The 69,683-nt window shown below is 42.2% G+C and overlaps 14 protein-coding genes across 14 annotated transcripts in view; 10 read left to right on the forward strand and 4 right to left on the reverse strand.

Moving 5' to 3' along the window:
* Positions 1–3,255: 3,255 nt before the first annotated feature.
* MELLADRAFT_123775 (uncharacterized protein) lies at positions 3,256–4,064 on the reverse strand (the record flags this gene model as incomplete). The annotated part of the gene is made up of 5 exons (XM_007408738.1): positions 3,256–3,281; positions 3,362–3,427; positions 3,548–3,658; positions 3,753–3,815; positions 3,923–4,064. The coding sequence occupies 5 exons, from the start codon at positions 4,062–4,064 to the stop codon at positions 3,256–3,258; spliced, it is 408 nt and encodes a 135-aa protein (XP_007408800.1).
* Positions 4,065–12,708: 8,644 nt separating this feature from the next.
* MELLADRAFT_85235 (uncharacterized protein) lies at positions 12,709–15,051 on the forward strand (the record flags this gene model as incomplete). Its single annotated transcript, XM_007408618.1, has 4 exons — positions 12,709–13,078; positions 13,147–14,202; positions 14,252–14,516; positions 14,613–15,051. The coding sequence occupies 4 exons, from the start codon at positions 12,709–12,711 to the stop codon at positions 15,049–15,051; spliced, it is 2,130 nt and encodes a 709-aa protein (XP_007408680.1).
* Positions 15,052–23,424: 8,373 nt separating this feature from the next.
* Positions 23,425–24,035, forward strand: MELLADRAFT_62214 (uncharacterized protein; the record flags this gene model as incomplete). Its single annotated transcript, XM_007408619.1, has 4 exons — positions 23,425–23,457; positions 23,499–23,707; positions 23,757–23,796; positions 23,817–24,035. The coding sequence occupies 4 exons, from the start codon at positions 23,425–23,427 to the stop codon at positions 24,033–24,035; spliced, it is 501 nt and encodes a 166-aa protein (XP_007408681.1).
* Positions 24,036–25,061: 1,026 nt separating this feature from the next.
* Positions 25,062–27,399, forward strand: MELLADRAFT_85237 (uncharacterized protein; the record flags this gene model as incomplete). Its single annotated transcript, XM_007408620.1, has 7 exons — positions 25,062–25,217; positions 25,274–25,278; positions 25,330–25,750; positions 25,830–26,183; positions 26,235–26,402; positions 26,466–26,945; positions 27,016–27,399. The coding sequence occupies 7 exons, from the start codon at positions 25,062–25,064 to the stop codon at positions 27,397–27,399; spliced, it is 1,968 nt and encodes a 655-aa protein (XP_007408682.1).
* A 457-nt stretch (positions 27,400–27,856) lies between these two features.
* On the forward strand, positions 27,857–28,602 carry MELLADRAFT_105405 (uncharacterized protein; the record flags this gene model as incomplete). Its single annotated transcript, XM_007408621.1, has 2 exons — positions 27,857–27,955; positions 28,009–28,602. The coding sequence occupies 2 exons, from the start codon at positions 27,857–27,859 to the stop codon at positions 28,600–28,602; spliced, it is 693 nt and encodes a 230-aa protein (XP_007408683.1).
* Positions 28,603–30,672: 2,070 nt separating this feature from the next.
* MELLADRAFT_85239 (uncharacterized protein) lies at positions 30,673–31,631 on the reverse strand (the record flags this gene model as incomplete). The annotated part of the gene is made up of 3 exons (XM_007408737.1): positions 30,673–30,880; positions 30,958–31,120; positions 31,184–31,631. 3 exons carry the CDS (start codon positions 31,629–31,631, stop codon positions 30,673–30,675), a joined length of 819 nt encoding a protein of 272 aa, XP_007408799.1.
* Positions 31,632–33,764: 2,133 nt separating this feature from the next.
* On the forward strand, positions 33,765–34,538 carry MELLADRAFT_123584 (uncharacterized protein; the record flags this gene model as incomplete). The annotated part of the gene is made up of 5 exons (XM_007408622.1): positions 33,765–33,903; positions 34,010–34,066; positions 34,166–34,270; positions 34,367–34,432; positions 34,513–34,538. 5 exons carry the CDS (start codon positions 33,765–33,767, stop codon positions 34,536–34,538), a joined length of 393 nt encoding a protein of 130 aa, XP_007408684.1.
* A 2,114-nt stretch (positions 34,539–36,652) lies between these two features.
* On the forward strand, positions 36,653–39,121 carry MELLADRAFT_43021 (uncharacterized protein; the record flags this gene model as incomplete). The annotated part of the gene is made up of 14 exons (XM_007408623.1): positions 36,653–36,885; positions 36,966–36,993; positions 37,058–37,131; positions 37,206–37,309; positions 37,386–37,435; positions 37,500–37,567; positions 37,638–37,781; positions 37,844–37,869; positions 37,943–38,095; positions 38,164–38,197; positions 38,282–38,330; positions 38,400–38,621; positions 38,695–38,824; positions 38,903–39,121. The coding sequence occupies 14 exons, from the start codon at positions 36,729–36,731 to the stop codon at positions 38,933–38,935; spliced, it is 1,272 nt and encodes a 423-aa protein (XP_007408685.1).
* Positions 39,122–39,409: 288 nt separating this feature from the next.
* Positions 39,410–41,645, reverse strand: MELLADRAFT_47936 (uncharacterized protein; the record flags this gene model as incomplete). The annotated part of the gene is made up of 6 exons (XM_007408736.1): positions 39,410–40,340; positions 40,410–40,524; positions 40,657–40,753; positions 40,826–41,271; positions 41,372–41,440; positions 41,498–41,645. The coding sequence occupies 6 exons, from the start codon at positions 41,643–41,645 to the stop codon at positions 39,809–39,811; spliced, it is 1,407 nt and encodes a 468-aa protein (XP_007408798.1).
* Positions 41,646–42,112: 467 nt separating this feature from the next.
* Positions 42,113–42,879, forward strand: MELLADRAFT_35136 (uncharacterized protein; the record flags this gene model as incomplete). Its single annotated transcript, XM_007408624.1, has 4 exons — positions 42,113–42,256; positions 42,389–42,567; positions 42,639–42,729; positions 42,805–42,879. The coding sequence occupies 4 exons, from the start codon at positions 42,113–42,115 to the stop codon at positions 42,877–42,879; spliced, it is 489 nt and encodes a 162-aa protein (XP_007408686.1).
* A 3,828-nt stretch (positions 42,880–46,707) lies between these two features.
* Positions 46,708–47,490, forward strand: MELLADRAFT_35214 (uncharacterized protein; the record flags this gene model as incomplete). Its single annotated transcript, XM_007408625.1, has 1 exon — positions 46,708–47,490. The coding sequence occupies one exon, from the start codon at positions 46,708–46,710 to the stop codon at positions 47,488–47,490; it is 783 nt and encodes a 260-aa protein (XP_007408687.1).
* Positions 47,491–49,670: 2,180 nt separating this feature from the next.
* Positions 49,671–50,867, reverse strand: MELLADRAFT_43024 (uncharacterized protein; the record flags this gene model as incomplete). Its single annotated transcript, XM_007408735.1, has 6 exons — positions 49,671–49,949; positions 50,031–50,090; positions 50,160–50,232; positions 50,318–50,405; positions 50,519–50,659; positions 50,789–50,867. 6 exons carry the CDS (start codon positions 50,808–50,810, stop codon positions 49,860–49,862), a joined length of 474 nt encoding a protein of 157 aa, XP_007408797.1.
* A 2,397-nt stretch (positions 50,868–53,264) lies between these two features.
* Positions 53,265–55,717, forward strand: MELLADRAFT_47943 (uncharacterized protein; the record flags this gene model as incomplete). The annotated part of the gene is made up of 10 exons (XM_007408626.1): positions 53,265–53,311; positions 53,397–53,454; positions 53,538–53,645; positions 53,738–54,031; positions 54,157–54,407; positions 54,523–54,664; positions 54,775–54,972; positions 55,052–55,211; positions 55,307–55,417; positions 55,492–55,717. The coding sequence occupies 9 exons, from the start codon at positions 53,442–53,444 to the stop codon at positions 55,715–55,717; spliced, it is 1,503 nt and encodes a 500-aa protein (XP_007408688.1).
* Positions 55,718–68,989: 13,272 nt separating this feature from the next.
* Positions 68,990–69,683, forward strand: part of MELLADRAFT_116140 (uncharacterized protein) — a gene marked incomplete at both ends in the record, with an annotated part of 839 nt that continues 145 nt past the window's right edge. The window contains 3 exons of the mRNA XM_007408627.1: positions 68,990–69,096; positions 69,171–69,222; positions 69,412–69,683. The exon at positions 69,412–69,683 is cut by the window's right edge and continues 1 nt beyond it. Of these exons, the coding sequence (XP_007408689.1) occupies positions 69,094–69,096; positions 69,171–69,222; positions 69,412–69,683 (327 nt within the window). The remainder of the gene's footprint in view (positions 69,097–69,170; positions 69,223–69,411) is intronic.

The raw sequence follows: 69,683 nt of genomic DNA on the forward strand, positions 1-69,683 counted from the left end.
GCCATCTTTGACTCCTTTCAGGAGGCTTCTCAGAAGCGCAAAACTGGTTGGTCAAAATTTTGCTCAACCCGTAATGGGGTTTCAAGTTTGATTTTTTTTGCATATCTTTTCAAAAATTTGGGCAAGTTTTTTGTAAAAAAATCTTTGTAAAACTGATGTCTTTTTAATTCGGGACACCTAAAAAGGTATCCTGGTAAAAAACTGACACATATTTTGCAACAATGGGCAAGCTGTTGTAGCATAAAAATGCATAAAAACCTTTAACTTGAAACCCCCTAACATTTCATGGTATGACTATAATGTGCTACCTACCAAAAGGTGGTTCCTTGTGACTGTCAAACTTTCATATATGTAAGGTGCAAAACCACACAGAGATTTTATGTCAATGGGTATGTTAGGTAAGGCAAGGTCACAAGGCGGCTGGCCACCCAGGGTCTAGTCACGCCTGATAAGTCTTGATTGCTCCAAAAGAGCCAATCAATCCACCAGTTGATTAATGAAAGCTGGTCCAACAACTGAGATGTCCCATGTTGACCTTTGTAGACCCGTGTTTAGGTGGCACTGAACACAGGTGATCAATGCAAGAAGTCGCATCCCTTAAGGTTACAAGCAGTGGTCATCATTTGAGGAGCTTGTCACACTTAACAATAAATACGACCCTAACAAACATATACTTATAACATTTCAGCTTTGGAAAAGTAGCACCGTAGGCAGTGATAATGTTTGGTCCATCAATCAACCAATCTTTGCTCATTTGCAACTTCAAGTCCCTTCATTCTACTCCATTCATGCTTTCCAAAACCATTTCAAAAACTCTCCAGAATATAACTGGAATCTGAAGGTATTGAACCAGATAATAAAGGGGTTGGATTTGGATGTCTTGAAAAACTTAGAGCAGCAGAAGTTTAAAAAATTAATAAAGTCTGACTGTGCCTTGTATTTTTTTGACAACTACTTGTTGCCAGAGCACAAGGGACTTGGGTGGTAAGATGGATTTTTGGTGTGGTGGGTTTTCAAATTTAGTACAGTAAAATTCCACTGTGCAACTCACCAAAAAGTTGATTATGGCCCAACATCAAAAGCAGAGGTCTTAACCTCCTTCTTCTCTTGAAGAGATTGCTTTCTTCAGATTTCCTGGAGAAAAATCAAGACAAAAGTTTTCCTTGAGAGGAAAACATTGTCTTAAAAAATTGAACTGCTGTGCAAATGTTACAGTCATTGATGTATGTAGCTCAAGTCTCGAGCTACAGCCAATGAGAATTTATGGAAAATTGAGTTCTCAGTGGGAAGTTTGATAGGCATGAAGATGTCAGGTGAAGTGGGTAATTAGATTGAGGCAGAATGCATCTCCCCTTTTGCATATCCACTCTGTTTGCTTTCTTTGGAAATGGACACTGAGAAAACACATGAAAGAAAGAAAATTGTTCAAACTGATCTTATCCTCTCCAGTGCACATTTTTTGTTTGTTCAAAGGAGGTTATGAGTTTTTCAAGTCTTATATTTTTTGCTCAATCACCAAGCTTACCTCAAAGTGGGATGAGAATAGATATCAAGGGGATTCCTTGTTATCCTTGATGTTCAATTGCCTGGTTTGAACTTTGGATTACATACACTCATCACTGTAAACTGCAGTCAATTTTCGAAAATCTTGAAGGCATTGTTTCCCTCTCAAGGAAAACTTTTGTCTTACTTAGAGCAGGTCAAGACCTCTGCTTTTGGTATTGGGGCATAATTGACTTTCTGGTGAGTGGCATGGTGGAATCCTCCTCTAGAAAATTAGAAGCCCCACCACACCAAAAATCCATTGTATTTCCCAAGTCCCTTGTGCCTTGGCAACAACTAGTTGTCAAAAAAATCTATGAGGGACAATTGGACTTTGTTAAGTTTGAGAAGCTTGCTGACCAATAAGAGGTAGATGCCAGGTTGCTTCTTTTTTTATCCTGAGATTAGCAGCTGAGCTCAAAGTTGATTGATGGTATGGAAAGGAGGTTGCGAGAAGCAGATTAATGAAGTTCATCTTGAAGTTGCTCTGAGTCTGATCCAATAAAACATGAAATTGACAAAAAAACTCAAGCTTCAATTCTTCTTTTCTATCATTCATCTCTTTCTCACTAAAGCAAAGAAATTTCACCCTTGTGATTGAAGTATTTCTCATCAAGCTGACATTGATCATTTGGCTGAGTAAAGATTGAAACAATTAACATTTTCAAATTTGATCATGGTCAGATTCTTGTCAGATGAAGGATTTGCAATGTCTTTAGGATGAAATTAATTGCATCTCAATTCAGATTGTAAATAGTGACCATGTAAGAAGTTCAATGATATATTTATCCATCAGAGTTGAGAAATGGTAGACGCAATTGATATCTTTGGTATGACATTGTTACACTTTACAAATGAACTATGGAGTGACTATGGAGTGCTACCAGTCTCCACCACACTGTGCAGAAAGCCACTATTTTCTGTAGCTTTTTGGTGTTCTCAGAGCATGTCTCAGAGCACGTGATTCTCAGGACAAGTTCGATACTGTCACGCTGCCGCTCTGTTGGGCCTTTCAAAGAACCTCCATGTCAAACTGCAATTTTGAATCCACTGCTTGCTCATCAAGGAAGCTCGATTATTTCTTGAACCTTGTTCAATGTGGAAGTACTTCTCTATCCATGTGTTTTTGGTGGCACTTCTTGATTTTTTGATCCTCAAGGTCAAAAGCATTATGCAAAGATCAGAGCTGGGTGAAATCAAAGAATTTGCTGTCCAAAAAGCCCGCACGCAGATCTGAGCTATGTGATGCCCTGGCCCCTTGGAGGCGATTTATCAATGCAATTAACAAACCATTGAAAGTTGGAAAAGTGAACGATTTGTGGTATTTGAACTATAAGTGCATGGTCGGTCATTCTAATTTCTGACTGTCTACAGAGGATTTTGTGGTCAAGAGAACTCAATTGGCAAGACTCAGAGTCAAGATAAGTATGATGCTGACGATAATAATGGATCAAAGGAAACCGAGATAAAGAAAACTCGTGTATCTATTGTTTGGGATGGGGTTTCTTGATTAAACAATCCTCTCTGTTTCATCAAGTTGATCTGATATAGCGTTTATTTAATGTTCAACAATTTCTCTAGTTTCACAAGCTTCAGGATACCAGCGTTTGAAAACCCTACAGATCCAATTACTCTTCGTAAGTTAAGAGATTCTTTTCGATACTTTAACATGCTAGATATTCGAGGAGTCAGATTCTCTTGTTCTTTGATGATCTAGCCTGATGCGCAAGCGGAGCAGTCTGAAATGCAATGAGATTCGTTCTTTAGTCAAGTTTTCTTTGAATACATGCATAGTAGGTAAAAAACAATCTTTACTAACCTATGAGATTAACAACATTCTCATCATAAGGACATGTATAATGAGCGTTTCCAAGATTAGTACAACCTGGTGAACATTTCAGATTTGTAAAAGAAAAAATGAAGAAGATGTTCAATGACGAGGAAAGATTTTTTAGTTTTTGACCAAGTATGGGATCATACAACACAAGATTCAGAAAATACTAACTGAAAGTTTTAGCTTGCATGTTATATGTATATTGACCACATTTTTGTTTAGTTCGAGTTTTATCAGTTACTCCGTTATGAACACAACCAGTCATTTGAGCATATGCAAAACCTAAAGATGTGATAGATTTGAGTGAATCAGTTGTACTGTGGAAATTTGAGCATTAAAAAGTTGATCATGATTGAATGTTGTGAAACACGCTTACCGGTATTGCCCTCGCACGTTCCTGGATCACAATCATAAGGTCTTTTATCAAGACCTGTGCAGGCTTTGGTAATATGAGAGATTCCAGTGGTTTGCGAGTAAGCCAATGTAGATCCAGATCATGTTGAAGTCATAAAGTCAATGAAAAACCCTAAGAATTATTATACTTACCTATATCCTTCTTACGTGAGGTTAATTGGTACTGTAAGCAGGTAGGAGTGTAAACGTTGGTATCTTGTGCGGCCAACACTCTGGAATCATGCATCCATAAAGATAGTAATAAAAATGAGATCTTAAGGAGCATTTTGATCATTTTCGAAGAATTCTAATGTGTAATCTGATGAATGATCAGAGAATAAAGAGATGTCAAAAGGATTGAAAACAAGGGGAATCGAAGAGGAGGGTAACCGATAAGATCTCAGTTCTTATAGAAATGTTTTCTTTGAATAAAACCAGCAGGGACTCAACAGATCCACATTTTGAGCGTTGGCATTGGTGCCAGTGGCAGTACACCGTGTCGCAACTTGGAAGGCCTGTGCAAGTGCAAGAAGAACAATTGAAATACAGTTGTCTCTCGGAACAAAGTCGCCCGAAAAAAATCAAAATCCTACTGAATCATGTGCAACGGTTCTACAAGTGTTTGTGGAAGGGGGCGAACACGCGAGGGGCTTTGTATGATTGTGTAGTTCAACTTGTTCCTTCTTGATCAAACTGGAAGGATATGTTTTGGCGAACAGAAGACTTGTTTAGTTTTCAAAATTCTCCAAAGAATTGGAGCCTGCGCGAAGCGCGGGAAAATCCGCGCAGATGTGGAAAGTGCGGAATTCGTACAGAGCTATACTTTTTTTTTTTTTTTTTTTTTTTAAGTGCATAGGGCTGTATTGCATAAACACTATCTAAACAAGTTACAATATGTGGAGACTTATACCTTGGAGAGACGGCTTACAGTCAAAGCAGGAATTTAGATGTCTTTGAGTCATTGGGAGAATCTTTTTTTTTTTTGGGGGGTTTTTTTTTTTTTTTGAAACACCTTTATGTAAGCAAGTCCCTACTGGGTTCTCGGTGGATTTGGATTTCACACCTCTATGCAGACACGTCCCAATTTGGGTTCTCGGTGGGTTGTGTAAGTGAACTAATTATGTGATTGGAGAGTGTGGGTTATTATCCTCTTTACTCTGTAATTATTATTATTCTTTTTTTTTTTTTTACACCTTTATGTGAGCACGTCCCTATCGGGTTCTTGGTGGAAAAGGGAATTTTCACACCTATATGCAAACACGTCCCTACTGGGTTCTCGGTGAAGAACAGATCCTTTAATTTGGTCCCTTATCTCTAAGACATCCTCATTCCGCCTTGTCGCCGTTCTCCTTGGTTTTGCTCCTGTAAGAAAGAATGAACATGAACAAATCTTTTAGTATCTAGGATATAATTTGCTAAAAAAGGGAAAGCTGATGGTGTATCAAGTAATTTTTTAGAATTGTTCCAGTCGACTTTAACCTTCTCCTTCCTAAGTTTGGTCCTGAGAACTTTTCGAGCTTTTGAGTATCTGCTGCAAAATAATAGGTAATGTTGGGTGTTCTCTATCTTCCCACATTTAGAGCACAGGGGGGAAGGGGTTAGTTTTCTTTCAAACAAGTGATCATTCAGCGGGCTGAAACCTGCTCTTAATTGAAATATTGCTGCCGTTGAACCCTTTTCCAGTTCTTCTAAGCCTTTCGTTACCTGTTTTGAGTTTGTTTGTAGTTTTTTGTTGCCTGGTTTGAAAGGAAACAATTTAACATTAGTGATTTCTTTGGTCCGTCTACGTAAGCTGCCTAGACTGGTTTTTAAAATCATTGTTTCAGCTTGACTTTCGGCTGTGTCACCCGCTAGTTGATCCGCTAATTCGTTAAGCTCAACCCCCTCGTGACCTGGTGTCCAGTAGAAGTGGATGTTGGTGTTTTCGGGGAGGCGTTTAAGTTGGATGCGTATTTGGATCAGTAGGTGTTGACCTGACGTAGTCGTAGGGATGCCATGAGCGAGGTGTAAGGCCCCTTGGTTATCACTGAAAAAGGCTACGTTTTTTGGTTGGGGTCTTTGCCGTCGAAAGATCTCGTTTGCCAGTTCGGCACCTAGTAGTAGGCCTAGCAGCTCCATCTCGTGGTTGGAGAAATTTTCTTCGTGGGTTACTGCCTGTGCTCTGCTGAAAGTTTTTGAAACTGCCGCTGCACCACCTCCCTCGCTCCTGACTGAGCCGTCCGTGAAGATAACCAGGGCTTCGTTTTCCGTTTCTTCAGTCCTGATCTGGTCTGGAATTCGCTTTGTAGCTTCTTCTTTCGACAATCCAAAATTGAGCAATTCCCCTAAGTCGTTGGACCAAGGAGCTATCGGGTGGGGGTATATGACTTCGATGTCTTCTCTTATTAATGTGTCCAAGTCCTCCTTCCTTACTACGCCTTGTAACGGGCCTTTGTTCGTTTTTGGGACTGACTGTCGTTCGTGCTCTATGAAAAATGTGGTGGGGTGGGTTTCTGGTGCCAAGCATCTCTTTAGTAGGAAGTTGTGGTGGCGTCGTGTTGCAATCCAGGTAAAGGGGGCCATGTACATGTCGTGCATCATCAGTTCGTTGGAAGATCCTTTGAAAGCTCCAAGTGCGATTCTGTTTGCTGCGTTTTGGATCGTAGTGAAGAGTTTTGAGACTTTCTTTGCTGTTTTTTGTGAGCCTACTAGCGTCTGTTAGGCTAGTAGAGTCAATAAAAAGGTTGTAGAAAGTCGTGTAGATCAAGATCTACAAGTGTGAACGGGTATAGACGTGGGCGTAAGAGCTTTACTTGCAATAAACAAGTAAAGACTGCAGTTAGTTGACCTTTAAACAAAGGCTTTAGCCCAGGGATTTTGGGTTAATTATTGTCTTTACAATAATTAAAAAGAAGAGCAACTGACGCGCAGTTCTCAATCCTAATTTGATCCTCTTCTATTCTAAGAAAGGTCAAAGAAGGTGGTGTTAAGGTCTATTATAACACCGGGAACTTTACACTCTGACTGATAGAGATTTCCCCGTAGATTTAGAGTTTCTTATATCAGATGAATCCCAAATCTGATATGAGCAATACTCAAGGACTACTTCCTTACAAGTAATTCCACCAAATGGATATTACCAGAAATACTGATTATGGAGTCTAATCAGAAACAAAGTTGAATGAGCACTCAGAATAAGCAACAAGACACAAGGTTTGAGTTTCAAGGTTCGTAGAATCAGGCCTTTAAAGTTTGGTTATTGAAACGCAAAGTTTAAAGGTTCTAGGAAGATGAATAAAAGCAAAGTTGTGTAGTTGTTGAATAATAATGTGATGATTTTCTCTTCTCAATTTGGTTGGATTTCCAGGGTTTATATAGTCTGAACCTTGGAAATCTTTGGACTACAAGTGCGCACAAATTGTGGTTCTATGGTTAGGTTAATTACAGTAAGACAGTTACTATTGTATTATAAGTATATTTCGCTTGTTACATATGTGTTACAGCTGTGAAATATATGTAGCTTTGGTTTGCATCAAAGTTATGTATGTTCACACCCTTTGATTTGAGTTCTGCACATGTTACATATGCTAAATCATATGTAACTTGACTCTTGAAACTGAGCCTTGAGTTGTAATTGTTATTTTTAAGGTTTTTATTATAATATGTCGCCCATTGGTACTCTGGTTTAGTACTCAGGGCTGACATTTTTTGTGTGAACCACGCTATGCTCCCATATAAAATTCTAGGGATCAAGGTGGCTGAGATGAGCCTCTTAATTTCTTTCATAGCGAGTCCAGAATAGCACTTGTTCAGTCTTCTGAACTGTTGAAGTGTGAATTCCGCCGCTTTTCTGCTATGTTGAATATGGCTGTTAAATAGAAGTTTTGTGTCGAGCCATAGACCAAGCCATTTAACTTCTTGTTTTGGATGCAAGATAATGTCGCCAAAGAGAAAAGGGGGAAATGTCAGGTTGTGTTTGGTTGTAAGATGCAACAATTGAGCTTTCTTTTTATCGAAGATAGCCCCGTGTCGTTTGGCCCATACAAGTGAGCGATCTGCATGTAGTTTGAGGTTATTTAAGTTTTCCGTGAACGTATCCGACGCTACTACATGGACAATATCGTCTATGAAACCTAATGACAGCATTTTGTTGTGAGGGTTAGGAGGTTCTTTACCTAAGATGCCTGAGTTGTAAATGATATAAAGAACAACCGATAGGGGGGAGCCTTGGGGGAGGCCGTTTTCAATCTTGAAGTCTTCTGATATGAAGTCTTGTAGTCTAAGATTCGTAGACCTTTTGGTGAGAAAGCCTTGAATCAGGTGAGAAAGGTAGGAGGGGCAGTGGTGTTGGCGGAGGATGTGCAATAGTCTTTCACGGTGAACTGATGGATATGCGGATTTAACATCGAGGAATAGAGCTGTGACTACTCGGTTTTTGCGCCATTGTTCTTTTATCCACGACGTCAGGATAAATAAGGCATCCTCTGTACTATGTTGGCGTCTACCACCCATGTGACACGGTGAGATAACTTGGAAGTTTTCAGCCCAATAGGTAACTCTGCTGGTAATGATTTTCTCCAGTATTTTACCTAAGCAGCTAAGGAGTGCTATTGGCCGGTAAGAGTTCGGTTCCGAGTAACTGTCCTTCCCTGCCTTTCGGATGATAATTGTTATTGCTGATTGCCACGAATTTGGGAAGTATCCATGTTTGAAGCAGGCGTTAAACAGGTTACAGAGTTCGTCTTCTATTGCTGGGAGGGCTAATCTGATCAATTCATTAGATAATTCATCGCCTCCCTTGGCTTTCTTGCTGGGCGTTTTGGCTACGATTCGTCTCAGTTTGTCTATTTCTAGTGGAGGGTAAGGGTGTAGAGGAGTATTGGTGCTGTCGACGTTATGTTGGGTTTGAGGAATATCCGAAAGATCCGCCTCGATGTGGGCCACCGAGGTGCCGTAGAATAGGAGTTCTGCCTGAGTGTTTTTATCGGTAGTGACCGATCCGTCCGTTTGAAGGAGTGGCGCTACTTCGCCTGATAACGCAGTTTTGGTGTAACGATAGGCTTTGAAAGTCGTGTTGCCCGAGCATGAAGCTAAGAACTTCTTCCAATGCGTTGCTTTTGATATCCGTACTTGGTCTTTGAAGAAGTTTTGCCAGTCTTGGTAACATTGATATGCTTCGGGGAGGTTGGAACGGATCATCCAGCGTCTGGCACGGTTGCGGTTCTTCACAATCGGATCAAGTCGTTCCTTATCCCACCAGGCTTTGTACTTTCTCAGGTTGGTCTTGACTTTTTTCCCCTGTTCATTGGCCGCTTCAAGAACGATTTTGGAAAGGGTTGTTGTGCCTGAGTCTATGTCCTCTACCGTCGAGTACACTGGTGGGAGTAAGGGGATTTTTTGTTGGATACTATTATGGAGCAAATTTGTGTCTATGTCAGTTAGCTTCAAAGAGATATGTTCTGATGGCGGGGGAGTAAGGAGAAGGTTAAGGAAAATAGCTACGGGTAAGTGATCCGATGCTAATCCATCTTTTCACCGTGAGGTTCCAGCTGATCCAGATTTGGTCGATGGCTGTGGGTGAGGTGCCTGCTGAGAATCTGGTGGGTGTACCTCTGGGGGATGCGAGTTTCAAGCCTATGGATCCACAAAGTTGAAGGAATTTCTTAGCTTGCGTGTCAGTTCTCTTGTATTCCGGGGGGTTCCAGTAGGTATGATGTAGGTTGGAGTCCGTTGTGATGATGGATGCGTGGTTGCGATTGTAGTGACGGCGGAGCCACCTTTCTAAGGTAGTTAGACCCCTGCTTGAGTTGGGAGGGTTGTACCAGGAGATTATTCGAAGGTGTGGTTTGTGAGATTCGGGGGGTTTGATATCGACGGCTAGGATAATATCAGACATACTTGGGAGAATAGAGATTTGTGAGGATTGGAATAATTTTGAGATATAAATGACTACTCTGGGGCGGTCCTCCCAGGAATTTGCCCGGTAGTCGTATGCCGAAATGAGGTGCCATGCTTCATGTGCCGGGAAGGAGAGGTTAAGCGTATTAAACCACGGTTCTTGAAGAGAAAGGACTGTGTATTGCGTTTGAGTGAGCGCTTCTAGTGTGATGTGTTGGGATTTGTTGCAGTTGAGATGAAGAATTGAAAAGTTATTTAAGAGTGAGGGTAGTTCAGATGAAACGTTTTCTTGAGAGAAATCAACTTCAGTTAGAGGTGCTGGATTTGGGATTTCTACTGGTCTATTATAATTCATCTTCAATTATGATAGGAGTAGTAATTCTAAACTGTGTGTTTCTTAGTGGGCAGGTAAGGCTTTTGGGGGAGTGGGCGTATTTTGGAAGAAATCTGTCAACATTAGTGTTAGTTCTTTGTGCATCAAAACTTACGCATCTGGCACCGTTCTGGTTGACATCGTTATTTGCACAGTCTTTTGTATTGTGGGAATCACCACATTTGACGCAGTGAGCGGTGAATTTGCATGAGGATTGGGTATGATTTAAATCTAGACAATTGAAGCACATGGTAGGTCCTTGTACATACAGTTTACTTTTGAGTCGATTACCATCAAAGCATAGGCCACCTTTTTCAATCTTTTGCGCAAGTATTTTGTCTACTAAGTTTGACCACTATCGTTCCGTGTTTCTTCCCCGTGTCTGCTGGGTTTTTGATCCAACGAGCTGAATGCAGGGAGTTACGGGGTATATCGTTCTGTTCGCTAAGTTTGTTGAGGAAGCTAGGATCGTGGACTTCGAATTCAGCTGGGACATACTTAAAGAGGATCGGGTAGCGAGTTTGCGTGGTTTCGAATTCCTTATGGGCAAGTTTCGTCCATTTGTGTTTGTTTTCTAAGAGCCATTGTTTCATTAATTGATTGGCTACTGTCATCATGACGTCGCCGGATTTCATTAGAGCTGCTGTTTTGATCCTGACTGGCGTATCGTGAACTTTGGCGTCAATGGATTCAAGTGCGGAGTTGATTTTTTGAACTATGGCCAGGTTGGAGAAATCTTTGAATGGTTCACTTCCTTGAGCCTTATGAATTATCAAGGTTGCCACTTTGAATTCGTTAATTTCAGAGTTTTTAGGGGGGAGTTTTGGCGCCTGATTCGTTTTCGTCGTCGCCTTTGGGTAAGGGTTCGTCCAAACATTGGTTCGAGTTTGTTGAGGTTGGGTTGGCTGGGTAGTGGACAGTTGAGAGGACGATCGTTTGGCTTTAAGCTGGCGGATCTCTTCTTGTAGTACCTTGATCGTATTGTTGAGCTCTTTAATTGTGCTTTCAAATCCTGCCATCATTTTGATCATGATTTGAATTAAGCCTTCGTTTGAATCCGAGTTTAGGGTGGTAGTCATAGATGGGGAACTTAGTTCGCTCATCATGGAATCCACATTGTTCGATCGAATTCTGATCGGGTTTTTGGAGGGGGGGTTGGGTCCGCCGTCGCCGGTATCCGGCGGCCTTTTTGGGGGCATGGTTGGGGATTGATCGATTGGTTTTGTTTGATGAAGTCTATGGATGTCTTTTGAGTGGTGATGTTTTCACAGAGCTATACAGTCAGCTCTCGAAGAGCACCATCCAGATTGGGAAGTAGGCCCGGGGCCGTGTCGGACATGTTTCATCCTACGACCTTTTGTTACACACATCATAATAAAGAAATTTAAAATCATAGGAAACGAGGAGTAACAAACCCTATCTATCCTATTGCTATCAATGCTTTTGAAATAAGAACGTTTGTTTCGATTCTTGATGAATGTCGTTATTAACATTCATCTCGATTCTTAACGCCCGTGATGCGAACATCACCACATTGCTCACCGTTCAAGACATGGTGAAGTTCCTCTGCGTCGCCGCTGATGTGGTAGTGCTTTCATAAAACTCGCTACAGCTCACTACATTCCGAAGGCCTATGTATACGCCTTACTGCGAGTGTTCTATGTACTGACAACTTGTAGTGATTGATTTCCAAACAGCAGATTAGATGTCCGGAACAAAATAGTAATTGCTTTGGTCAATATAAGCCACATTGTTATTTCAAAAGGAAAAAATCATATTGATGAGATCGATGGGTTGATGCTATAGTACAAATGAGAAATTTCCAAGTCGAAGTGCCTCAAAAAACATTTTCCTGTAACGATTATAAGTGTTTAGTTGCCCACAATATGATCTCGATCTGAACCACAGATTCCTCGTCAGATTGTATATCTGAGAGTGCTTTTAAGCGTTGGCCATGATCTGAGCAGCTGGTAATTTGTGCTGACAGGTTGTTCTTCTTTTTTGAGAAGCGCATGTTGTTGTTTTTTGGTTAATGATATGGGGTGCTAGAAATATCCGCATTGGTCATAGCTTCCAGGAACCTTTCCGCTTCTGGACGTTTGACTGTTATGATCACACAAAATGGCTTTGTACAGGATGGGGGGAGTCAGAGAAGCTAACAGAAGATTGGGCAAGAAGAGGAAAGTTCGTGATTGGTGTTCTACTAATCTAGTGGGATATGTCACGGAGGGTTTCACGAGGGGCTCAGTCCAATACGCCAACCCTAGAAGGATAAGTTACTAATCCTAATACCTCCTTCCCAACCACAGGTTGATCATGCTTAGGGTTAGTAGCGCAGAAGCCTCCTGCTCTCCAAGCCCACGATACCGGATCAGAAGACGGTCTCGCTCCCTTCGCAGGCTTCCGTCTCATCCTTTGACAGGCAGCGTATCACTCAGATTTACCTACCAAGACAAATCCTCCCACCCTGTTCCTTAGCTCTCTGGGTGTAGTCACACGAAATACGTTGTCAGCACACTGTACAAGCAGCCGGATCATCATAGTTTCAGATAGAGTTTCCCTTTATTTCGTTTCCCGCTCTATTTCCGCAACCTGCATTGGCAGTACAGAAATACATGCACGCCTAAGTTAATTTTCAGGTTCTTCCAGAGTATCTGCATGGACTTTTGAAGAATTTTGAACCAAGACGATGCAGCCGAAGATCAGCCGCAAGATGCAAACGTCACTCAACGACGATTGGCCGAAGTGCTACGGGCATACAACCACGCAGGCGGAGCCAATTATATCGGCATCTGGGAGCTCCGGAACAGATTTGCAACCGTTGTTCCGTACACTGACCCCTATTTCATACCGAGGTTTTCAGAATTCGCCCTCTCAGCCCGTGAGCTGGACCAGCAGAACGGGAGGCCTTCCTTCCAACTCGGCGGATTCATTCCTGATCCCGCACTTACAGTCGAGCAGACGCCACCGGTCGTGTTACACCCAGACGCCTTCAGGAACTTCAGGCCTCAACAACCCCCGCAACCACAACAGCCCCAACCGCCCCAGCACAGGGACCAGTCACCACCAGGGCAACAACGAGACCGCGCATACCGGCCACGCCTCCCGCCCATCGACCAACTCTAAGAGCCAGCCGGACAGAGAGCGTTCGGGGCTACGGGCCTTGCAGCTCTTAATGCGAGAAGGCAGGTACAACAAGCGGAACATCATTCTAACCCTGCCCCAGACCCACTCGGACTCGACGCCGACGAGCTGCCAAACCCGCCCAAACGGAACGCTGACGATGCTTCCAAGAAGAAACGAAGGAAGAAGCGCAGCAGACAATCGTCAAGATACAAGCGACGAAGCAAGAAGAGCGATTCCTCATCCTCTAGTTCAAGCGATTCATCCTCGTCTTCGTCTGACAGCTCAAGCGACGCAGATGAAGTGGCAGAAAAGTTTCCTTTCACAGAAGGTAAGAACCGGATCGCCGGACCGTTACCTACCGCCGCCCAGCAAATTGTCGACGGCGTGGCCAGGTACAAGAAAGCAGGCTGGACCGTGTCAGTCGACCGTTTCAACCTCGAACCCGGGAGGCCACTCGGTTTCCCTTTCTCCCTGGTACCAGCACTCCTTCGAGGCCATTACATCTGCCCAACCAAGGTACTCTGGCCGGACGAATACAACGCCAAGAAGTCGCCCAAACCCACAGACACCTTCACCACCATCCGCCATTTCTTCACCGCCAAACGGGACTGGAGGAAAGTCATTGCACTTATTGGCAAAGCAATTGTCTTTGCTTTCCCGTGCGCTGAAGACAACATGCGCGATTACCTCGAACACATCTACGATATGCTCGCCCTATTTGCAGAAGAGCACGGGGACTGGTCAAAGATCGTCGATTACGACGCACGACTACGCATTGCCTTCGCCACCAGACCAGCACTATCCTTCGGCGACTTCGACAGCCCAGTCCTCCTCGCAGTCAGGCAGATCGCCACAGCCTCGGGAGCCGCACACCAACGTGCCACTCCCCTCCCCCAGAACACCTCCTATCTACCCCCCAATCCGCCGTTGCATCAACGCAACCCCCTCTCAGGTGCACCAAGCACGAGACCCCATAGGGATTCTACCCACGCGTCAAAGCGGAAAGCTACCACGGCTCCTACGCCAAGGCCTCTATGGCACGGCAATATTAAGCCGAGTAAGCACAAGCTCCATAGGAATCAACCTATTCACTTTCGCTCCCTAAGAGCACAGAACTGACAAGCCCCGACGCTTCTCTCCCTTTCATCACTCCAAGTTCCTAAAGACGCCCCACCAAATCTACAGATATGCGGGAATTGGAATGTTGGGCTATGCAGCAACCCCTGCCGAAACGGGCGCATCCACAACGTGTGTGATGTCGTCGGATGCAACGCATCCCACACCAGGAAGCAGCACTACGGCTCGTCCTAAAGCCTGCGTCGAACCTGTAAAGCAGTACGTGCTCAAAGAGGTCAACAAAAGCCTGACAAAGTGAGTCGACAGACAGCATGTAACGGCGAAGAGCTGCCCAATCACTAGAGCGAAGACTTGTCCCCTAACAGTCGATGTCTCTTTCTCCATATCAAGCCAAGAAGCGGCAAACAATGCAGTGCGTAAGTTCAGGCGCGGTCTAGAGTGGGATTGGTCTTCCACAGCAGGCTTCTCAAACGCGCTAGATTCGAGCCTCCACGCCTTACCCCTACCTAAACCACCCGACATCAAGGCTGATCCGTGTGCCGAGTACGCCATCAAACAATACCCAGACGTCTTCAAGATAGTTTGCCCGGTGGACGTACCCCTATTCTCCCACCTCCTGAAAGACCACCCAAACCGACCTTTCGTGGACTCCGTTCTACACGGACTATCTTACGGTTTCTGGCCATTCGCCAGCTTACCGTCGCCAGAGGTAGTCAACCATCCCAACCACAGGATCTGCAGTGAACATCCCCAAGCTCTCGAGAAGTCTAGAGACAAAGAACTCGGAGGACACCGTCGCCTCCTTTCTACCACCTTCTACCAGGGATGAAAGTCTCGCCGCTTCTCATTGTCGAAAAACCCGGCACATCAAAAGTGCGAGTTTGCACAGACATGAGCTACGGGGCCCCATCACTTAACGACCTGATCGACAAGGAGTGCGCAAGAGTACACTACGATTTGCTTGTTTCCTTTGCACCCTACATGACTCAAATCAAGCCAGGCAATGGTTACTTACTGCTGTGGAAAAGCGACGTAGCCAGAGCATATCGCGACCTGCCGATGGCGTTGCAGTGGCAAGTGCTTCAGATTGTAAGAATAGGCAATCTGTACTATGCTGACCGTTGTTCGAACTTCGGATCTGCGGCATCTCCAAAGATCTGGTGCTCCGTGTTCTCACTAGTTCTATGGATCGCAGTGCACAAACTCGGCGTTCAATGAATCAACAACCTGATGGACGACACATGGGGCATAGCACATTCCGCCTCCCTCACTCATTACAAAGGTCACGAAGTGCCACTAGACCAAGCCCTGCTCCTACTCCTCTTCGACACCATCAACATGCCCTGGGAGTGGAAGAAACAGCTCTTCGGACCTCAGCTAGAGATCATCGGACATCACATCGACGCGGGAGCTCTATCCTTCGCACTTTCTCCCGAGAAGAAGGCTAGCCTCGTCGAAGCGCTGATCTCGTTCACAAAGTCACCGAGCCACCGCCTCCGCGAATGGCAGTGACTACTCGGCTGGGCCTCGTGGGGTCTCAACTCCTTTCCCTATGGACGGCACGCCCTGCAATCAGCGTGGGACAAGCTAATCAACAAGTTGTCAAAATTCGCCCATATACACGTCAACGGAGAGGTCCAAGACGACCTACGATGGTTAGCAAGAAGCATAAACAATTCACCAGGACAGCGGTTCCTAGACGCGTCCATCTGGCCCATTTCCCAAGCTGACGCAATCCTAGTGACGGACGCTTGCCCCACGGGCCTAGGCATCTGGATACCAAACTCTCACGAGGGGTTCTTCCACGTCATGCCTCCACCTTCCAGAGACATTTATTGGATGGAACTACGCGCTGTAGTACTCGCCATTGCCCTCGCGATCACAAGGGGTGCAAAGAAGATCCTGGTATGCTCAGATTCCATGATAGTGTGCGACCTCTTCCAGTCCCACAACCCGATTCCACTGGTCAGGCCGCTCTTCCGTTCGATAGTACGTAAACTCGTAGCCGCCAAAGCCGACGTCAAAGTGGCACACTTGCCAGGAGTACGCAACGTATACGCTGACGCGCTATCACGGAACAAACTGACCAACGTGCTGGCTCTAGCACCCAACGCAATACTCTCTCCTATCCCCCATCACGACGACTTCCCGGACGGTGGTCACCGTTGTTAACATGGACGAACAACAAACCAACAGGCGTCAATTCCTCGCTCTTATAGCAGAAGCAGACGCCGCCCAGAGCCTAGCCCAAACCACAAAGGCCTCATACCAATCAGGTCTATCTTCCTTCCTAAAATTCTGCATTTGAGAAAAAATACCACCAGTACCTTCAGTCGACAACATCTACTCCTATATCTCAGACGTGTGCAGAACAACTTTGGCGCGCACCAACAAACCCCTAGCCCCCACTTCGATTCAAGGTTACCTCACCGCCATAGCGGCAGCATACGAGCACATATACCCACAAGTTCGCCTAGCGACCAACTCCCCGAGAGTTTGTAAGGTCCTACGAGGCGTGAAGATACAGTTCTCCACACCAATCACCCGGAAGGAACCGCTAACAATTCCAGATCTCATCCAAGTATCCCAATCCTCTTTCCTGTCATACGACGACCTCCTATTCACAGCTATGTTGCTAGTCGGTTTCCACGGGCTCCACCGTCTGGGGGAGCTGACAACCCCTGACACCATCTCGTACAGAAGCCCGAGAAAGCTAATCCTCCGGTCATTGTTTAAGTTCTCTCGCTGCGGCAACTTTGGGAGATACACCTTACCCCACTCCAAGACCGATCCCTACTTCCAAGGCACCACTGTCATCGTAGCGAGCTGTGACATCCCCGGAGCTTCCCCCATCACCTCCATATCTCGCTACCTGCTTCTCAGGGACGCACGTTTCACAGACGACACCCCGCTGTTCCTGACGGTGGCAGGAGCGCCTCCAACACGTTCATGGTTTCTCAACAAGTTCCGGCTCTATTTTGACGCATCGAAGTCAGGCCACTCGATGCGATCGGGAGGCGCCACCGCCTTTGCACAAGCAGGGCTGCCACTGGATCACATTCAGGACCTGGGAAGATGGTCGTCGGAGGCCTTCAAGACCTACGTACGTGGACACCCGATCATGCGCCTGGCAGTCACGAGAGCCCACCCTCTGTCAATAGATGGTCACGTGGGGGCGCAGGTTATCTTTGACTAGTCTCGGTAAGTTCTTTGCAAACGCACCAGTCGCGGACTCTTTTTCTCTCTACGTCGAGTCACCCTCTTCACTACCCCTTCACCACTCTCAGCACTTACCCAAAGGGTTCCTCAGCCTAGGCGGGAGGTGAAGGGGCGACCCGTATGAAAAATGTTCCATGTGCCCCGGCCTACGGCCAGGGCGGTTCCCGCGTAGCTACACCAAAGAGTAGCCATAGCTAAACAGGGTCAGACCCCTAAGAAACCCAAGTGACACATCCCTCGTGATTGGTGTTCTACTAATCTAGTGGGATATGTCACGGAGGGTTTCACGAGGGGCTCAGTCCAATACGCCAACCCTAGAAGGATAAGTTACTAATCCTAATACCTCCTTCCCAACCACAGGTTGATCATGCTTAGGGTTAGTAGCGCAGAAGCCTCCTGCTCTCCAAGCCCACGATACCGGATCAGAAGACGGTCTCGCTCCCTTTGCAGGCTTCCGTCTCATCCTTCGACAGGCAGCGTATCACTCGGATTTACCTACCAAGACAAATCCTCCCACCCTGTTCCTTAGCTCTCTGGGTGTAGTCACACGAAATCCCGCCCACCCGCGTACCTTCTTTCTTGGCGTCTCGCCCGTCCGCCAAGCCAACACAAGAAACGAAAAAAAAAAAAACATTTACTCTAGCTTTCTCTCTGGCCCAGTTTTCTCATCCTCTCCTCTCAGATAAGTAAAAAAAAAAAAAACTTTCTTTCGTATAGCTGTCTAGTTTTAATTACAATTTCCTCTCTTCTTCTCGGTAGCTAGGTATGGCTTTTTTTCTCTCTCTCACTAATAATTTTGGATTCCACTATTTCCAGCCCGCGGATTAGTATCCGGAGCCCCATACCGGGGCCGGACACGGGGCTACTTGAGTTTGGGAGCCCCATTTTGAAAAAGGGGGCAAAAAAAAGGGCAAAAAAGGGCTTCCAAGATGCCTCGCTGTTTGGGTAAGAAGCCTCACGAGCGAGTTAAACCAAACCTAGCTATGTCGCCGTTTGGGTGAGAAGCCTCACGTGCGATTTAAACCAAACCAAGCTATGCTCCTATAAGCCAAGCGTGGCGCAAGAATGGCATAAACATATCATAGGTTGCATATCATAAGTAATCGCATAGCATACAAATAGAGAAATTTCTCACAACATAGCAGAAATGAGTAGTGCGTAACAAGTATTGAGAGAACAGCATAATTGAGAGTGAGAGAGTGTGTAACAAGAATTGAGAGAACATAGAGAACATATAAATCAAGAACGAAACCAAGCAATGACTAAGCCAAACTCAATTTCCTCGATTTGACCACCAACCCATTTGAACTTGATACATCCTTATCCACTCCGTTATTTGTGGTCTGAATGTGGTTGTGTGGTTGACGTTGAATACCTCCGGAAAAGGAACCAAACGCGGCCCGTAACCTAAACTAACAAACACTGTAAACATCATTCAACTTCCCCAATTTGGCAGAGGAAAATGATTAATAGTACAGTTTTTCATAAAAGAATCTAATACTGCACACCTGGGCCATTTCACCCACACTACATATGTGCAGCAAGCTAAGTCAATAGTTGTCTATCATGTACATACAGGTCTGCTCAGTTTTTTGCCCATCAGAATAAATAAATCACATGTTATACCACATGTAACTTTTTCGACTTTGAAATTTTTTTCCCAAAAATTCACTACATATAATTCTGTAGCTGCTCAGGCAATATTGTTGAAGCTATGTCTTAGTAACAGAAAGTGTGTTACATGCAGTTGAGTTGATGAGATCACACCAAAACATTGAGTCAGTGTATGTAGTCAATCTTTTGGAAGCTTTTTTCAATCTGAAAGAAGTTACAGCATGTATTACATATGAATAACTTGTCCTGATGAGCAGATAACTGAGCAGAACTGTATGTACATGATAACCACATATTCACTGAGCCTGCTACACATATGTAGTGTGGGTGTTATGGCTCAGGTGTGGAGTGATAGACCATTTTATGACAAATCATACTCCCAATCATTTTTCCCTGCCCACTTGGGGAACCCGAATAATGTCTGCAGTGAAAATGGTCGCCGTTGACAAAGCCTAGGATGATAGGATCATTGTCGTTAGGAGGTGTGTGATACGGGAAAAACGTGTATGAATTGACTTCGAGTGGATCGTAACAGACAACGGGGCACTTGTAAGCACTTGCAATTACAAAGCCCAGGTAGGGCATTCGCATCCAGAAATCCGGAGTGCATATTGGCCCTTGCGGTTGGGTTCGATAAAGCAGATCGTCAATGATTTCGGCAGCGTAATGTTTTGATTGCCGAGTTTTCCTTCGAGTATTTCCGGAATTGTTGGCTCCTGGAGTAGACGTAGACACTAGCTGTTCATGATCATCCCTGTAGAAAGAAAGCTCCTCATGCAATTGATGGCGGACTAGGGCGTAGGAATCCGCGCTATCTAGTTTGAGAGCATGTGCAATGGCAAAATAGCCACAGTTCCCATAGACCGGTGGGTTGAAAACTGAATTGATGTATGGAGCGATGACCTTGGGGAGTTTCTTCACAAAGATTTTATCGTCCGGATTGACCTTCAAGACATTCACCTTGGTGTTCTTCGACACGTGTTGAATCTCATGCTTGACCAATGGCAATCGCTTCGGCTTCTTTGGTGCAGTCGAAGGAGAATCATCGGGAAGTGGAAATACTGCAGCGCCAAAAGCACGGCTCGATTCCAAAGTGGCTTTAACCTTAGGATCCTTTTGGTCTAAATTGAGGTCTTCACCAATTAAACACAGTGTCACCTCGGGAATAAGCACCTGTCGCAGAAAGGTTTCCGGTGGGAAAGGTGATGCTTTGTGTGCGTCAAGACGGTTTTCCGGGGTTTCAGCTTTGATAAAGATAGTATCAAGCGTGTTCACAATGATTTCAAAACCTTGATAACCATAACTGAAACCACTGACAAATATTAGTAAGTGTAGAAAAGTGAAATAGATGTTGGTAGACTCACTATCCAGGTTGCTCGACCTCGAATTTATCTATGTCACCCATAAATCTACTCTTGCCTTTTCTGTTATTCTGAGCTTCTTCGAAATAAGTAGACACTTCCACGTTGTTAATTATTTGCCTTAGACACGATGTGTGGTTCTTGATGCGGCTTGAGGTCATTCACAAAGCAGAAAAGAAAGTCAGCACAAGATTGACGCAGGAATGTGAATGAAAGACAACTACTCACTCTTCTAATTTATCAAATTCAATTGCGGTGGGCCAACCACGGCTGACACCATCAGGGATAATCTCGAGTTCAGCTTGATGCAAATGGCAAAATTCCGCAGTTTGGCCCAACTGTGTATCAAAATGAATAAAAGCAACACATGAGCAATCATTTTCATACAAGAAACTTAACAACGAAAAGGAACTCACCGGAAGTGACATAGCACCCGCTCGGCCAATGCCCTTGCGAACGTTGGGCATTTCAAGGAGTGTTGTCTTCAATGCGCTCAGCTTGGCCGAAGGTTGGGGAGGTAGGGGGTCATCACAGAAGGGACACAAGTTGTCTTCGGATTCGGAATATTCGTCAGGAGAGTTGTCAGAATCATCGTATGGCAGGTTCACTTTGACGTAGGCATCTGAATCAGATTCTGAGTTGTCTTTGACGTCTGATTCAGAATCTGAGGCATCATCATCTACTTCTTCCATGCCGATGATTCTGCTGGTCAATGGAGCTGATGAAGATGGTGTTAGACGAAGAGGGCAAGTGGTAATTTGGTGGCCTGGGGTAGAGCAAAGGCTGCACTTGTTGATGCGAGGCCGCTTCTTAGCTTCCTCAAGTTCCATTTGGGATTTCCATCGACCTTCAGGTGATGCCTGTCGTTTGCCATTGATGGTTGCTCGAGGGCGTCCTTGGGTGTCTGTCTTCACCACGGCGTTGAGGATCGGAACCAGTGAGTATCGGCCGGTTTCAAGGAGTCCGAGTTCACCAAAGAGTTTCCAAAGAGCGTGTTCCGGTAGCTCAATCAGGTGATTGAATTTGGCACGAGCTGCAGCGATAAGTCCTTCGTGGGATTGGGGAGCTAATTGAATGACCAGCTTCCACTGGGTATGAATAAGATCAGAAGAAAGAAAGTCTCTTTGATCACGAGCTTGGGCCAGCTCATGTGAACATGGAAGGCCCCAAGCACCTCTGAACGTATGAGTACACGGTTTTTCGAGAGATTCGGGTAACAAATCATACTGGACCTTGAGTTTTTTGAGTGCAAAATGAGATATTACACCGTTGAGTTCCTTGAAGAATATGGGCATTCCTTCGAGTGTTTTCGTCATTTCGATACCCACCGAAACTGCAAGTTCGCTGGATTGATGCTCCTCAAATTGTTTGAAAGCATTGAAACAAGTGAGAAAATCGTTATTACGTCCATCTAGAAACCGTTTGGCTCGATAGTGACTTCCTTCAACTCGAGAAGTGGAGGAGTTTCCGAAATGATGGGTCCTCAAGGTGTATAAATTGACAAATTTTTCAGTTCTTCTCAACCACGTGCTCTTGAGGTAGTTAAAGACATTGTGGGCTTTGGCAACTTTGGTTACCACATCAAGATTTGAATTGTAATCTTCTTGTGTAGACGATGCAACAAATGTGTTCCATAGTTTCATGAATGCTGTCCAATCAGGTTCAGAAAATTTACTCTTGCAATTTTTCGCAATGTTGATATTGATGTGCCAAACACATAATATGTGGGTTGACTCGGGGAAGACCGTTGCAATCGCATTGAAGAGAGCCGGTTCAGCGTCAGTTGCAAAAGTCTCGGGCAATGGAACCGTAACACTTTCGTCCTCATTCTGAAATATGACTTCCTTCAGCTGGGTCAAGGCCCATTTGTACTGTGACGTGATTTCGCTGTTCAAGAAACACATGGCCACGGTGAAGGTTTTGTTGGTGTTTGTAGTTCCAACGACGTGTAAAAGTGGTAAGTTGAATCGGTTTGTCTTGTATGTACAATCTAGACTGAGTACAGTTGAAAATCTTCGAGCTAAGACAATTGCTGAAGGACTGGCGAAAAATAGGTTCTGGAGGACACCGTTCTCCGAGGTGAGAGTCCGATGAGCCCATCCACTAGCTGTGATTAAGTCGAATAACCCTTGAATGGGTGTTTGACCGTGCAGCCAGTTGTCCCTCTGACGGTACCGGACGTTGTGAATATCACGGACAAGGGGTTGAGAGTCGGGATCAATGTTGAGTAAGGACTTGATTTGGGCTGCTCCACAGCCAGCAGAAGAGTACGTGTCGATTTGATCTCTCACTTCAGGAGGGAAGCGTCGGTAGATAGACATGTTGTGGGGTTTCTCAAAAGCCGGGTGATTGTGTTTCATTTTGTCTTCATTCTGAGTTACAATCCACCGGTCAACGCCAGAACGATAGTTGAGCAAAACCTCAAAAAGACAGCCGGTCTTTTTGGATGAGGTTGACCTTTTTTCGGCTGTGGTTTTGACTTTGTCGCCTAGGGAACACCTGAGATAAACTCGGACTGTTTGTTCATGGTAAGTTTTATGACTCTTAGTCGCAAGAGCATAACCTTGATATCTAGATACCGCATTCAGGTACATCAAGCCGTTTTGCATTTCGATGAATTGTTTACCAACTTTTGGACCACTAAGCAAGCGTACAGGTATAGCGCCTAGGATAGATAGAAGATGCTGATCAGCTTCACGTAACCCAAAGTGAGTTCAAGAGTCATGGCACGTACCTATTGGGGGCCAGTCCGCATCTCTCTCATCCGCGAGATCATTGACTACTTCGTCATCAACACCATCGATGGCCATTTCGGGGTGGTCGATGGCAGTTTTGGTTGGAGTGACTTGAGTAACTTGATTGATTCCGATGATAGGGGTGGTTCCAACGCTTGATTCAACACTAGGTGGAGCATAAATGGGAGTATGGGTATTGATTTGATGTTGATTATAGGAATAGTGACTCGGTTGCGATTGAGCGGGTTGAGTCGCGTTGATAGGATTTCCAACATGTATTGGCATGCTTGGTTGAACATGCGAGGTGTATGAGTGACCAGGTTGGGGTTGTTGAGGATACAACGCAGGATTTTGAGGATACGCCACAGGAGGATGATGAGGATACAACACAGGAGGATGAAACGGATGGTTGTGAGGAGGATGAGTTTGAGGATAAGACACAGGAGGATGAAACGGATGGTTGTGAGGAGGATGACTTTGAGGATAAGACACAGGAAGATGATATGGTTGATTGGGGGGATGAATTTGAGGATAAGACGCAGGAGGATGATACTGGGTAGGTTGAATTTGAGGATAAGACACAGGAGGATGATACGTTTGACCAGGTTGAGGTTGATGTTGGTGATGATGATAATGCGCGGGAGGGTACGTTTGAGCTTGAGCAGTTTGAGATTGAGATTGAGGATTGGAGGATTGATGAGGGTACGCGTGACCAGGTTGAGGGTAGGGTAAACCTGGCGGAGCTTGAGGATACGATTGACCAGATGGAGACGGAGGGTACCAGTTGCTGGGTTGAGGTTGATTCAAAGGATGAGTCGACGGTGCGGAGCTATTATCACTATTCGGATGAATCAATGGCTGCTGTACAGCATTGGGGGAACTAGGATTTGCAGGTGGGTGGGGGGTGGACATTTCAACTAAGTTATGGTTTGAATTGTATTGTGGGGCAGAATTCAGAGTGAAACTGTAAGGAAGCAGTATTTGTGGTTGTTGTTTGTTTGTCAATTGAGATGTGAAGTATAAAGCGGACAGAGAGGAAAAGGGAGCATCGACCAAAGACAAGGTGTATATATGGCCTTTGGTGTATCTCTCATGGCCATGGACTGTGGTGGTAGGGGCTGGGTTTGGGCGCGAAACGTATTAGTAGCCCCTTTGGATTGATTATGGGATGAGGTTGCCCTATTTGTGTCTTTTTTTGTAATTAAGATGCCCTATCAAGAACTATAGGGCGCAGAGCTGGACAAATGAGGGCTTTGATGTGTGAATGAGCCCATGCTTGCAGTCCCAATGGTCCGACTGGGCCAAATTTTGGCTGAGGGAAGTCGGGTACCATCGGGTCACGCGGGTATCACCCCGAAAACAAGGGGGCTCCGGATACTTCAAGATGGGGCTGGAAATAGTGGAATCCATAATTTTTCCTTTCTTTTTCTTTCTTTTTTTTCTCTCTCGGCCCTCCTAGGGAGCACCAGAGGATCCGGGTTTTGCTCCTGAGAATCTGAGAATGAGAATTTTGTGAGAATCAGAGAATACAGCACCCCCGGTATTATCATACCTATAAGCATATTTGAGGCCTAAACAAAACCCTACGTTACGTTAAGGCCAGCCATATTCCTAACGTGTCACACACCTTTACACCCCCCCGCGCTGTCACACACTTCACAACTGACCATGACATTTCCCTCACACCTCTGTGTTTCATATAAGTCACCAACCAAGAACCACCTCAATAGAATAAGCACCACCTCAATAGCGCTCGACTCGACACCTCTATCGACCCTCTGGCCAGTCTGTTTCAACACGCCCAAAAAGGAAATCACCAAAATTTTCACTCAACTATCAAATACAATGGTTGAAAATACTTCACCAAAATACGGACGGCTTTTCACGAACGACCACCGACTCGATCAATCATGGTTGTGGCCACCCTGATCCACGAACATTACCGCTTCATCAAGGAAGGATACCTACCCGTCCCAGCGAAAGGTGCATTAGTGGGCATCCTTTGTCCTGAATGTCCCACGCCTCTCCGTTATTTCGCGGCCAGAGAGGATGCTTGGACCATCCATGTAAGTCGTTTCCACTATCAACAACCAAACCAATAGATACATAAGAACAAAATGAGTTAAAGTGAGTAACGCTATACTTTTCTTGCTTTTTTCAGTGTCCGCAACGTCCAAGAAATGAGCACAACTGGAGAACATGGTGTTGCGATCAATTCAATCACGAACACGCTTTAATCAACGCTGGAGTACCCCGTCCGATTGTTTCTGTGCCTTTAGACTGGGGCCCACAAATATCACCTTCCGGGGTCATTCTGCAACCAAAGCCAGTGACCAACCCTTCCACCCGACGAGGGAATACAAACCGGGCTTCCCATCGGCTCGCAGAACTGCTCAACCCGATTGTCGAAGTCGAAGCTCACCCTTTCTTAGGCCGACAGACTCCAATCCTCCCACCCGAACCACCTCAGATTGACTCCCTTGCAGGACCCATACGTGCGAAAGTTAAGTATCCTTGTCAGAGACCATCACGGGGGCCTGTCGCCCGTAATCATCGGACGACTGGGAACAAAGGGTGCCCTTACCAATACTGTCAATCGGTAATTACCAATTTACCATTCTAGAATCTCTCGACTCAATTACTTACAACTCACTCAATGGTATCAGTGTTGCCTTGAGTATGGCTTGGGGGCGTGTTCCAAGCATACTCGAGGTTCTGGTACTGGCCACCACCGCATGGATGAACCGGTACCTCCTCATCTTGATCACTCTCAACCCTTCACCGCGAGTACTAGCACTTCGGCTGCTGCTAGTACATCGACTCAACCAACACCTGAAGTAGGACGACTTCGAACAGGAGGTGGTCGAATTCACCAATGGGCCCAAACTGCCAGCACCCTTGGCCGCCGCTTAGGAGTCGAAACGGTGACCAACATTCAAAACGACCGCCGCGAGCGATACCAAGCAGCTGAACGACAGATCGCCAACAAATACAATGAGGCGAAAGTTGTGACGATCCTCTTATGGCTCAATGTGGGTAGTTTGCCTTGACCTTGTTTTCACATACCTCTCAACCGCCTGAAGCTGACCCACAGGCAGGCTGAACAACCCAATGTTGTTGCGGCCCATTTTGAGTCATGGCCGAAGGCAAGGCTTGATGAATCAAGCCTCCTCATGCAAGCATGCACGCAGGCATTGGGACCGACATGGAATCGAGCACTGTCTTTCTGGGATGACAGGATTGACGCGTGGGTAGGTAACATTTGTTTGTCACATATATAAATCTTTCGTCAAATCTGATATGGGTCACGTCAGCATGAAGCCATGGTGAGTTTCCCTCACAGGTACCCCAAGGACGTTAAACTGGTCGTAGTACGGTCGCAGCACGTGGATCCTAAAACCCCCGGCTTGCCACAACCCAAGGCCAGGCAAATACCTACAGCTCAGAGTCTTACAGCTGTCATCCCGAATCCACCGGCAGAGCCGACCCGCACGCCTGTGAACGCCCCCAAACCATCACGAGTTAGCACGGCAACTATGCCATTCAGCGCTGGAGCACATCCCGAATCTGATGACGATGACGAAGTGATTGTGGTCACATCATATAAGACTACCTTTGCCGACAAACGGGCCAGCTCACCAGATTCCGAGGCATCCGACGAGATCGAGGTCATCAAGAGTCACATTGTCACCAATCCGGCCAAACGCCACATCAAACGTGAACAATCTGAAGACCTCCCAATTTTTGATCCTTTTGATGAGTCGCTGATTGAACGGGAAGGAGTTGACCAAACCGTGAGTCGCAATATACAACTGAGTGGCACTCGTACTCACATCAAATTACATCTTCCTATGACCATCTTAGATACCTGGTGTCCTCACGTTGACTTCTATGAACCCTTCTACAAACCCTTCAACAAACCCTTCGACAAACCCCTTGCCAGTATTGACTTCTTCAGCAAACGTTCTGAAAAAGAAGTGGCCCTCTTCATCCGTGCTTGTTTCCACGCTGCTTGCGTGGTACAAGAAGTGTGAGACACAGCCTCCCCTACAAGCATGGAAGGTCTTTTGGGGCAACGAGTGGGTTTTGGCAGTGTCCACTGTCTACAGGTACAGGGTGTGGATAGAAAAGGTCGATTACGACAGGTTCTTTCGCCAGTACAGCAAGTTTCCCCAGGCGACTGTCGGCGAAGCACGAATCCTGTTCAAAAAGGAGTTCCAAACAATTGCACACGGCACAAAGGAATAGAACATTATCTAATTGAGCTTGATCTTTCTACCGTTGTCATTAGTCTCAATCTCAACCCATAGTTGACAATCCAATATTTGAATTAATTCCACCATTGTTTTTGCGTATTTTGAACGCAACACTTACCTATTTCAAATGTCCCTGAGTCAGAAGTGTTCCAGGTAAGAGTAGACCATGCGTTTCAAAATTTTCTACTTGCTTCAGAAACCACAATCGAATATCTTACCTTTCCAAACTTGCCCAACCCTATCAATGGTAATAAATACCTACTACCCCTATTACCCTTAGCGTCATCTTTGGGACCCTGAGGCCCCACAATGAGCCTGCTGGACTCGACGTGAAACATTTCCACTCACTACATTCCCGCTGACCGCCACCTGAATGCTTGCTCTGATATAAATATAACTCGTTTCTAGCGTGCAGTCTACTTACAGCATCCTGAACAGCTTCGAAAAGCATGACCCAACTCACGGCAAAGATTTCAGCAATTCTAACGGCGACCAGCGATGTACGACAAACTTTTCCTTTCATCTATTATACGTTCGCATTTATACGCGTTTGCATTTATACGCTGCAACTTCTGCAAGCTGACCAAATCCTTTCCATTAGGCGACGCTTTTGCGCCTGCGCTTACCTGATGGCAGTTCCGCTTGGCACAAGAGCAAAACCAAATTGATCTTGAAAGGCGTGCGAGGCCAGCCCATGGTCTGCCCCCTCAAAGCATATGGTTTGCTCATGGCCGACGACGTGCTAATACGTGGACAAACTTATCACATTCATGGTCCGGTGGGAGTTGACCCCGTGGGCGGCGCTTTCATCAAGCACAGCTACATTACCCAAAGTTTGGTGGCCACTGTGCCTCCTCGACAAGCCGAGCTGGCTGAAAAAGCCTATATAAGTTCCACCGGAAGAGTTCTTAGGGTCGCTTGGGACAATGTCAACGATGATGGTGATTGGCACCTTACGGTCGAAGCTGAACATGATATCTTTGACCCGGAAGTAAGCGTCTTGGTTAAACCCTTCGTCTCCTACTGTTTCTTGCTTAACTCTTTTATTTCTTACTTAGGAGAGAACCGTGTTGCACTTTGCGATAACTTATCGCTTTGGGCATTTTTCTCCGGAGTTATCCGAGATGGAGGACATAGAAGTGAACACCGTGATGATGTTCGAAGGCCTCGTTGTGTCCCAAGACCAGGAATCTAATTGACTCATTGTTCAGGTGAGATTTACATCGTTGTCTCAAAACGGACGTCCAATTTTCTTACATTGGCTCTCTCAAACCATTATTACCAACCAGGTCCTCAGCCATAGCATTGTCCTTGTTGCCTAGACCCAGAGTTCACATCGGATCATCCAGAGAATGAACAGTTGTATATACTTGCATTAATCAGTGATACTGAGTGCCTACAAAGTCCCCCTACCCAAAACTGTAGTCGTTCACTTTATTCCATTATAATCAAATGGGTCCGTCAATGCATTTCTTCATTACCCTTCAGACCAGTCTGGAGTTGTAGTTGCCGGATTTGTAGCACCTACATATGCAGGACTGCATGTAGGCGCTTATTTGAGCTGAAAATTGAATGTATGCACTCATTTTTAAAAATGTAGGCATAAATTTTGGGCGCCTACATTGGATTTCCCATGTAGGCGCTTGAAAATAGCGCCTACATTTCATTTTTTGAATGTAGGCGTAACCAAATGACGCCTACATGGGTTTTTTGACATGTAGGCGTCATTTTGGATGGTTTCCAGCGCCTACATCATAAATGTAGGCGCTTCTTTGTGGGAAACACCCATGTAGGCGTAATTTGGCCAGCGCCTACATGGTTTTCTTGTGGGCTGCAAATAGCAACGGCCATGAAATAGCATTTTATCTATTTTATTTTTGTTGATATGGGAAAACACATTCATAAAAGCATGTATTATATCACGTTAAAAATATGTAGTTACAACGTGTACCTGTGTTATTGTAGAGTTAGTTAAAGTCCTAAATAAAACCATTCCCCATGAATTCCATTCCCTTGCGCTTGCTCAATTTCTTCGAGAGCCAAACATTGCGCAGATGGACCATTTGTTCCAAGAAGAAATTATACCTAAGGGAATGCATGCTACGACACATTGACGCAAAACCCCCGTACCAGATGTTTGTCAGTTCAGCCGCTGATGCATTGAAGACCCATTTACCATCTTCTTGTATATCGGGGAAGAGCTTGGGATTCGTGAAACGCTTGCAAAACTCATCACTCTCAGCATGAGACCGGTGGTGAAAAGGGTCGACAGGGATTACCGTTCCTTGAAATCGGGTGGTTTCGCCATTTCCGTGGTATATGTGTTCTGTTAGACGACAAGTGTTGTCGTAAAATACTACCTCCGGCATACCTTGAGGAAAGGTCTCTTCCAAAAAAAACTGAAAGAATCGGGAGAATCATCGACTTAATAAATAGTTTTCTCAAAAGCGAACAAAAGAGAGCTAACTGACCTTGACAGCACTCACCAATTCCGAGTGATAAAAGGTTTTTCTGGCCAATATGATTCCACAACACCCCACAACAAGTTGATCGTTGTGGGTACGGCACCTTGATACTACCAATTTGGTATGAGCTTGCGATGCACCCCCGTCTCGAGCGCCCTCGTGGGCACGGCTAGACTCATCAGCTTCGCGTAAACCATCATCATCTTTAATCTTGCCAGTTTCGGCGTCAAGGTGGACTGTTGGATCGGAAGGGAGATTGGAACCCGGTCTATTAAGAATTGCAGTTAGGGAGAAGTTGGATTTGACCCGGTCAGTGAACTTAGCCCACGCGTCTATGTGGGCTTGCAGGTCACACGTTTTGGTATCCGGAATGGTATCTCTTCGGCAAGGTTGTACGTGACATCGTTTGCCAAGCAGTGATTGATGTACGGCACAGAATCAATCATTGATGTTGTCCAGGGGTTTGGTGCAGGGGCCTTCAGGGCGTGGTTGTCCAGACTGTCTCGCTATCTCCTCGAGTTGGTCAGTTGTGGCACTGCATCGCCAGTGCCCAATAGTCAGTCCATCAGTTACCACCGCTCGAATACCTGGATCAATGTAAAGTGTTGTACCGTGATTTCAGATCAGAACCAGAGGATCAAGATTGAAAAACAAAATGACCCACCATAAAATATCTCTTCCCCTGTCTCAGGATCCACGCCACCCAATTTTACTCAAACGCAGCGACTGCAGTAATGATCACGGAAGCTGGTGCCTTCGACGTCGAGACGCTCCAGATGGGAAGCAATAGCGTCGTCAAATCAAACACTGTTGGTTCCACTCGCGGGTAGTACGACTTGGTTTCCCCTCCGATCCTCGTGCTCGAGAAGGTCACATAGCTCGAGGCCGTCTAGGCACACGGCCTCAGACAAAGCCGGCGTAAAGACCTGCGCTGATCCAAACTGAGGCACATCCATATTTTCCACATAGATCTCGTTGTACCAGTTTGTCAGGTTGAAGTGGGAGACACTAAGAATGTGCGTCAGGTCAAGTTTATTAGTTTCAAATACATGCATGAAGACAGACATTTGAACGAGTAGACCTACTGAGCCAGCATTTGTATGACCCGGAAAAGGTGTCCCAGGCGATTTGTCATGTAGTAGTGACAATGGACGTGGAGAATTTCGACATCACGTCCCTGTGCCAAGGTATAATAGTGTCTATGTTTATCGGTTGTGTAATAACTGGGGCAAAAAGTTGAACCACAGCCTGATAGAAGATTTGAGTCAGTTTTTTGCCTTGCCTATGGAGAGCCAGACTTTCGAGCCTCACCGGGGCAATCGAGGATGACCGTTTGTACTGTGTGCACCCCATCCGTGTCAAAAAGATAACCATCCAAACGCATATGGACGTGTAAGTTACGTGCTGCAGGGCAAACAATACATCGAGATACCGGCGGTCGTAAGAACTTTTCAGGTAGTTTGAATTGAAGGCCCAGGGAGCGTATGGCGCCTTTGGGGTCAAACCGTGCCGAAGGTAACAGAGGAAAAGCTAACGTCCATAGATCGTGTATGAGTTGGTCGGGAAACTTGGGAGAAAGGGCTGTCGTGAGGAATGGTAGCACAGTTGGTCGGTGTGGTGTTAGACGGATGGCATTTCCAGCAATATGGTTGACCTCTGACGCCAAGGTCATGAAGCGTACGAAATCGGTGACTGTGAGGGTGTTGCTGAGTTGAGCACTGGTTGCCGACATTTGGGCCACGAAGTCGATGAGAAGCATACTATGAATAGTCGATGAGTAGCATACTATGAAACATAGATTGCTCCTGGTAAGTCATTCGGTGAACTTGGTCCATCAATGGACGGAGGGTTGACCCTTGTCACACGTGTGTCCCATCATGTGTCATGGTGGAAGGAAGGATTCACACGTGTAGTAGTACGTGTCCAAAAGGCATAAGGCATGTCCAAAATCAGAAAACGAGAATCGCATAAAACCATATACAAGCCATATACTCATGGGTTATGCGGGGTCATTCTCAAATTCTCAGAGTCTCAGAGAATTCTCAGGCGTCCCCCGGATCCTGTAGTCTACCGGCCCTCCTACGTGGTCGCTTCTCACGCCTCTCCCCGACCCCCTCGCGCGTCTCCCTTAACTACAGCCGTTGTAAGATCTATCGGCAGATTTTTAGATCATTGTGTTGTCGCCAGATTTAATGTAGAGGTCAAAAACTCCAAAAAACCCTTTTGAGACTGATAACTCTACTGCCCATTGGTCAGATCTAGCACAAGAACAATTGAGTTACTCTCAAAGTGACATAATTTTCGAGTTTTTGACTTCAAAAATTAAATCTGGCGACGACACAACTTTTCAAAAATCTGCCAGTAGATATTACAACGGCTGTATCAGTAGAGTTCATGTGTCTCCAGGTTGTTTTCCTTTGATTTTATTGTTTGCTTCTTGTGTTTTCTGCTCATTTGTCCTTGGACCTCCCCAAGGGGCGACCCATATGAAAAATGTTCCATGTGCCCCGGCCTACGGCCAGGGCGGTTCCCGCGTAGCTACACCAGAGAGTAGCCATAGCTAAACAGGGTCAGACCCCTAAGAAACCCAAGTGACACATCCCGCCACCCAAAAAGAAAATGTGCTGTCCTCTCCACAGGGCCCAGCAGGGCCTTTCGCGCGTCCGCGTCCGCGCCCAAACACTTACACAATATGATTTTGATTCTTTTGGTCAATTTTCTTCAGTTTTCTTCCACGAGGCGACATTGTTAAGTTTACCCCAGCCCGCACAGAACTACGTCGACCCTTTCAATTCTTCTTCTTGCACTTGCACAGGCCTTCCAAGTTCCAACCCTTCAGTGCCACTAATTTCAACGCCGAGAGGTTGAAATGTGGTTCCGTTGAACGCCTGCTGCTTTGACTTGTAGAAAATATTTCTACAAGAGCTCAGGTCTTGTAGGCTGTTTCCCCTATTGGTTCCTCTTGGCCTATCCTTTTTACTCATCCTTACCTTCTGATGGGAGAGATGCGGTATCAGTCTTTCTCTGAGACTACCTGAGAGAAGCAGTGAGACATACAGGTATAGTTCAATCCCGGTCTGTGTGGCGCGTTTTTTTTCGCATGGCGCTTCCTTCTCTTTATAAGCCTTCCACCAACTACAGAACATCTAGACATCCATTGGTCAATTTCATTGGTCAAAAATAATACATACAAAAGACGATCGAGTTGATAAAATGCAAAATGAGATGTCTTGAAAAGCAGAAGTTGGAAGCATTTTAGGTTGGTTGAAAAGAAGTGATATCGAGTCCTTTTCGTGAAGATTATACATACAAAGAGACAGTTTGAAAAGATGGCGACTGAGTCGTTTTTGAAGAAATCAAGACAACGCAACAGATAGAAACCTCTTACATCAAAGTATCTCGCTCCGATGACAATGCATTGTTTTTCTTGTATCGGTTTTGCTTGCTACTTTCATTCAAAGTAGCTTGTTCCAATAACATTTTGTTGTTTTGTAAGTTGCTTCATTATCAATACTTTGATATGTAAGTGGTTGTAGCGATAGAACCCCCTTGACAATGTTTCAGGGGGATTGGAGTGAGTCTGAAGGTATAGATATAAGGTGCACATGGATGACTCGACAAAGGTTCTTGATTCTTGATGAGGTTATCGAAGTGTTAACAGCTTCTTTGAAGTCTTAATGATGAATTTGTTCAAGTCTTCATACATATGTACCAGTTGCCACCAGCCTGTACAGACAGTGTACAAAAAGCCACCATCCGGTTTACTTTTTTGTTTGTCTCAGGATAGTCTCAGAGCGAGTTAGTCTCAGAAAAAGACTGATACGGTTACGCTCCCCTTCTGATCGTTGATCAAAGTATTGAGATTTGTCTACGTCTCTCTGCGATACCTAAAATGCTCAAAGCTATCCTCAAGATCTCAATCTTGGTATTATCTTTAGGGTTTCACGATTCAAAGGTTTTGGCCAAAGATCCGTTTCCCGAAACCTTCCCTGCTGATTGTAGCAGCTTCACGTTACAAGAAAATGAGGGACGTGAGTGCAATCATTAGACGTATTCCTTTACTTTATGACTTCAGAATCATTTGCATCCAGACTGGCTAACCCCAATCGCTTTGCCTCATCGATCACATTAACAAAGTTTGCGTAGGGTTCCCCCGAGGAGGACTGTGCGTGCTGGACACTTGCTCTTATAATTGTAAGAAGTTCACCACACTGGATCCTGATTGGCTTGTCAATGTTGCCATTTCACGTTAAAGCTGATTCATCAATATCTATTTGATATATCACATCTTAGCTAATCGATATGTTCCAATGACTGGTTGTACCCACAACGGAGTGAATGATAAAAAGACAAGTGAACAAAAATGCGCTTACTATCAAAGCCGTGGTTCAACTTTCAGTCAGTATCTTCCAACCCTTGGTATCACTATCATTCGTGTCTATCAAAATCCACCATTGAAACTATCTTCTTCTATTAATGTGAAATGTTTACCAGGTTGTACTAATCTTGGGGGTGCACATTATACATGCCCTTATGATGCCAATGCTGGTAAGAGGATGCGTGAGTGAAAATTCTTTCTTTCTACTATGTAAAATAACTTACTTGACTGAAAAAACCAATCTCATTTCGTTTTATTTCAGACTGTGGCATTTGTAAAGCAATTTAGATTGTCAGCGAAAAGGAATCCCGACTCCTTGGTCATCTAGCATGCTGGAAAATTGAGAAGAAAAATCTCTTGACTTATCGAGAGTAACTGTATCTGTAGGATTTCTAAACAATGGGATCCTGAATCTTGTGAAACCAGAGAATTTGTTGAAGCTACTTGAACGAGATTGAAAACTAGTCATCAGACAAACCAATGAAGACATTTTTCTTCACTTATTCACTTTGATCAATCACTTTGATGCACATGCCCAATGAGATTTTTGTACTAAGGAAATTTGTGACCTTTGTGAGTACAACAACTCAAACAATGCCAAAGATGATTGTAAATCACAAGAATCTATGTAATCACCCAAATGAAGATTTTTTTACATCTGCCTGACTATCTTGAGGTGGTGTTGTTTGCTTGAGGCAGCTTGCTTGATCAATAGTTTCAAACCCAAGCAAACATTTTCTGCAAAGTCTCACTACATATTCTTGAGAATTTCTTATGTTGAGTGCATACTTAATTCACATGAATACTTTGTCTTGTTTTCACAATAGGCTCATTACTGGTTTTGAATGGCAATTATGATAAACTATCTTATCTTATCAGCATTTTTTGACGCTGAGTAAAGGTTCTTTAGGCATTCAACTTGAGCTTCATTTTGAGGATGCAAATTTTCAACATCAAAAGGTCAGTTTTCAGATGTCTCTGGTCACTTCCATATTCACCTTTCCTTACAAAGGAAACATAGGCCAACTATGAAAAATATGAGCAATTTTGCCTTGATTCTCTCTACAACATCAATATAGATAGTAAAGAACGGCCTTGTTTTTTTAGAGATACAACCGCCACATTCACCTACCACAAATCGGTAAGGTCTTGGTTATTATACTTTAGGGAAAAGATAAGTGAAGATTGCCACATTTGGAAAGTATCAAACGCAGTGTATATCAGCGATAAGCACTACATAATTGACCCACCATGTTTACTGGTTTTTCGATACAATCCGCTGGATTGAGCTTAATCTTGGTTACGATGATTGGAGATCTCTGACTTCACCAAAGCAGGATTGACCTACAATGCATTGTAAAAAATACAGCTTGGAGTTGTGACAATGAATCAATTGTTTGCCTGAGCCTAGATATGGGAAATATGGACATGTGCAATGTGGAAACTTGGCGCCAAAAACTAACCAAGATACTCCAGAGCCCTGTTTCCGCGGAGCTGAAGGAGTAGGCAGACTACATAGAGCACAAGCTCAACTTTTGTGCCAGAGGCTTGAGGGGTTTGAAATCTGAGACTCTCCCAGAGCTGAATCTCAACCCCGCCCGGCCTACGCATCATGTATGTACAAAAGGTCATTGAGGAATTATGGTACCCAGTAATGTGCTTGTAGATGTGTGTGACAAGACAATTTATTAACTGAGTCTTTTCTTCTTGACTCCTTGGTTCCAATTTTTCTACATTATTCTCTTTCCCTTAAGTTTTTATTACCATAGCTCCTAATGTTGTTCCTCCCAAAATTAAAATCAAAAAGCTGAGGTGTCAAGGCCTATCTTTTCATGGGGCAAAACGTTTGATTAAAAATTAGATTTCGACTTTTTTTTGCGATTTTGAAAGCAATAAGCTTCTTAGGAACTGATGTAGTAAAGCTGACCGATACCCTTTGGAAGAAAGTACAGGGAACAGCTCATAAAACCCTTTTTGGAATGCCTTGTGATCCCCTTAAAGATGCTCTTCGTCTTGATTACTCCAACATTTACCTATGTTTGCCCAACTTTGACTCCTTTGGAGGGTTATCGGATTAAGGGGCTTAAGGGATCGAGACCCTGTTCAGAGAGGGTGATTCAGGGCTTGTTTTGAGATTGATGGATATGATGACGCATTGGAATTTGGCTCAGAAATCCTAAATTGGGCAAGTTTGCAAAAAAAATGCTCATGACTCCAGTTACCCGGAGAATGCCGAGGTATACCGTATGCCGAGCCGAGTGAAATTGATCACTTGACGACTGCTGAGTGCTGTGATAGGCTGTGGGAAAAGATCTATCGGGTCGGACTCTCAGAGAAAGTATTTTGGGATTTCTATCGAACTGAGGCTGAGCATCAAGACCATTTCACAGGGACACTTCATTCATCACTCATCCTTCAAACTTATCATCATCAACTTATCATCAAACTCAGATTCATACATTCCAAAGACCACTATCAATGGCAAATTATTCGTACGGAAATGGTCAAGGAGGCGGTCATTGGGCACCGCCACAGGGACCTCCACCACCTCAATGGGCAGCACCTTCAGGACCTCCACCACCTCAATGGGCAGCACCTCCAGGACCTCCGCCACCACAATGGGGCTCACCAGCTGGTTTGTCATTATCTTTGAAAAGGCCACTTTGCATGCGAACTTGGAATCTGCTTTGCTCAAATGACTTTCTCATCCAATAGGAAACGGCTCCGGATCCTTCCCGACTCAGTGAGCCTTTCACGTGAACGATTCTTCAAACCCAGTAATCTAATTTCTTCTGACATACTATTAGGACTCGCTGGGCACCTCCTACTGGACCTCCACCTCCTACCAACGATAATGCTCATCCTTATCCCGGGGCTCATGGTCTGTCTTCTTTCGATACTAAATTCGTCATTTTATCTGATCAATTCAAATTCAATCGCATAAAAATTTTCTAGGTCACGGAAATCCTCCGACCAACTATCAACAATCATATAACCATGGTCCACCTGGTGCGCATCATCAACCACCACCTCCACCTCAAGGCGGCCCATACTTTCAAGTTGCGTGAACCTTGCACAAAACATACCTGGATGACAAAAATTCTAACGACCTTTTCTCCCTTTGAACGTCTCTAGTATTCCAACTGTACTGGTCGACGCAAAGCACTTTGCGTAGGAATCAATTAGTGAGTCATAATTCAAATTGAAATTAAATCACTCGGCGATATCATATTAATCATTCCATCTTAGTACTGGGACTTCGGCGGCCTTGAGAGGATGTCATAATGATGCAACAAATATGCAAAGGTTCTTGATAGGTTTGTCATTTACAAAATCACTCGTAAAGAAAGTTCAAAGTCTGAGATTTTGTACACTCTTGATTGATAGAACGGTATAACTACAAGGCAGAGGATATGGTTATGTTATTGGATTCGCCGGGTGCCAATGCTAGACAAATCCCAACCCGAGCCAATATAATTTCTGCCATGCAATGGCTGGTTTCGAATGCTCAACCTAACGACTCACTGTTCTGTTAGTACTTCACCCGGACTCCTGTTTTGATGACTTTGAGCTTACCTATTTAATTCCATCAGTTCACTATAGTGGTCATGGTGGCCAAGTGAGTCATTTTCAGTTCTCAGATCGTTTCACACGAGTTTTGATGAATTAATACATATCTTGCATCTCTTTAGACTGAAGATTTAGATGGTGATGAGGATGATGGGTTTGATGAAGTTATATATCCTTTGGACCATAAACAAGCCGGTCACATTGTAGATGACGAAATGTTTTTCATCATGGTCGCACCACTCCCACCCGGATGTCGACTTACTGCTATCTTTGATGTCAGTATGATTTATATATTATATCTTCGAAAGCGCTGTCCTCTGATCTCGTTTTTCGTCACGCTCAGTCTTGTCATTCGGGTACAGCTTTGGATTTACCATGTATGTGTATATATTTGCTTCGTATCTACTTTGCTCGTGACTCATTAGGATGAGCTGTTGACAAAGATCTTGTTATCTGTACAGACGTATATTCAACTGAAGGAAAGATCAAGGAACCCAACATGTTGGCCGAGTGAGTTATCAAAAACAATTTGCAGCCTCTTTTGGATATCACTTTTACTAACCTTCTTGTATCAAACAGGGCTGGTCAAGGTGCACTCCAAGCTGGTCTTTCTTATATGCGCGGAGATATTGGTGGAATGGCAAAAGGTTTACTTGGATTAGGAAAGAAGGTCATGAATGGTAATAAAGCTGAACAGGTTTCAAGAGCTACTCGAACTAGTCCTGCAGATGCGATCCAATGGAGTGGTTGTAAAGATTCTCAAACTAGTGCTGATGCAGTAGAAGCGGGTGCAGCTACTGGGTTCGTTGCCTAATTCTCTTCATCAAGAGTAACACAGATGATTTATGAAGATATGTCTTACCCTGTTTTCTAGTGCGATGTCTTATGCATTCATCACTGCACTGACCCAAAACCCTCAACAAACCTATCAACAACTATTGGTTTCCATTCGTCAAATCCTAAAAGAGAAATACTCACAAAAACCCCAACTCTCAGCTTCACATGTAAGTTGAGATCTTTTTGCTTTTGATGATTGGAAGATGACAACTGAAGATTTTGGCTGATACCTTCTTTTCTTCCAGCCAATTGATACAAACTTAATGTTTGTGATGTGAACCGTGGAGCTTCAAATACATCGGTCCTAAAGCCAGCAAGTTTTATATCACCATTTTTTTTCTTTTTCACTTTTTTTCTTTCTAATCTGTTCACCTCAAAATTGAAGAAAACCATGACACTTATGAAAGAGTAACTCTGTTGTAGCAAAGTATGTAACATGTCTTCATCATTTTGTGAAAAAGTATCATGTGTATCTGTGAGGTAAATTTATTTCCTTTCTTGAAAATTCAGTTCTTGAGCTACATCCTGTTTAGACTTGGTTCACTTTTAAGGCTTTTTAACCTGCACTTGCCTTGAAGTCTCGTATCTCAGTTTGCTAAAGAACAGGGTGCACTAAAGGGCACCCAAATGATCAATTCCTTACTTGGTGAAGTGCTTCAAAAGCTTCACACCTTGAACCACTCTCAGATATTGGACGATGGTTTGTGGAAGGTAGCTGGGAGCCCTCAGCCCACAAAGCCCTTCCACAATCTGATTTGCATAGGCCAGTTGTTCTTACATAATACAAGTTGTAGTCTTACTTGAGATGATGATCAAACAACCTGTATGTTGGTACGACTAACATCATGTAACAAATTGAAGTCTTTAAATTACGTCATCGCAAGAAAAAAAACGAACACTGGGCTGAATATTTTAAGAGGTCATCATTGACCAAGCTTGAATGAGGCTTTAAACATCCAGTCGACTCTCCCTCTGCCTCATGGTTCACGCTTTCACTAGTTTATATTTGTCTTTCATAATTGGACACCCTGCATTAGCAACATGAATCATATCCAGATATGCACCAGGAATATATCATTTGCAACGTCAACATATCTACTCAATTGCCTGAACTAACTGAGCACATCATGATTGAAGATAAAGCCGCCAGATCAACGTTTTCGTCTCACCACATTTGGGTTTTTGCCAAATCCAATCACCGGTAAACCATCCTTGCCATATTGTACATCTCTATTTCCTGCTCGACCACCTTTACGACCACGTTCACCCATCAACATAGGAGCTTCCCAATCAGGATCATTCCATCCATTAGCACCACCAAAAACAAATGAGTCTTGTTTACCCGAACGTTCTTGTCTTGTTTGATTCAATTTACGCTCTTCTTTAAATTTTTGAATTCCAAGTGATTTCAAACCTCTTTGAAACTCTTTTTGATCTTCTCTTAAAACTAATGTAGCACCATTTATAACGTTGCCCTTTGCTTTGGCTCCTTTGTCAAATGATGAACTACCTGGTTTGGCTGATGGTATGTTGTAAACTGTACCTCGATTTCGGTATTGGAAATTCGATTTAAGGTGAAGAATGTACCCGTTAGGTGAAGAAGGTGTATAGGTGATAGATACTCTCGTCAAAGTCGCTCCACCGCAAGTAGGGCAAAATTTACGAGTAGGGTCTTTGCAAATTCTGTAAAATAGGAAGAAGCAAACATATCAATATTTATTCGAGGCATATATGTGTAAAGAATCCACTCACTTGAAACACCCATAGCATCTCAGAACGAATGTTTTAACGTCCCTGATGCGCCTGCCTCCTACACCAAAGACATTGAGGCCGATTTGGAGGGCAACGTTTTGCATAGCAAAATCTCCTGTCAATAAAGCAGCCTTCATAGTAGGAGTGTTTGTATGCGAATTTTCATTGGTGCTCGCGATGTCAGGTTTAGAAGTTGAAGTGTCGGTTTCTTTAACTTCAGCATTAGTTGATCCTTGGGCTGAATCACCGGGTTGAGAAGCTTTAGGAGCAAGCGAAGGGAAGAAACCCATATCCTTTGCTTTATGAAGATGAACATTGTCTGGGGTGATCCAGGATGGATCGGACTCGGATACGACAGAGGACGAGTCCGAATCATCTTCTTCACATTCATCAATGACATTAGCACTTGATCTGACAGCGATATGAGTCCATCCGTCGTTGGCGTTGTCGTCTGTTGCTGCTATCGAAGGCTCCTGCTCGTCTGGGTGATCGTCATCGACTTCAGAGTTAGATTCGTCAGGTTGGTCTTCAGCATTAGAGGTATCAATTTCGTGGGTATCGTTAGGAGTGTCCTTGGTGATGTCAAGTTGTTCCGTACATTCAGCTAGAGTATCAACATCTGAGTGTGTTATTTGATCCGTAGGTTTAATAGATTCTGATTCTTGTGCGATTCTAGCTTGCTTTCGTAATAATCGAGCTGCCTTTTTTACAGGATCTTTTCCAAGACGCTTGCCTCCTACTTTATCTCTAAGTCTCCATGTACCATTGGCTTCAACTTCAACATCATAAGCTAATGCCAAAACTCGAATATCAGCTGTTGATAAAACTGCAATATCACCCGTTTGACGTGCAAATTCCTTGACTAGGTGCCCCCCAAAAAATTGAAAGAATGAGGTCAGGTTTGAAAACAAAAAGCCCGATAAGAAATTGATATGAAGAGTTTCTGAAAACAGCCAAAGTACCCTTTGAAATCCCAGCCACAGATGGTTCTCTAATTTCCAACCCTTGCCATTTTTGGGTCTCCTGGTTTCCTTCACCAGTAGGATTCGTTAAAGCCGCGTCCAACATATTCCATTCTCGTTGTAAACGATCTCTTTGACCTTTTCCTCTAACTTCTTCCATCACATCAGGAGTAGTAACAAACTTGTGAGAAAAGACCAATAAAGATGATAAGGTGGATGTCAAGAGAGGCGCCGTGTCAAGCACTAAGGTCTGAGTTCGATCTTGACTAGGCATCTTGAATTGTCTGTTATTCATTCACTGGACTTGAAAAGGGGCCAGTTACGCTTGATAGAGAAAGTTGAATGGAGTGAAGTCCTTTGATAAAAAGCAATCGGTCAACTTGTTATGTATTGGTCGATTGGCGCGCAAAAAATTTGTCACATTGACTTGGTCGACTGTATTGCAATCACATGTACACGCATATCTGTATAGCGAGGGCTTATGGTATGGAAGGGTCCAGGGAGTCTGGACAGGTGACTTTAGACTAAGGTTTCGGACATGAAGCCCTAACATGATGAGCTACAACAGTTCAGGATAACCGAAGATGGATGGAAATGTACCGGTTGAACTGAAGTCTGAAACCTAATCACGAGATCAGAACCTAAGACCCGGTCAATCAACTCGAGACCATCACTTGTCGACTCCCTTGGAACCCACTCACGCCCCCGGTCAACACCCTCATTACCCTCAAGTCCCTCAAGATGGCCACTACGATCGGTGCTGAACAAACCGAAAAGGCTTTCCAAAAGCAACCTATCTTTCAAAACTCCAAGATCAAATCCACCGGAAAGAAGACTGCTGGTAAAGAAAGAAGGTGGTACAAGAATGTCGGATTGGGATTCAAGGTCTGCATGATAATATTATTCCTTTCCACTACCTTCAGGTTACTATTACCCGCCACTAGGATAGGGAAGCATGATTCACCTAGGGGATGCTTTATTGACACTGAACTTGCTTATTGTATCCATTGCATTTAGACCCCAACCGAGGCTATCAACGGAACTTACATTGACAAGAAATGTCCTTTCACTGGTGAAGTTTCCATCCGTGGTCGTATCTTGACCGGACGAGTTGTGTCCACTAAGATGACCCGAACAATCATCATCCGAAGGGAGTACCTCCACTTCGTACCTAAATACTCAAGATACGAGAAGAGGTGAAACATTCAATCATTATTCAATATTCACCAAACTGTCACTTATGTCAAACGGTTATGTGTATTCTCAGGCATCAAAACATGGCCGTTCACTGCTCTCCTGCTTTCCGTGTAGAGATCGGTGACCAGGTGACTGTTGGTCAATGTCGGCCACTATCCAAGGTACGTATTCAGATATCGGAACAGTCATTTGGGTCATCCACGCTGACCGATCTTTTCTCCTGGCTCGTTTGACAGACTGTTCGATTCAACGTCCTCCGTGTCTCAAAATCAAAGTCTTCAGCTAAGGCTAAGCAGTTTGGCAAATTTTAAAGTCGCTTAAACTTTATATCTTTCACATATCGGGTTGTAATGTTCTCTATGGTGATCAGCCTACCTCAACTTACTCTAGAGAAACGGGTTCGAAAATTATGCCTACTTTCACCTGGCCCTTTGGGTGTTCATGCTTTACTTTACTGTCAATTATGCTCCTTTTGATTTGCCATGTACGGTCAATGTGTTCAGGATTTCGATCGGTGGGCTGAGCGCCAATTGCGGTGAGGCTGAGTTACTAAAGATCGAGCAATCGGCCTCCAGCGGTTTCGTAAAAGTTGATCTTCGCCTTTGAACCTGAACACACCCTCCGCCTGACCTCAGTTATGAACATAGACCCTCTCAATCTTCGACCTCCTTCACAGATTCTGGCCTCAAAGCCATGAGGTCATAATGATCAATCAATATATTTTGACCCCTCTTCCAGTGATTCTTTCTGTTTCATTCCAAATTCTGCACCCGTATTTCATAATTAGCAGTGAGGGTTGGGTTTTGAACGTCCGCTGATCACAATACCACCCTGCTTCTTGTGTTTACTGTTCATCTGTTATACTCCCTGGAATCCGAGCGTTCATGCTTTCTACTGTGGTATGCCTCGGGCTGAAAACAGCAAGTCAGACATTTTCCAAACCAAGCTTCCAAAGAATCCAATATTTGATTGAAGAATCCTTTCTTTTGGTTCCTAAGCCTGAATCAGTTTCAGTCCAATGGACTTTGGACAAGAAGCAGAACCAACAGTGTTATTCTGATTATCAGCAACCTAAGGAAGTTCTTGCAAATACCTTCAGTAGAAATTGGGTCTTGATAATGAAGGCAGTGAGGGAAGACATTGTCAAGTCATCAAAAAGATGGTGGTTTGGTGTTGATATCAAACTGGAGGAGATCAAGGAAGTTTCCTCATATGGGGTTAACAGCTGAAGAAATCCTCCCTCAAGTCCATCCTTTGAAAGGTTACTCAAACCCAAACTTTGAGGGTGTGGTGTGTGTGCCTCAGCCTAGGTAGGGTCATTTGCACTTTTTGTGCCACACCCACAACCTGAGTCCACTCTTAACACATAAGTTTTTTGTCATGTCCAGGAATGACCTGTATTTCTTTGTTTTTCATTGTTATCCCTGTCAGGATTAGAGCAAACAGGACATATGCACCCTTCAATATATGTCCAATGTTGGGGATAAGACTCCCTGATTCCTTATCTCAAACTTTCATTACAAGTACCAAGCTGAAAAACTTTGCACTACAACTTTCATTGATTTATATCACATGGCTTGTGTGCCAAGAGTACAATCTCCATCCCACATACTCTTATTAGGATGGGGTTAACTACATTCAAACCTGGGCAATCACACAATTTGGGTGGAATACTTTTGGCATGCATTTCGACAGGTCATGCAACTCTGTTGGCAAATCTGGCAATAAAATTGAAAGTATCAAGATTCAGGATCCTTTGTATGCATTATCAGGGTCTATTCAGCTGCACAATTATGCAATTGTGCGGTTTTGACTGTAAAGGGTATTGAATCCCCAGTCAACACATATCAGAGCTCCCTATAGACTTAATGAGCCTGATGCACCTAGCTTGGGCTGTTCTCTACTAGCTATTAGGCCTGAGCCACTCCAGATAATTTGTAAATTGATGTGGTTGTGTTAGAAGTTCACATAAGCCAATCACTCACATGTGTCTGTAAATGATTTACTTGACAAAATCAATCCAAGGGGACCTTGGGCTGGTTGGGGGAAGTTAAGTTTGAAAATTTGGCATCTTTACTTTGGTTATGGATGGAGTAGGTTTGGTGTGTAGACTTGGGGGACAGGGCTTTATATTGTTTGTTTAAAGACTGCTAAATAACACAGGACAGCCCCAAGAGGTCTGAATCAAGTTTGAGAAAGATAAGCAAAGCATTAGGGTGGTCACCAATGTTGTTATCAACATGAACTATCACAAAATAGCAGAAATTTTGGGGATGGTAGGGAGCAAAAATTCATTCAATTAACCTACACATAAACTATAGTAAAATTTGTAAGATTAGTGAAATTGGATGAATGAATACTTGTAAAACAATTTGGTAATAAAGGCAACCCAGATAATACATAGAGGAGGTAAAGATTCCATCATAAAGAAACCCATATCTGTTTACTGTGATCGGTAAGAACTTCTTGATAAGAGAAAACCAAGATGTGTCCTTTGCAACACACATCAGAACCTACAAAGCCACACTTAGTCTTTACCGGATTCAATTCCAGTGTGTCAAAGCATTGTTACAACCACCATATAAAGGCCTTCTCTCACCTGATCTAACAGAATCCCCTAAAACCAAGTATTTGAACTGATATGAAGTTATTTCAAGTTCAATCCAGGTGATTTCTATTAATTAGACCCATCATATAGACCTTAACAAGTCCATCAAAGAACCTGCCCTTGCCAAGTAGCATTGTATGGCTCATTTCATCATTGATCCCACTGATGACCAGTGAAATAATAATAGTATAAGATCTACATAAACCAGCGCCACAATTACTCATGCTTGAGCAGTCAGCAAGGTTAGTAATTCAGCTAACTTGAGCTAACTTGACTAAGTAATTCAGTGTCACTGATCATGTGGTGGGCAGTAGTCCAAGATAAAACGCTCCACACCCCCTGAAAGCTAAGAAAGCGGGTGCAAGTATTGTACTGCAATAGTCCCATGTCTGATTGATCCTTCAGCCCTCACTGTATCAATTGTAGAGGATCCATTCAGCTGTTTTTTCTTTGCCAACATTTTTGACCCGCTTTATTGTTTCCAGTCGAGTTACAAAAGCCATATATAACAGCGCTTACAATGGACCTGTAAATAAATTTGCCTGGTCATGGAATGAAGTTGCAATATATGTGATGACGTTGATAGGAATCTGGAAACATGGCGTTAAGGAACAAGACGGAGAGAGGGGACTAGTACCTGAAGAATTAGACATGTGAAAATCCAAAGCAGTTAAGATGATAAATCGAGAGAGGGTCAAAAACATTGATTGATAGAGATTATAGAAAGATAGAGAGAAGCAAGAATCTAGAAGCACGGCCCCGGCTCCTCGTGACTCCTGATAATGAAATTTGTAAGATGTTTTGACAAAGGATAGGAGGGAAGAAATCAAGAAATGAAATGAGAAGAAATACCCGATTTCGTATGAATCTTTGCTTGATTTTTCAATCCAGTGGGTGTAAATTTGATCTCCCTTGATCATGACATAATTCCTGGGGAGAGGAGAAAGACTCCACAAGGTGAACCTTACAAGGAGTGTTGCAATCGTCTAGGAAGCAAGCCTTCGAGGGCGCGGCAAACTCGCTCCATAGGGGCTTGGGCAAGCTAATCTAGGAAACTGTCACAGTCCAGATAGCTTCACACCTCTCTTGTTCTCACTTCGAAAGGCTCGTTTCGCCCGGCAGTCTTCCTGTGCAGCATTGAGTCGGCGATTCCCCTTGACCTCAGTACAAGCCTCAACGTTTTCTGACATCCATAGGTACTCTGGTCGTTGAGTGAATAGCGAAAGAGAGACAACCAAAAGAAACCTGCGGGGTTACTAATTCATGGCGGTCTCAACGTGTTCATCAGACCCTTCGCCAAAAAGATGTAGTTCAAGGCTTTGCTTTGTCAGTGGCTTCCCTAGCGAGGCAGGAGACCGTATGTATCATTTGAAATCATATTCAAGGAACCAAGTTACAATCCACACAGGCCTAATCAGACCTCAATTCCCACAAATATCCTCAATTGTGCGGATTAAAATACCTCGTCCATCAGATTCAGGCTCCGAAGCATCAAATAAAATCCAGCATGCACATTATCACTTTCAATAACATGTTTGTTGCGCTGTACGCTCTTATAGCTTCTTCGCATGTTCTCGCACAAGGTGGATCCCAGCAAGCTCCTGTCACCAACGTTCCAATTGTTGGATCTCAGCCAGCTCCTGTAACCAATGTTCCAACCATTGGATCCCAGCCAGCTTCTGTCACAAATGTTCCACCTATTGGACCACCTATTGGATCCCAGCAAGCGCCTGTCACCAGTCTTCCACCAACAGTTCCACCCGCTGGATCAGGAGACTTGCAGTCTGGCGCCCAGCAAGCTACTGTCACCTCTGTTGCACCTATTGGACCCCAGCAAGCTCCTGTCACCAATGTTCCAACTATCGGATCCCAGCAAGCTCCTGTCACCAATGTTCCAACTACTGGATCTCAGCCAGCTCCTATCACCAATCTTCCAACTATTGGATCCCAGCCAGCTCCTGTCGACAATGTTCCAACTATTGGATCCCAGCCAGCTCCTGTCACCAGTTTTCCACCAATAGTTCCACCCGCTGGATCAGCAGACTTCCAATCTGGCTCTCAGCAAGCTCCTGTCACCACTTTTACACCTCTTGGACCTCAGCAAGCTCCTGTCACAAATGTTACCCCTATTGGATCCCAGCAAGCTCCTGTCACAGCTGTTGCGCCTATATTTCCCCCCATGGCGGGTGTACCTAACCCAATTGCTGTTGCGCCCGATGGCACATCTCCTGCGCCTAACGCCCCTACGGACCCCACAAAGAAGCCGAAGCTGGCAGCCGGAGTGCTTAATGCAATTTCGGGAGGGTTAGTCTGATCAGCTTAAATACTAGCCAAGATTCCAAAAACACTAATTACGCATGCTTGTCTGCGATTGAAAAGTTTGAGTGGAGGTTTAGACGCAGCTTCAAATATGCTCAAAAAGGTTTCGGATACAACTACTCCACATACTCGACGTTTGATAAGTTTTGATAGAGAACATCAATAGTGATTTGGAATAGGTAAGAGATATCTTATTGATTATTACTGTCCAAAAACTGGGTTTTTGGAATCGTTATCAGTCTTAGTCATTTGTTTTGTATCATCCTTCTTAGCTTTCAATGATTTGGATCATGAGACTGATTTGATGATACCTATCCTCGTTTTTTTGCATTCTATAAAAACTTGAACATACTGTGTATAAATTATTGTACTCATCTTTTGTTAAGTATATAGCTTATCATTGTACCTCAGTGAGGACGAAATAAAACATGTGTACATACCTGTTGAGATAAATTCCCTTCTAGCAATAAGAACTTTTCTTTTGATGAACTCATCTTCCAATCCCTACCTTCAAGTCAACTCATAAATCGACAATTAAATCAGGTAACAATCCCCAAAAGTGACCTGGAGCATGCCAAAAAATAAATTGGAACATGAGTAAGGAAATGATAAGCAATAATGAGGGAATAGAATACATCAAAATGTGCGCATATTCATCCCATCACAATATTTGGAGGGAGTTGTAACACTATTTAAGCAAACTTGATATGAACTGATATAATGGCGAAAATGTGGACTACTTTAATTTCCGGATTTTGCACGAGACCAACATCTGAATCATCCAAGAAGTTGACATTTACATATTGTCTTTTCTTAATAATTGAAAAGGAAACTTTCAGTCAGCCTATCGCTGTTTCTCATTGTATTTCTTTTGGATAACCAGACTAACCTCTATATGTTGTTTCTAGTCTATTCCATCAAAACCTAGAAGCAAGTTGAACTCAACCACATGAATTCCTACAACAATAGTATTTCTGCCAAGATTTTCACAATTATGTAATTACAATCCTCGACTCTTGTGGAGCTTCTTGGTCCGCTGATAACTTCTTTGAGTGATTCTTTTATGTCTTACATATGTTCCTCGCGGTCTGGACACACATTTATATGTCAATGTGCTAAATTAATCAACAAATCCACGACTTTTGTATGATCTCGTCCTTTGTGGTACGACATGCAGGAGAAAGATTCCTATGCCACTCATGTCGTCCATGTACTTACACAATACATACTAAATTTTTAAACCAAAATTGCGATCTTCTTTGTCAGTGTAACTTGGGGTGGTGGGAGGTGATGGGCTATTTGTATCGGGCATAGATCAGATGTTTCTCTGAGTCTTAGCCTCTGTATGCACAGATGCGCTAAAAGACTTCGCTCATGGACGCAAAAAGACGCAATGCAACACCAGAATTGCGCCTGAGGTGTGTTATGTCATCAAAGTACAAAAATGCTCCTCAAACATACTGGCCCTGAGAAATATAGTATGTTGTCCGTCTAGTAGTACCAAAGGTAAAAAGCTACGGCACTTCTTTTGGTTTAATAGAGAAACATCAGCTTTAGAGAGCTCCGCCATTTTTGTTTTCTCAAGAAAACTTGTCCATTGTTGATCGTGCGATTTGGCAGGTAAATGACTGTTCAAGGCTTGGTGAGCTTTGGTTCAACAAAAGGAGTAACTTGCAATGAGTAGATGAGCTCTCACCATCTAGCCATGGACAAAATCCTCGCGCGCCCCCCTCTTTCCAAACAAGTCTATGTAGCCAAGCAGCGCGCAGCTGCATGACGGACTTGGGCTGCGGTCACAGTGCGCCGCTGTCTAACTGGTTTATAGGATCAATGGCTGTTATGTAGGCCATGTGGTGGGTACCATACAATTTCTCTTGCCGCCGGTGCGCTGAGTTGACGCAGTAGCGGGGATCTTTTTGATCAAATGATGCTTACAAGGCGTCAACTTGGACCAACTGAGATGTTTAAACCATCCTGGATTGCATTCTTATTCTAATGGCATGACCAACTTGATGGAGAAAAGGGGCTGCAAGTAATCTATTTACTACAGAACGGCGAAACTGTGAACTTTCGATTTACTGCTGTGAAGCAACGTGGAGAAGCGCAAGACCCATCATCTACTTTGAACTGTTTGTAAGGATCTCAAGACTGCTGATCTCGTCCGTTACCACCTTCGAAAATGTTACATGAAACCAAACAAACATAACAAGATAGTCAAATAGAACCCCAAACTAGATAAATCCAAGAGAACATAAATGACTCTCGAGATTTATCACCAATTAGTGATCGATGACTGACAAATTTGAGATGTCTTATACTACATCTTAGGAATTCAAGTCCCTAAATGTTTAAAATATAAGATTTTTACCGCTGAATTCGACCATAGATTGGACTCTTTTTTTCATGAATAGGTTCTTGATCAACAGGAGCGCCAGGGATTTCTTTTTTCCATTGCTTTAATAAGAAAAAAACATCAAGGATAGAGTTAAATTAGGATTTCTTTTGATCTTTGAGTTATTTTGTCGGATCACTTACTAGTTTATCATATAGACATCCATTGAAAGTCTTTTCGGGTTTTCGGCAGTATTCGAATTTCTTTATCAATAATAAAAATATGATTAGCTTGGAAATCGAGATGTAAAAAAAGGATTATTGGAAACTAACTTGATTGTTCATTTCGAGACATTGCCAATGTGAATTAAACTCTTCCAAACAACTTGATTTGATCTTGGCAATCCTACAAAAAAACCGTCACCCAATTGAATAACCATAACTTTTCGGTTTCAATGATCTTATATATGTTAACTCAAAGCTTCACTAACGCATCTTGAGCGCATCTAGTCACTCGACGTCCTTCTTTCAAACAATGTTCTGGGTTCCCATCTTCAGCTTTACAAAGCATAAAATCCTCTAAACACCCACCAATGGTCATCATGGAAAATCAAAATCAAAAAACACCATAAATCAATCGTATATCAAAGTCTTCTTTGCTCGATCTGAATCAAATAAAATGATAATCTAACCAGTGAAAGGTTTACAAAATGAACCCATAAAGAATGAAGCGCTTTTAAGTGGAGCAGATGTAACACCCAACTCTTTTACTTTGGGAATATGATTAGGTAATTCCGCTGGATCCACTAATGGTTCTTGAGTATTTCCATAATCTTGATTGCGAAGATGATGATATTGATCGGTTCGCAAAATCGTAAGAGAAATCAAAACCAAGATATGGTTCAAAGGTTAGTAATCGAAATGAAGACTATAAAAACCAAGGAACAAATCGATTGACTTACGAGGTGGTCGATAGGTTGTCATTTTGATGGTCGATCACTTGATAGCCTTGGGTTTCTTGATCTTTAACAAATGTACGATGATCTCAATCTGAAGTTCGGAATGAGTCGTGAGTTAGTTCCTTTTCAAGTACCGATGTACCGACCCGAGTCAGAGCAGGTCAGAACTCCCGGTCACGTCGGTAGCACCCCCGGACCTGTAATTATTCTGTTGCGCAGTGGTGCCCCCAATGAACTTCAGACTCAGAGTCTCCCTGCCAAAGGACTTTTAACAAGTCCCACTTGTTGTCAGTAAAACTGTCAAGATCAAAACAAGTGAATAAGTACCACCTACAGTCAAACAAATGGCCTGAGATCTATTGAGGCATTTGGCCAAAATCTGACCGCCTCATTTACAATTTGAAGTTCTCCTTACAAAATGATATGAAAAAGGGGCTGCCTGGAGTTTCTCTATAGTATGAAAAATCACTCTCAGCATCATAATGAAATCATGATTTGTTTTTGTAAATCAGTAGAAAAGCTGTGTTTTGATTGAATTTTTACACCAAATTTGAAATCTCAGGCGATATGAGTACACAGAGCAGTCCAGAATCACTGGATGTTTCTCTACAGAACAACCCACCTGATTGTGAAGCAAAAATCAAAAGCTCTAAGAGTTTCCTGCCGTTTCAAAACTGTAAATCTACAACATAGACACACCTGCAATTCAAAATCATTCAAATGTTTATATAGTTGACTGTGTCTGACAGCTATGGGATCAAGTATCTTCACCATGTATGTTGCATTCCAAGGGTATCTTGATATGGTGTAATCACACCAAGCTTTTTTTTCATATGTACCTCAAAATGGTTGGGTAGTTGTTGTGACCAAGCCCCACTTTACACATCCATGGTCAATATTTTTCAAAAAATCTTTGAATTGATTCATCAATCTTGTTGTGTGTTTGTGTTAAGCTCCCATACTACATATACAAACACATGGTGCTTGGAAAAAGAGCCATGTATGCATGTATGTAAATAATTCAACATGAGCCGTATAAATAATCCAACTTGGATTCCACAAACAACCTTGAAATCTTGACACCAATAACCTTCCAAATGGGTATGTACAATAATGAATTGGTTATTTCATCTGCCTATTTTTCCATTTTTTACAGTATAACAGATTCTTGAATTTTTTTTGTATAAAAAAAAGTGAAAATAATGTGATGACCGGTGCTTAATAAAGATTGTCAATAATTTAAAGAACCAATCAACAAGAATCAACAAGATACATTATAATGATTGATACAGAAGATAATTAGGGAAAATTGAAAGAAGATTGAGTTTAGGATTTCTTGCACTGTGTTGCACAGAATGGTTTGATAATACAAGGATTGATGAGTATTAGGAATAAGCTTATAACAGGTTTCAGTTTAATAGTCTAGCAATATGAGCCATCAAATGAATAAACAAAAAAAACAGGCAAAAAAACTATGAAGGAGATCAAAAAAAGTTTATATTGGAATACCTTGGAAGGAGAGGTTTATCTGAATTGATCCTTTACCAAAATCTCATTTTCTTCATGAAGATTAAAACATTCAAAGATGGTTGATTATTAACCTAGCGCGGAATATATCTAATGTATTCTTTCATGAGCAAATGTCAGAAAAATGATTTCACACAAATGAAACAGTTATATGATCAGAGACACTAGACATGAATCAGAACCAGAGGCTGGATTGTATAATTTCAAAAACTCTAGGCTTGCCTTGGTTAATTTTTGATAGGTATGCTGGAACATTGAGATGCTTGCCAATGTCACTGACTGTTGTGAGCTTTGTTTGTTTGCATTGATTGGAGATGACTATTTGAAGCTAAGTTTGAGTATGGCTTATGTGTTTGTAGATCAGATGATGATGGATTAGAGCTGATGATGGATGAAGAAGTGCAGTGAAGTGATTGTTCTTCTTTTTGACTGCTTGATGACCATCTTACTTTACATTAGACCACTTCTGTTCAGCTCGATTCCTTACAACTCGATCAATCAAATTCACCATTCCTTAATGAAGCTCAAAGTCTCATCTTATCAATCGAAACTTTAAACTTCAGAAATCAAAAAATCAAAATTGGATTTGGTTTGAAGTGTTCGGATTGAACTTGAACTTGAACTTGAAACGAAAAAGAGTTATGAGTCATGACTCATGAGGATACATACATAGTTTGACAATCATTCGATTTCCTTTGATTCGATTCTTCAAAACTTGTCTCAATCCCAATCCCAATCTCAGTCTTGATTCATTTGATTGATTCCATGTTCTTCTAAAAAACAAAAGGTGAAAATCCTTCACCAAATCCAATTGTAGTTTGAAGTTCTCTATATCCACTCTATACCTACATTCAAAACATATCCAATCGACCTTTGATTTATCAAAGTACTAAAGTCTATTCTGTTGAGTGATTCGTTTGAGTTTTCAAGATGGCAAATCGATTCGATTCAAAGTCATCTTCGTCTCATCATACGCTTAAACTTCCTACTTCAATTCAAGTAAGTCATTTTGATTTTACCGAGAACCAATCAAATCAATCAGATCGATTCTGAACCAAGACCGTTGAAAATACAAAATATATAGCACTTTCGACTTTATTTATCTGCAGGATGTGCAGCAGCTGGAGCGATGATGATAGGATGTAAGAAAAACTAAAAAAGTAACTCATACAAAGAAGGTGATATCAAGTTGATTTGATTTACAAACATTTTCTTCTTTTTACAGATGATTCAGCTTTTATAGGTGGAACGATCGCTTTACCATCCTTTAAGGCTGATTTTGGATTAGATCGAATCACTCAAGACCAATTTAATTTGATATCAGCAAATATAGGTAAAAAAGAACCTAAAACCTCATAGATATCCTAATCATCACCAATTCTAATCCAAAAACCTGTTTCTAATCATAAACCACAAAACCTACAGTTTCATTTTATCAAATGGGTTGTTTCCTTGGAGCTTTGTTTGCTTATCCATTAGGCCATTTCTATGGTCGTCGAAAAAGTTTATTAATCTCAGTTTTAATCTTTTTGATCGGTGCAATCTTCATGACCATCTCAAATCGATCAAATGGTCTTTCATTGATTTATGTGGGTAGAGTCTTCACGGGCTTTGGAATCGGAATCGTTTCTAGTATCACACCGATTTATATTGCTGAGATTTCGATTCCTAGTATCAGAGGTAGATTAATTGGTCTTTATGAACTGGGTTGGCAAATTGGTAAGCTTGATCTTCAATTCTTTTTTACTGCTTTATTCATTTGATCATTATCATGGTTCTGATTAGGTTTTTGATTTCATTGAAATATACACCTTCATCACTTTACACTTCTTCTACAAAAAAAGGTGGGATCATTGGTTTTTGGATTAATTATGGTGTATCTCAAAACCCTAGAATCAAATCTCAACAACAATATTTAATTCCATTTGCCATTCAACTTTTACCTGCTGGAATTTGTTTGATTGGTTTGATCAGTTATCTTAAAGAATCACCTAGATGGCTTTTGTCTCGTGGAAGAAAGGATGAAGCTTTAAATTCACTTTGTTGGATCAGAAATTCAATTCAAGATGATCCTTTAATTCAAAATGAATTTAGTGTTGGTCACACACTCTCTCTTTCAAAAAAAACCATTTTCATTGAATTTCATCAATTTTGCTAAACCAAATCTCTTTCTTTTGTCTTTTTTTTCTTCATCTTTTTTTGATGATTAGATTATGGAATCTTCACTTGAAAAACAGAATGAACAACTTGGGAATTCATTCTGGGCTCCATTTGAAAAATTATTATTTCATAGACCTTTATTAACCAGATTAATGATTGCTGGATCTTTATTCATCTTTCAAAATGGAACTGGTAACTAAATCTCTCTCTCTCTCTCTGTAAAAATCATCAAAAGAAAAGATTATCAAAGAAGCTAATTATGATCAAATGGGTTTCCTTTACTTGATCATCATTCATCAAAGGTATCAATGCCATCAATTATTATTCTCCTACAGTCTTTGCTTCAATAGGTGTTACTGGAACTTCTTCTGCTTTACTCTCAACCGGAGTCTTTGGTGCAATCAAAACGATAGCTACCTTATTTTGGTTATTTTTCTTAGCTGATGCGATCGATCGAACAACCATGTTAATGTTTGGTGCCTTTTTTGGTGGGTTAATGAGTGAGTCAGAATTTTTTCATTTTCAAATCAGTTGAAAAAATCAATCCAAACTCATCAAACTTGGAAATCTTAATTTTAGTGTATGGACTTGGAGCTTATATTGCAATTGTCAAACCTACTGAGAATCCTAGTTTAGATGGTCTTAGACCTTCTGGAAAAGGTGCATTAGCTATGTTTTATCTTTGGACTGTCTTTTATTCTCCTACTTGGAATCCAACACCTTGGGTTTGGGCAGCTGAGTAAGTTTTTGAAATCTGATAGGTTTTTCTTTGTATCAATTTGATGGTCATCTTGATGATTTTTTTTTGATTGATTTGGTTTTTTCTTCATCAAGGGCTTTTCCAATGCATGTTAGAACCTTATCACAATCTTTTGTTGCTTCAAGTAATTGGTTATTCAATTTTCTAATTGCTAGATTCACACCTCAAATGTTTACAAGCATGGGGTAAGTTTGAAAACCAAAAGACTTAAATGAGAGATTGAGATGATGAACTGATTGATTTTTTCATGTATACATAGATATGGAGTTTATATTTTCTTTGCAAGTTTTATGATGATTTCGATTCCATTTGTTTGGTTTATTGTACCTGAATTAAGAGGGATCCCATTAGAGATGATAGATGAAGTTTTTGAAAATTGGAATCCTAGAAAAGGTAAACGGTTTAATCAAACTTCATTTCAACTTGTTCAACATTCAAGTTTAAAAATCGATCAAATTCAACAAATCGATCATGATCAAGATTAAGAAGAAGAAATAAAAAGTCTTTTTTTCATAATTCTACATACATATATTCTTATTGAAAGGCTTGGTTTGGAAATGTGATGGTGTAAAGTTAATGATCATATTCTTTATTTATTTACATTATTTGGGGGGTTTTCTTTATTGGGTTTTCTCTATTGGTTTGATTGATTATGATCTGGTAAATTTTGTAACTCTTTGAAATAAACAATCATTATGATCTTGTATCTTTTTATTTATAACTTATTTTATCTCATCTAAGACTAATTTACTTGAATTTAATCTTATAACCATGATATCGTTTCAATTTTGAAAACAAACAAGAATGAATTAAGCTTTTGTTGTAATAAATTTTCCATCACGAAGTGTATATCATTTAATTACTAGCTGATTGTTCATATTGAACTTTGGTGGAAGAGATTAGGAGAAGTCAAATACAGTGAGTTTCCTTTATAAGCATGGTGATGGTCACACACAATCCTATGCTAATATAGAATATGCTACTTATGGAACAAGAGCTCATAAGAGCATAAATGCTGTGGAGAAATATGTTATGCTTAAACATTATGTTTAGCTCTAAAAATGGCTTTTTTAGGCTGAGAAATGGATCAAATTCATTCCAAAATTCATTGATTTCATTTGTAAATCATGTGTAGAGACATTGAGAGTTCAAGGGCGCTTTATGGCAAGAACATAGCCAGATTAAGTGATCAAGAGAATGTTTACATGTGATTTGGGAGGAACTAGGCAGGTGTCGATCAATCTTTTGAGGATGCGAAGAAGATTTTAGATGTTTAAAAAGCATCGCTTGGAGGGCTGATAGTTGTCAAAATGACATAGACCAAACAATAAGAAAGTCAGAAAGAAAACAACCATATAAGAGTCAGAGGGGGAGACAAAGAACTCACAGTTCATCATCTGAATCATCTGAATCACTCTCAGGTGATGATGATGATTCAGAAGAGGAAGAGAATGGTTCGGACAAGGCCGGAATCAATTCAAAAAAGTCGGTCGCTCGAGGTGATTTTGATATTAATTAGCCGTGTTCAAACATAACCGGGTTGCCCAAAGACCCGGTACACCCAGTTGAATTTTTGGTGGTACTGGGTAGACCGGGTCAAGAAGTCAAGTTTGAGACCTTGTGGACCCTGATTTCAACTACCCACTCACCTGTTACCACCACCGAAGTCGAACTCCACCTCTTGATAACTCCACCACTGCCAAACTCCACCTGTCAATGCTATACCACCACAAATGCCAAACTCCACCCTACGTACCGACGTGTTGGCCTGCTTGGAGTGTTTCTGTGCACTTCAAGTAGTGTCTTTGGTCACCAGTTATCAAAAATCTTGCAAGATACCCACCAACATCACTACAATCTTGGCGGCAATCATGATTCTTGATCAGCTCGACTCCGATGAAGATACAAGTGATCAACTCCTCATGGCTGGTCTCTTACTTTTAGCAAATACTTCAAATTCATCATCAATACGTACATCATGCAAACGTTGTTACACTGAGGATGAAGCAACTCGGGCAATTGCTGCATTTGCTTTAGAAAGTGCTTGAAAGAGACGCTACCTGGTTCCTAGGCTCAAATATCTTTCAACCCGTTGCAAGAAACAGGAATGTTTTGATGAATGGTTTAATGAGAATGATTGAAAGTGGAACATGGTGGTATGTAGAATCAGATGTGTATTTTTGCTTCATTTTCAAGTTGACTGATTTGTTTTGTTGGAACTTGTCTGAATCTCTGCTAGGCTTGTATGTCAAAGGATACGTTCATTGACCTTGTGCACAAGATTGCTGCGAATCCTATCTTTCATAACAATTCACATTGCCCGCAAGATCCAGTAACATGGCAGCTATTGGTCACGATGGCTAACTTTGGACTGTCTGGAAACGGGGGGCAGTGTCAAGTAATTGGTAAATTATTCAAACTGTCCAGTGAGAATGGTTCAACTTGTGTTGAATTTATGTTGTATACTGATGACTGTCATCTTGACTAGAAGGTACAGTTGAAAACTATACAAATCGATGTATTGTGGCACTTGTCGCACTCGAATCAAAATACGTCAGGTGGCCGAACGCTGAAGAACGACAGGTCATCAGCGCAGAAATCGGAACATCGTCGTTTTTCAAGAAGTGTGTTGGATTCATTGACGGGACACTCATACCCCTTGCCTACGCTCCCCAGAAGAACAGCAAGGCCTACTATTGCTGAAAGTCAGTTTATGTGGTCAATTCCCTGATCATATGTGATCATCGGAGGCAGATTATATATGCTCATCATGGATGGTGTGGAAGTGCACACGATCAAAGAGTCCTCAAATCAACTGAGGTAAAGTCTAATTTCTTCTTTTTGCATTTGTTTTGTATTTTGAACAAGTTATTGACTGAATGGATATTTCTTACAGTTTTACAAAAACATGGAAAGTTATTTTAGTCCTGGAGAGTATCTTTTGGCTGACTCGGGCTACAGCGCTTCGAAGTGGATTGTCCCTGCATTCAAAAAGCCAAGGAATAAGGACCTGGACCAACAACAACAACACTTCAATTACGAGTTGAGTATGGCGCAAATTGCTTCTGAACACACCAACGGCGTATGGAAAGGTAGGACTCAGTCCTGTAAGGAGGCTCGAGTGCTTATCAAGGGTCCACGGTCTGCTCTCCGCCTCTCGATGTGGCTTGCCGCATGCTGTGTCGTCCACAACTTTGTGAACCTCCACGAGTTCAACTGGGAAACCAGCCTATCAGATGATTGGGAAAACCATTGCAAGCCACCTCCAACAAATGAAGAGGAAGCTTTTGCAGCCATGGGGAATGCACGTCTAGGCGATCAAAGACGGGAGCAGTTGTTTCAAGAATATGTCATTTCGATGTCTTAACTTTTTAAATAAATTAGCTAAAATTGTAACTGGTTTGTTATGAACGCAACAAGTATCAGATGTCCCATCTTTTAGATAGTGCAAATTTTTAATTGAGTTACTTCGACTTATTTTTTCATTTAGTTGTCTCCTTTTTATTCTCACTTAGGAAATTCAGATTTCCGTTTGCTCACTTTTTTCTTTCAAGTTAAGAAAACAACACATACTTAATTCAATTGCGAGCAAAGATTTTGAACTCATAACAAACTTGAGCGCACACACATTTGATTTCTTGGACCAAAAGAAAAAACAAGAAGAAGTCTTTTAGGATAAGATGTTAGTCAGCAAAGACCACAATTTTTTTGGTTGAAAAAGTAAATAGGCACGAGTTTTTTTTTGGAAATTAAAAGAAACAAAGTTAATCAAGTTTAAGATTAAATAGACTACTCCATTTGTTATATTTTTGTGAGTTTGAATGGAATAAGAACGAGTTTTAAAACGATCTTTTGAGAAGTTAAACAAGAACAAGACTTTGTGAATTTCTGTTGAAGAGTTAAGGACAAGCGGTTATTCTGGAATTGTTAAGGATCAAACTTGGTGTTAGTGTAAAAAGGTGGGGTAGATAGCAGACTTCAGAGGATCCATCGTTCTAGTATTCGATGTCAGAGTCACTTGTATCTTCGTCTTTGTCACCTATGATGGCATCCTTGCTACTACCTTGTACAAATTCTTGAGTTTGAGTAACTTGAGGGTCCGGATACAACAAGGAAGCTTTTTCAAACGCTTTCTCAAAAGTATCCCCCATGCCCATAAATCTGGTCACAGCATCACCACAGAGTTGAGAGCGTTTAAGGTTGATATCTTCTTTGCGATTGTCTGACATCACAGTAATCGCTTGAGCTATCTTGGATGTCAAATGAGCTTGCTGCTTTTCTTTTTTGGCTTCCAACTTTGCTACGGTTTGGCGTTTGGATTTTGAAGGTAGAAAGTTGGTCATAAGGGTTTGAAGCCCAAGAGGATCTCGAGAAGGGTTTCCGTTCCTAGAATCTCGTCTGAACTCTGGATTATCATAAATCAAAACCACAATCAAATGGAAGATAAAACATGTAGGTCACTTACTTTTGTTGTGTCTTTGACGGACTGATAATTTTGTTTCTTGCACATCTTTCACCTTGATTTTCTCATCAACCTCATCTTCATCCGATGCCACATGAACACGTTTAGAATTACTATTTTCGCCATTGTCGCCATTGTTGCCATCAGCATCATCATCATCTACAAAATTGATGTTGTTGTCTATCAAATCGAGGTTGTTGAGTGAATTTAATGACGTGTTTCCTAGGGTATCGTGAGTCGCTTTGGGTATGATGTTTGAGCGTTCGAGCATCACACCCTCCAAGAGTACATACCAAGGACAGGTTGCTAACGCATAATCCACATACATCCACCACTGTATCAGCTCCACAGTTTGGAAATGTTAACAAACAACCACATACCTAATGGTGAACCTTTGAGAGGTTTTCGGTAATCCTCTTCACCATCACTATTGACAACAACTGATAACAACTTCATCTCCTTTAAGTTTGCTCGATGATCTTCATTGTCAAGAACCCCCTGTCCAGTTGATTTAACATGTTCCCACCCTTCCTTGAACTTCCTTTCGAGCCATTCAATCTAAACAAAAGGATACGAAGAATATTAACACCTGAACATGACTAATCAAGTAGAATAAGTACATACCTTCTTATTGCACTCTCTTGGTGATTGACCAGGACGATTTTTCTGCGCCATATGATCACTCAAGATAGCAGAAATGAATGAAGAATCCTAAGATTGTTCAACATTAGTTTTGTAAAGAAACTAATACACTGATCGAAAGAGATTTGACAATACCTAAGATTGTTCAACGTTAGTTTTGTAAAGAAACTAACACACTGATCGAAAGAGATTTGACAATCTGAGAGAAACAAAGATTGGACAAAAATTGTTTATGAGTTCGATTTCCTTTCTAAACTAAATCAACTAACTAAACTACTACACTTACACCTAAGATTGTTCAATGTTAGTTTTGTAAAGAAACTAACACACTGATCGAAAGAGATTTGACAATCTGAGAGAAACAAAGATTGGACAAAAATTGTTTATGAGTTCGATAAAAGAGAAAAGAGAACAATGATGATTGTGAAGTTCTTTTATCCTAACTCAGAAACATGACGTCATAACAAATCACAAACAATTGTATAATGTAAGCAAAAGAAAAGTAAAAGTGCATGATAGAAGAGAAATGCTACGCGTTGTGATATTACATATCTCAATTCCCCCCCATCTTTGCTACATTGTGCAATCCCATCAAATCACAAAATTTCCTATGTTTGATAGGTGATAAAGCCTTCGTAAAAATATCAGCAATCATATCATCTGTTGAGACATAATTAACCTTCAAACGCTTGTTTACAGCTAACTCTCTCAACCAATGATACTTCACATCTACGTGTTTCGTCCTTGATTTAAATTTCTCATTTTTAGTAAGTGCTATAGCTCCTTGATTATCCAAATTCAATACCGGTGGACCTTCTTGTTTGATGTCTAAGTTTTCTAATAAGTGTGCAAACCAAACTAAATCTTGACCTCCTTCATAAGCGGATCAATATTCAGCTTCAGTTGTTGAAGTTGCAACATTCTCCTGTTTCTTGCTCTTCCAGTTTACCGTGCTATCTCCTAACATAGTCACGTAACCTCCAGTTGACCTTCTTGTATACGGACAAGCAGCAAAATCAGCATCTGCAAACGACCTCAAATTCAAACCATTACCTCCCAACTGAATCCCTAAATCCTTTGTTCCATTTAAATACCGCAACACCCTTTTAAACGCCTGCCAATGAAGAATTGAAGGTTGATTCAGATGCTGTGATAACTGAGACACTACGAAAGATAAATCTGGCCTGGTCGCGTTGTTTAAATACATCAGCATCCCTACAGCATGTCGATAGTTTTCATTTAAGTCACTGAATTCCTTGTTTTCTTCAATTGATCCTGGAACTAAATAAGTATTAGGAATCATTGGACATCCGACTGGCTTGCATTCCAACATACCATATTCTTGTAATAAGTTTTCAATGTATTGCGACTGAGATAATGTGATTGTCTTGTTGAGTCGGTCTCTTGTTACTTTCATACCAAGAATGTACTTGTAGTCGCAGTCTTCATCCATTTGAAAACGTTCAGTTATTAAGCGTCTGAAGCGTGCAAAGTCATCTGAAGCCACGGTCATATCATCCACATGTACATGTACTATGCACTTCCAGGTTGGATCAGTGGAGATAAACAGGCTAGGATCGGATGATGAAGGAAGCAAAGAAATGGTTTTAAAGAAAGCCTTTAAACAATCGTACCATACTTTAGGTGCTTGTTTAAGGCCATACAATGCTTGATTCAATTCTAACACCGAGTTTTCAGTTGCACCTTCGACTTTCAGACCTTTTGGGATTTTCATGTAAATTGTTTCTTCTGGTGAGCCATTCAAAAACGCGGCTACTGCGTCCATTTGATGAACTTCTAAGTCGTCAATAGCAGCCATAGTGTTGACAGTGCGTAATGTTGTTAGTCTTCCTGTCGGCGCAAAGGTCTCATTGTAGTCCTCACCGTACTCTTGCAAAAATCCTTGTGCACATAATCTTGCTTTAAATTTTATCAGCTCTCCATCTCCACCCATCTTCTTTTTAAACACCCAAGTTGTTCCAATTGCTTTCTTTCCTTCCAGTAAATCTACTACATCCCAAACCTTCCTTCTATCCATGTTGTTCAATTCCGTATCAATCGCCTTCCTCCAGTCAAACTGCTTATCAGATCGTAGAGCTTGAAGATATGTTCTTGGATCCATGTCGACTTTAGCCACTCTTGCGGTTATTCTTGGACCATTCGGTATCTTCAATGCTGCTAATGAAGCTTCTTTACAAAAATGTCTTCTCTCAGCTGAACGATATCGACGTCTCTTGGCTACTCGTGCTCGATGTTGTTTGGCGTCAGGAGGTAAGATGTTGCTTTCATCAATGACACTCAAAATATCTTGAATGGCTAGTACCAAGGTTGGTTGCCAGTCCCATGAATGCTTCGCTGGAATGACAGGTTGAGCAGGTGATGGTGGTCGCAGAGCCGGAACTGCTTCTTCAGCGGACACAGATTCAGAAGGTAGAATGACAAGTTCGTTCTCTGGTGGAGTGGTAGGTGGTGTTGTTGATGTCAATACTAGCTGCTGCTGAACGACTTCAGGTTCTACTGAAGACAAGAACCCAGGTGCTGGTGCTGGTGGTGTGGGAGAAGGTGAAGGTGGCCTTCCTGATCCTCCAGTTGATGTTGGTGATGATGAAGGATGACCGGACAAAGAAGAATTCACAGACAATTCGTAAAAATCATAAGAATTTGTGTCAAAAAAAAAAAAAAAAATTGTTGTGTGTGTGTTGAAAAAGATTTTTAAAGTTTTCCAAGGTGATATACGTAATGACGTAATAGGTGATGTGACGTTGAATCGAGTTAACAGCTTTAGGCTGGGCTCATAACCAAATGAATGAAGAATCCTAAGATTGTTCAACGTTAGTTTTGTAAAGAAACTAATACACTGATCGAAAGAGATTTGACAATACCTAAGATTGTTCAACGTTAGTTTTGTAAAGAAACTAACACACTGATCGAAAGAGATTTGACAATCTGAGAGAAACGAAGATTGGACAAAAATTGTTTATGAGTTCGATTTCCTTTCTAAACTAAATCAACTAACTAAACTACTACACTATACCTAAGATTGTTCAACGTTAGTTTTGTAAAGAAACTAACACACTGATCGAAAGAGATTTGACAATCTGAGAGAAACGAAGATTGGACAAAAATTGTTTATGAGTTCGATAAAAGAGAAAAGAGAACAATGATGATTGTGAAGTTCTTTTATCCTAACTCAGAAACATGACGTCATAACAAATCACGAACAATTGTATAATGTAAGCAAAAGAAAAGTAAAAGTGCATGATAGAAGAGAAATGCTACGTGTTGTGATATTACATATCTCAATTAGCAGCTACAGCAATCTTGCTCGGAATGGCTTCTTTCCATTGACTGAAGTTATCCAACACAGCACACCACAATGCAACAATGTCCATGTCAGAGTAGCCGTCAGGTCCCTCCACAAACCATGAGGATTGAGTGGGCTTCTCTTCGCTAACAGGTTTCTTAGGTCGTCCGCGTCCTTTTTTTCAGCTGGAGGTTCACTCATCGGGTTGATAGGGGTGACTGCAGTCAGCTGTGATCCAACAGGTGTGAACAAATCCGGATTCAAGATCGAAGCTGGGGTGTTTGTTGGCAAGGAAATCAAACCCTGAGGCCAAGTCGATATCAAAGGTGCTGATGTGGCTGAGCTAGCCAAAACCTGCCCCAATCGGATCAAGTCTGCTTGAGAGGGGGAAGCCAAGGGTGAACCTTGAAAGGCTGGGAAAGTCGATCCCGGCGTGAAGTTAGAAGATACCGTGCTGAGAGATTCAATTGGAGTGTTGGTGGTTGATGCCAATATAGCTGTATGTGGCTCTGTTGATTTGTTGGATTTAAGAGGGGGTTTACTGGTTTTCTGTTTCTGTTTGCGTGGCATGGTGGCTTGATCAATCAAGAGGGGAATGTGGAGAGGTTGAAATGATTTTTTTTTTCACGTTCCCAGCAAACCCAGTGTAAAAATTGACTGGGTGTACCAGGTCTTTGGGCAACCCGGTTATGTTTGAACACGGCTATTGTGTGTCTATTACACCTGGTTTAACCGGATTTGATACATGAGTGTGGATTTTAGCCGAGTTCTTGATGGAGAAGAACTCCGTGATCTTTGACTGAGTTAGATTCTGGGTCTGTCTGAGGGTGAGATCATCAAGAAGCTTATTCAAAGCTTGTATGTGATCAGCCTCGGATTGGTTGATTTCAGGATGGAAGTACTGGACTGGACGCGAAAATAAGAAGTACTTGAGCTCATCAACAGCGGATTTTGCCTGTGAGATGGTTAACGTTTACGAGGTTCATCAGCATCTTCTTCTGCCTCCTCTTCCATCGGCAAGACCTCATGGCCAGCAGCAGTGGTACCAAGGATCTCAATGTCTGTAGGCATTGGAACTTCAGCTTTGGTAGATCAAGCCTCAATCTCAGGATTCAAAAGGGCCTCAATACTAATTCGGTTAGAGCGACTACTTTCTTCAAGTCTGGGGCAAGCGTCGAGGAGATTGAGTTGATCTTCGAGGGCTGAAACTACTCGGTCGAGGCCTGCATCAGGCGTAACCATTGGGACTTTGTTCTCATCGGAGTCTGAGTTTTTGCTTTGATAAGCGGCAATAACACCAGTGTGCTTGTTACAATTTGTGATAGTGTCTTGTGTGATCAAGTTCCAAGCTTCGCGGGCCATGAACATGGCCTCGAGTTGATTGATTGCAAAGACATCTTTTGCCGGCATGTCGGGGTTATCCTCGTATCTTTGAATGGCTTCAGCAACAAGTTTGCGCCGGTAGATAGCCTTGAAGGCCCGAATGATACCAGCATCGCAGGGCTGAAGATGACTGGTCATGTTTGGTGGGAAGAAGACACATTTGATGTGACTTAGAATTACGGTCTCAGCTGCTAGTGTATGTCCGCTAAAGTTGTCAAGAAGGAGAAGAATCTTGCGTCCCTCATTGGCCATCCGATCATTAAAGCGTTGTGGTGATCTATTTATGATATTAAGCAAAAAAATCAATCATCTTTACTTTACCAGTTTATTAGCAAACTTCAATATAGCAGAGAATTTGAAATTCAGGTTTTCAGATCAATTGAAGCTCTTAGAGGCTTATGTATACTTATTAGCTCATTATTATGTCATCTTATTTCAAAATTATTATTAAGATCAACATAGTTTACTTACAAAGTTATTACAAAAAGACAGAAAAAGAAAAGATAAGAAAAATTCGAAAATATAGGTGTAAAAGTTGGAAAATGGTTTTTAGCTTATTTATAATTAAGTTATGGGTTTTATAAGGTTAGAATATGAAAGAACAACAGTTTATTATACAGGAACAATTTTAATATTCAAGGTTGATAAGGGGAAACAGAAGTTATTAGCAGAAAGGTACTTTTTCGAAGTTGGTAAACAAGGGTTTACAGGTAGTTTTACATATGTAATGGTGGTAGTAGTAGAAATTAAGGTTGCCAAGAGGATTTTCCGGGACTTTTAAGGTTATAGAAGATGATGTCATGTTACATGAGCAAGAGAAAGAGAGTAGCAGCTGTGAAAAGTGAAGAAAATAGGTGAAAATCGTCGAAAATGGAGGTTTTCAGCTAATTACATATGTCAAATGACGTCAGAATAAGTTGGTAGATGGCTCATTCAACGCAGAAGAGTGGATTACATAATGTAAAACCTTTAAATCATTAGTAACGGAGGTGTATGTAAAAAGTTATAAGGGAAATTGGTCTGAATCTCGAATTTACAGTCACAAGTCACATGTAACACCAAAAACCTTAACTTCACAACTCAATATCTTACTCATCACTCATCAGAAGTAGGTATTATAGGTGTCAGAAATGATCAGTAACACGTGGGCTACAAGATGCACTTTAGTAATCAAAAATTGGAGCACATCTGAAAAAATTCGTAATCTCAAAAATTGGGTTTCAGCTAGTTTACAAGGAAAAAATCACCTGTAATCATCATAAGAAGTGCTGTACATTACATCATTGCGTCATTGATCACTTTTGGCTGTGAAAATTACATCATACATTAGTAACAAGATCATTACATTGCGTCATTACATGGTTTTTAGGGTTATTTAGGCGGATTTGATTGGTTTTTGAGGCTGTTGACTGTTGTAAAGATTGTTACATGTGGATATAAGTACTCCTTGATGATTTTAGGATTGTAGCGCCCTTTTCTGCATCTTATACCTTTGTTGTAGTGTTATAAATCATCATTTATTTACTATATTTGTACTAAGATCACTTAAATCCGCCCCTTCAAAGCAAGGAGAAATTTATTTACGTGTGTTAAAGACTACAAGTCTAATTGGGAATAATACTTACAACAGTATTGCTAGTAATAAACATAGTGTGTGACTTTTTGCGCTTAAAATCTGGGAATAATACTTAACAACAGTATTGCTTTATTTCTCTGGTGCTTTTTATCTTTTTCTCTGTTATCACAAAGTGGTCAGCAAGTGCCCTTGTGCTGGTTTCTTTGAAGAAGGCAGTCTTTAGGCAACTTCTACTATATTACACGTAGTAGATTATCCCTTCTTAGGTGTTGTAAAGCTCTTGTTGAGCTTTTAATACTACAGCGTAGCAACCAATCACCAAAGATTGATGCTGTCATCCAAGCCTTTGAGTTGAATTGGTAATCAAAAAACCAGTACGAAGCGTCTTGTCAACCAAAGCAACGAGGTCGCCGGACATAACCAATTACAAGTGGTTTGAGTTTATCTGATCCATCGGCATTGCAGCAAAATAGATATGACAGTCGTTTCTTTGAACCTTTTACTCCGGCAGTCGAGACCGTTGCTAGTGTTTGATTGGGTGGCATGCTGAGAGAAGACACACATATGTATAAACATAAGGAACGGATAGAGAGAGAAATGAAAGGGAAAGTACATACCACCACAGGAGGCCGGTCTCATCAGCGTTGTAAATATTTGAGGGTTCAAACCCCTTTGTGAGCTCGATCATTTTCTTCCTTGCAGTTTCAACATCAGTTTCATCAGCAGCCCCTGCTTCACCGTGCATCTGGAAGTTGAAGATGTTGTATCTTCTCTTGAACTTGCTGATCCAACCACTTGAGTACTTAGCTTTGATTCCAAGGATCTCGCCAAAGTGACCAGCTTTGGTTCGGAGGACTTCAGCAGTGATGACTAGCTTGTGGGCGTGAGCTTCGAGAATCCAGTGAAATAGGGCTTGTTCAAGTGCGGGGTGTTTGCTGGTCCGAATGCGTTTGACTGAACCATTTCCAAGTGTTGAGTTGACATGAATTTTTGTCTTTGATTTGAGCCATCGGCTGAGACAGCCTTGATCGAGGCCAAAGTGTGCAGCAGTCTCTGCTTGGGTGGTTTTGTTCTTCAGATGCCAGCGAATGACCTCGTCTTTCTTATCGAGTGAATGATGGCGTCGTGGTGGCTTAGTATCTTTTTTTGGCCTTTGGATTTGACTGAAACACTTGATCGAGTCTTTTTTCGCGGTGGAGATAGTCTAGAGCTAGATGATTTCACCTTATGTTTCTCTTTTGAATTGACCTCACCCTTGTCATTTTTAGACTTAGCTCAATGTTCTGCTTCGCGGTCTCGTTTTGCAACCACCTTCTTCCCTTCAGAAACCTTTTCGTATCCGGATAAGAGGCGAGGTGCAGCTGAGGTTTCAGTAGCACCTGATTCTAAAGAACAAAATGAAAACAATTACATGATACAATCAAAACACTACCATGTTTAAGAACAGAGAAAAAGTGAGCTTACTTATTAAGCCATCGGCAATCTTTTCAAGTTTAATGGCCAGAAGATCATCATAAATGGTATTCCAAGTTTTGTGCTTACGAGCTTTACTGATATAGTTCAAAACACATTCCAGGCCATATTTCCCACCCTTGAGGTGCTCCTTGAAATCTGCTTCAGGAACATCCTTAGCAAAAGCAACATCCATGTCATGGTTCACTGTACCCCACATCCCCATATCTAAATCAGAAACAACTGGAACACAGCTGAATCTGGTGAAGATTGAACCTTCACGCTTGGCTAAACCAAGAGGTGAGGTCTGGCTAAGAGAAAGAATGCGCACAATGAGTTGATCAAGTTTTGAAGCAGTCATAGTTGTGATGGAAAAGAATTTATGAATATTTTAGGTGTTGAGCGTCTGAAATTCTGCAAGATCAGAGGGATATCCCAAAATGAGAATTGGTCTTTTGAGCACGTGAGGGGTCAATCTGTCCTAGTGACAGAAACAAGATGGACACCTGCACATGTACACAATGGAGATGGCCAAAGTTGCTGTAGATTGTCAATCTGACCTTTCCAACTCAATTCAGTCTGATTTAAGCTGGTTTAGCTTCCTTGCTCACATCATATTGAAGCATAACTGCTTCCGTGATTTATGTCATGCTTGTTTTCCCATGCTAAACATGTGATTTTACAAGCATATCACCCAAAACCTGGAGCATATGTTTAATATGCTTATAAATCTGATTTTACTGCCCACCAAAAATGGTTGCATCATTTTTGATGCTTGAATAAAAATATGCTTGTGTAGTGAATGCTTATAAAGGAAACTCACTGTATACCTTTTGAAGAACTTGAGGGAAAATGATCGATTGATTTCCTGGCCCGATTTTCTTTACCCGATGAGATGCCCCGAGTAGTAATACGCGCATCAGAAGAGATGATGATTGATCGAATCAAGGGATGAGTTCTGATGATGATTCCATTAAGATAGTCTTAGAAATCGATTCATAAAGAAACCATCTCAGAGAACTCGATCCATCAAAACCCAATCATGGTATGTGTGTCTCTTTGACCCCGCTTGAAAAGAAGGGACCAAGGAATTGACTTGAGATTTACAAACAATTATAGCATCCTCAACTTCCAGAAGTCCTTACAACGGTCTTAATCAAATTCGATAAAGGTGAATTTTCGGATTTTACACATACCAAACTCTGTCTTTCTTTCTTTTTTTTCATCCATCAAGTTTAGATTTAAGTCAGATGAACCAGACTTCGAAAAAAGATGCAAAAAAAAACCATCAAAAAATGAATACTAACGTGTTTTTTCTTTAATTTATTCCTATTCTTTAATATGATTCCCAAAAACCCAGTAACGATTCTTTTACCAATAAACAAATCAACCACTTTACTTCAACTAAAACAAACTTGTTTAAATATCTTTCAATCTTCTACTACTACTACTACTACTACTTCTTTAAATCAACCAATAAATCAATTAAATCAATTAAATCAATTTGATTTCTTTCGTCGTAAGGATCAAAAGAATTCGTCTCATTGGATCTTATGTGATCTTTCGTCTAGTTTAAATGATTTAGATTTTAAAGAAGCTGAAGTATTAGGTGTAGGATTCGTTAATTCTAAT

Source organism: Melampsora larici-populina, assembly GCF_000204055.1.
Source record: "Melampsora larici-populina 98AG31 unplaced genomic scaffold MELLAscaffold_13, whole genome shotgun sequence".
NCBI lineage: Eukaryota > Fungi > Basidiomycota > Pucciniomycetes > Pucciniales > Melampsoraceae > Melampsora > Melampsora laricis-populina.